Source organism: Paramacrobiotus metropolitanus, unplaced genomic scaffold (assembly GCF_019649055.1).
Source record: "Paramacrobiotus metropolitanus isolate TYO unplaced genomic scaffold, Prichtersi_v1.0 Parri_scaffold0000044, whole genome shotgun sequence".
Taxonomy (NCBI): Eukaryota; Metazoa; Tardigrada; class Eutardigrada; order Parachela; family Macrobiotidae; genus Paramacrobiotus; species Paramacrobiotus metropolitanus.
The window spans coordinates 1,023,271-1,075,524 of NW_026570264.1; the positions used below are offsets into that span (position 1 = coordinate 1,023,271).

At 45.1% G+C, this 52,254-nt stretch overlaps 1 protein-coding gene and 1 long non-coding RNA gene across 5 annotated transcripts; one reads left to right on the forward strand and one right to left on the reverse strand.

Moving 5' to 3' along the window:
- Window positions 1–13,661: 13,661 nt before the first annotated feature.
- Window positions 13,662–18,142, reverse strand: LOC129591063 (uncharacterized). 3 transcript variants are annotated; one of them, XR_008690804.1, is made up of 5 exons: window positions 17,772–18,142; window positions 17,506–17,611; window positions 17,287–17,355; window positions 16,194–17,135; window positions 13,662–15,192 (listed from the first exon to the last, which is right to left on the reverse strand). It is a non-coding gene; the product is annotated as an uncharacterized LOC129591063 (long non-coding RNA). The 3 variants fall into 3 exon arrangements; XR_008690802.1 differs by lacking the exon at window positions 17,287–17,355 and having other exon boundaries at window positions 16,194–17,072; XR_008690803.1 differs by lacking the exon at window positions 17,287–17,355.
- Window positions 18,143–19,707: 1,565 nt separating this feature from the next.
- On the forward strand, window positions 19,708–31,064 carry LOC129591142 (uncharacterized). Of its 2 annotated transcripts, XM_055486679.1 has the most exons (3): window positions 19,708–20,085; window positions 20,811–20,909; window positions 30,754–31,064. In XM_055486679.1, exons 1-3 carry the CDS (start codon window positions 19,962–19,964, stop codon window positions 30,945–30,947), a joined length of 417 nt encoding a protein of 138 aa, XP_055342654.1. In that variant the 5' UTR covers window positions 19,708–19,961; the 3' UTR covers window positions 30,948–31,064. The 2 variants fall into 2 exon arrangements, 1 of the variants encoding a protein (XP_055342654.1); XR_008690818.1 differs by lacking the exons at window positions 19,708–20,085; window positions 20,811–20,909 and adding an exon at window positions 29,810–29,949.
- Window positions 31,065–52,254: the final 21,190 nt, after the last annotated feature.

Sequence of the window (52,254 nt, forward strand, 5' to 3'; positions counted from 1 at the left end):
TACTATGTAGCAGATAGAAATCTAGGCAATTTCCTCATTCAGGAATCCACAATCAATAGGCATTTTGGACAATGCAGTAGTGAAGACACGTACAGCATAAAATTCTTGTAAATCCTACTCTAATAAGTAGCAACAACTGCAAAGAACAGCTGCAGTGAATTCATATGAATAATGTTATCGACCGGAGCGAAACAACCAACAAAAAATGGAATTGTCGGCCTCCCGATCTGTTTGAGTCTCGGAAGTAAAAGATGTCTTCCTTATTATGCCATCACTTCCTTATCCCGTAAATAACTTATACCGTCAGAACTTTCTATACCATCCTTATTACGCCATCCTTGTTATATACAATATGGAGAGAGTGTATAAACTAACAGAATCGCAATAATTTTGTTGACCTCGAGACGATCGTGATCGAAGATCGTTAGTATTATTATAGTTACTAGGAAAATGCACTATTGCGTGCATGAACAGACCGGAGCGCAGCCTTAAGGATTGGAGGTAGTTTTCAACGCATACAGAGTATTTGAGTATGCGTTGCGCTTTTATCAGCGCACCAAAACGACGAGACGTACTTAATTATGATGAGGCACACTTATTAAATTTTCGAAAGCTACTTTTCGGCAATTAAATGTTCTTCTTCGTTGATCAAATGAAGCGTTTCCTCGTTTTTATGTCGGGAAGACAGAAGAATAGAAATCTGACGAAAACAGGATCGGAATTATGAGGCAAGGTTTTGGCAGAGGTGGCGGCGTATTGGTGGAAATGATTAATCTTTCCCGAGTAACACAGCCTGGCCCGGGACAGGCCCTTTGGCCTTTCCCGTGCTTATATAAAGAAAATTACTGGATAGACACAGCCAACCAATTGGTCTTCCAGTGGCTGTAATATAACACCTATCCGGGATTCATGCTAATACTTTTTGAGTGTTTGGGTTCGTTTTTTGGAATGGCCTCATCGGTTCTACGAATCCAGTTTCAGAACTGGTCAACCCTCGTTGCATACCTTGATTTTTCGCATATTGTAATCACTTTATTAGTACGAGTACTGTAGTCACTTTAAGTCCACCGGGAGAAAATTTAGATCAGTTGTTCTTTGTTCTTAGACCTCCCGAGGCTGTTTTCTGCTGATTGAGTATACTGTGTTGTGATGTTAAATGTTTTCTGTAAGCTGAATGGGTGAAAATAAAAAAAAGAGTAAGTCACTTTAGTTGCTTTAAGCACATTTTAAGTTTATTTTAATCACTTGAAGTACATTTTAATAACTTTGAACACTCATATACGTTTTCGTATTTTCGTTACTGTGGCTGGCACCACTCCTCCTGACTCCTGGGTAGTTTTTGGTCAATCCGGGCTCGGCCTTCGGCCCGGCATGTTCCGGGCTAAATATGGGACACTTCGTACACGGTTATTTTTCTGGATCACCATTATCGACTTGTATCGGTATTTCCTATAGGCCACCATTTTCAAATGCAGTCTCCGTCGCTACCTACAGTCTTTCTGGTCACCAATAGTCATCTGAGTACTCTCGGGCTACCTGTGGTCTTGGCGCTTGTGTAGTCTTCTGCAGGTCGTGTAGCCACCGGTAGTCGTAGTTTTGTGAAGTTTTCTGTAGCTTGGATAGCAAGTAATTAACGGCAAATGGTGTTGCCATTTTATCTTCGTCGCCAAAAAGCTTTCAAAATTTTGAAAATCCTAAATTTAAGAAATCTAACGAAAACCTATGAAAAGGCTAAGCAATCTGAATATCACATCACCAAACAAACTATCAAATACAGGAATCGCTGTTGTCCAGAGATGGGTACTACGTACGGATGACTGCGCACACTACGGTAGTCTACAAGCTAAGATTGTGGACTCCAGAAATAGTCGTGCACAAAGCGTACCAAAGTTCTCCCGAGCCGTTACTTACACAGTATTAATGTAATACATTAATATGTATTACATTAATACAGGTATGTATTAATGTAATACAGGTATGCCGTTATGTAGGCGGCTACACAAAGTATGTTAAAAAAAGCAGGTGAATATTCACATAGAAAAAAGACAATGATGTAAATTGAGAAAAACTCTGCACAAATTGCTGGCTTTCGGTAAATTTCAATGGTAGCTATTTTCCATTTTCCTAAGTCACTTAGCAAAATATTGTTAACTGCGGGCCTTGGCCCGAGCCATGACCCTTCTCTTGGGTTTTACTGCCTGAGTGCCTCTTTCTAGTTAGTATGTCCCCGCGACGCGTGTGGGAACGCTAATGAGCAAGTAAGGTAATAAGGAAGTGCCAACCCAATAAGGAAGTGACCTTCTACTTCCGTAACAGACAGACAGACAGGTTTCTACTTTTGCTGACGTAGAGGACCTCTAATTCAACAAAAATCGCTTTTCTATCTTTTATACTCGTACAATAGGATATTTATTATGACGCAAAAGGACGTCTTTTCTAAAAGTAAAAGTACAGTCGGTATAACGGAACACCGAAAACAACTAATTCTAATTCATCTAATTCTGTCGTTTTTCGTTTTTACTTACCCTTCTTCCATCAAACCATTGTGCAAATTCAGGAGCATTCTGTAAACCATATTACAGTAGTTAAGAGAGTGTACTGGAGCATGGCGCCAAGTTCAAGCAAGTACTGCACCTATGAGAAAAGCTTCATTCTCGCGCACGAGCAAGCAATTTTTTGCATTGTTTTGTGGCATTGTGTAGTCCAATGGTTGTTATGCACTGGCGTAAAAACCGTTATTAGTGCGCGCAACATGCGGCAAGCTTCAGTAAAATAAAATTTCAAAGTTTAAAAGGACGGAGGTGTAGAGTTACAATACCAACCGATCTTCAAATTCCGCCCTAAAACGCCACTAGAAAGACGATCGTTTTTGCACAGGTCTAAGTTGTGTTTAAACTATCGGAATTTTATTTTATCCAGATCTCCCGAACCAGATGTTGCGCGCATAAATAGTTTTCACGCTAGTGTATACAAATCGTTTGGCTATGAAATGTTTCGAACCAATGCGAAAACGGGCTTCAAAGTGCGCGAAAGCAGACATTTTCGTACAGATACACGAGTTTGGTACTTACCATGCACCGGCTTACCTCCGTTAAGTTCTTCTTACCTTTACACGAATTTGGCACTTACGTATCTTTAACCGGAACATTTCGCTTACAGATGTGATCCGGCAGAAAGGTGGACGTCTCATCTACCAATCTGCCGGAGGTCGGCAGATTGGTGGATGCGATTTCACTGAACATCCACCATCCACCCGTCCACCTTTCTGCCAGCTACAAGTGTAACGAAGGTGACAATCTATAGTTACGGCAATAGGCTGCTACGAAAATGGTTCCCGCTTGGTAGGCTACAATTGCAAAGCTAACAGCAAGAAGCTGTCATTTCGCATGCCAAGTTTTTACTGATTTTCGTAAGAAATAAAAAATTTGAAAGATTAAGTGCGCCATCGACGCCAGTTCACTCGCCCGGTCTTGAAAATTATCGCGCCGGTGCGCCAGTTTCTGGCGCAACTGTTTTCATTTTTTTTCCCTCCGGGAGGGTTGGGGGGGGGTGGAGTGCGCCCCTCCCATTAAAGACGGGCCTGTCTGTATACAAATTTGATACCATGTACCGGGCCACTTCCCTTCATGCGTTTAGGCTTGCTGTTTCTATGTGTACAGCCTCTGATTGTGAGCAGAACGGTAATGGTAGAATTTGCTGGCTGAGGTATTTTTGTTTGGCTGAGCTCGAGTTTAATAGTCAGATACTGAGCAGTCAGAGTTGAAGTTCGGAAGTCAAAGTCAGGGCAGATCTTGAGAGCTAGCCCTGCAAGTACACGCTGCGCTCCGGTCTACCACTTGCACGCAATGTGCATTTTCCTAGTACTGGCTAAGTAAAAAAATTCTTACCCTCTTGGTTCCCAGAAGCAAAATTGTGGCACCAGTCCAGTGGAAGTGGGTCTAGGGTACTCTTGCTTGTCAACCTCCGCGGCAAAAATTGGGACGAAAGGTTGAGTAAGCTGGAGGGAAGTTCGGAAACGAAATTAGTAAATGTGTTTACAGTGAAAGGCGCAGCATACAAGAGCCATCAGCTTTCGTCAAAATCTGAGCTCACAATCTGTCAGCTATACAGTACTTGCCTGAGCACCGTATTATGAGCAATTACAACGATAGCAAGTGATTAATATTATACAGTGGCTGAACGAAACTAATTTACCGTAAAGCAAGCGTGACTGATTTCCTGCTTGGTGTGGGGGAGCGCTCTGATTTCGCCCGATGCTTCAACTTGGAGAGAGTATACCAGCACAGTTTAGTACACATGCTCTGTATGCTGCAGCTCCATCTGTCTCCGATGACCTATCGAAAAACCGGTTACGCTTGCTTTACGATAAATTCGATTTCGTTCAGCCAGTAGCCACTGTATAATGTTAATCACTTTGGCGATTGTTTGGTAGCAGAGTACCGAATGGCGAATGCTCTGAGCCGAGCAAACGAAGCGGTACGCGGCAGCTTCCATTAGGAGTCAACTGCGTCTTTGCCGCTAACAGGGCCAACGCAGTGGACTGCCGATTTGACAGTGCATATTCGCCCACCCTATTCACCGGTGACAGTCGTTTTACCGTCGGTCAGAACTAGCCGCCTTACAGATGTAGACCGATAAAGCTATACGATTGCTAACTCGTCTCTGTATACTACCGCTATCGTATCTTTAGTTGTTTACTGCCGTAATTATCACCTATCAACGTCCTACCGATCGTTCTATGTATCGTCGAAACTTTTCCAGGGGTTGTTTTACCGCTGTACAGAGTATTTGGGTCGCACAAACAAGTGTTAAACTACTATTGTAATAGTAATACTAGGGTTGAAATTCACGAGGCTTAGACCCACTTGTGAAAAGAAGTGAAATGAAAGTGAAATCAAGTGAAATGAAATGAAACGTGAAATAAAAAATTAAATTTAAATAGATTATTTTGGCTTTTATTAGGGTTGCAAACAGCCGAAAGCAGTTAAAATATTACTTAATACTGCAACTGCACGGTACTAGTAGAAGTTTAATATTTCAAAAAAATTCGTTGTAAGTGGATTACTAAATTTATTATTCAGTACAGACTATACAGTAAGTGCAAAAAGATTGTGCAATTTGCTTTTGTTTTTACTACAGAATAAGATAAAACTGTTTAAAACTAAAATTAGGAGTAGAAGTTTGAAAATGGTAATCGGTGTATAAGAACAAGGCGTACAAAGAAAATGTTCATTTCGATTCAAAAAAACAGCGCAGTAGCGTCTGCGGCACGGAATTTCTTTCGAGTTAGATACTAGTCGTATTTGGGCGCGCGGCGCGCCTTTTGAGCTTGTCCGTGCGAGGTCTAGCTGTAAGTAGCCGAGAAATTTCATTATTTGCATTTGATCTTAATTGCACTGTAAACACCTCTAAAGATTATTTCTTTCTTATCAGCTGTACGAGATCCCAGTTTGACAAACCGAGTTCTTCTACCTTGGCACGAATAGTTTTCTTTAATTAGCCGAATTCTTAGTATTACTGGGAAGAAGAATAGAATTTAATCTTAGGCGTTTTGGCTAGCTATGCATTTAGATTTCTGAAATTACCTGCACTAAAAGCGTACGAAAAACGTTTTCTTCTCTTCCAGTTGCAACATTAATGCTTACGCGCAGTGCTGTTTAATGCAGGGAATCGAATTAGAAGCGGTCACACAAAAAAATACAACGGTGTGAACATTTTCGTTGCAAGAAATATAGGGAATCGCTCTAGTTTCGTCCGCTTCTGATGCATTTCAAGCGATTTCACGATTTCACCATTTCATGCATTTCACGTTTCATTTCACTTTCACGTTTCACGCGAGGGTCCGCGTGATTGTGAAATGAAAGTGAAATGAAAAGTGAAATGTGAAATGGTGAAAGCGTGATTTCAACCCTATGTAATACGGTGGACTACCGTATCACGATGGTCATTACCATCAGTTTTCGAGTTGACTTATGGCGTTGGATTGGCCAGGAAACGAAAATTTACGCATTTCCGATTAAAACATTGCTGTCATTCAGTAGAGATTTACTTGTACTTTCTGCCTCGCTATTACATATTTCGGGTAGAAGAACTGTTACTTCTTTTAACACAAAGAACAGCGATATTTTAGTGACTGTGTTTGGCCAAGAAGCCGGCAATCAGATCTCCGGGCATTTTCTTGTCATTAAATCCTCGTGCTAGCATTTTTCAACCTACTAGCGTTTTAACCGATCTCGTAAAAACTTGTTTCTGCAATTGTTGCCTTGGCTACATTTACCATATAAACCGCAATTTATTGTTACGGCATCTCATGCCAAAACATTGTAGCGAAAATTTGTAGAAACAGAGATAAAACACCGGCATTTCTTTTGAAAGTCACTAAATGCTGCATACTCCTTCCAGCTCATGCATTAAACCAGTAAGTTTTTTCTCTGGATAAGAAAGGCCTTTTTCTAGACAAAACCGTTGAAAACGTTCGAAATAACAAATAGTTTTTCGAGGAAAGAAGTGCCACAAGATTCTGAATTTTGCCAACTGGCCCAAATAAATTTCGACATGGCTTTAGTAGCCACCATTACAAAGGAGCATTGCTAATTTTTTCGCAAAATATTTTGCTGACTTTGGGTAGCGAATACAGTTTTTATCGAATGAGTCTGAAGAGTTCACGGTGTGGCAAGCGGTTTGCGAAAACCAAGGCAAAATCTGAGCCCGACATTTTTTTGAGCCACCCCGGTAGCTCTGGAAACATGCAGCTGCCACCTGTTGCGCTCTCTTTTTTCCCTTAAACAAAGGTTGATAACCATAATATATTCTGTTGTAGTGAATCAGATTTTGAACGAAGCCAAGCAACGCAACGGCAACGGGACCATGCATCTGCAGGGATACGGTCGCGGTCCGGAGTCTCAGGAATTCTTCACGGCGGAATGGCCTCCCTTGACGGAGATCATTCGGGCACCCGAAGGTGGCACGCTGTTTATTTACTGCAACAACAGCCACAACACGAACCGCACGAAGGTACTGAGTTTCTATAGATTTCAACCTTGACCAGTTTGTCTAATTCAGCTTTGGGACACAGCCTGACCATGAGCTGCACCGCATCGTACAGGAGAGAGCGTGTTTTGAAATGTACATGTTTTGAAATCGTACATGTTTTGAAATCGTATATGTTTTGAAACGCTGCAGAATAATTTCGCTGTATTCTGATACAACAACCACCTTTCGTTATGGAAAGGGCACACATAGTGACATAGCAAATTATTATGCTTTATTATTTTCTACAATAGACCTGCCGAAAAAGCAGCTGTTGAACAGTTACTTTACCTGCTATCGCTGACGTTTGGTGACTTCCTCGTGTATTATTCTACCTCCGTAATGATAACGCCACCCCGAAATTCATAATCCTGTATACTGATTTCCGTTACGCATTACGTAAAAGCCGTAGTTCTAAATTAGCTTTTGTGTACAGTAATTTTCCTTCTATTGCTGACTTGTGAGTGAAGAATTAGGTTGTCCGCAACCAAACTCGTCTAACCAGTTGGGTATAGCGTCCTTGTAACAAATCCCACTTTGTGGTAAATTTTTAGTTTTGATTGCCTTCTTTTTGCTTTCGGCTCGCAGGTCCGATTTGTTCTACCTTGACAATTTCGACTGAATCCGTCATTTTATTTTTTTTATCGCTGTACTGTTTTAATCCATTCATTTACTAGGAAAAATGCACCGATAGCCGTAGGGTTGTCATCACGTCGTCACACACTTTCACAATCACGCCGTCTTCCTGCTCACAATCCCATCATGCCGAACAATAGTGGCCGTGATTAAAAAATGTGATAAGTGATGGGACGGTGATGTGGTGTGATGAATTTGTGTTATTAAAAATGGAAGGTCAGAATCCGGGTACCTGAACTATAAAGCACTGCGCATCGGCAGTGAATACATTTATAAATGTATTTCTGACAAATTTTGTGATCAGTGCAGTTTCAGATTCAAGAAATGCGAGAAGTTCTAGCTACTGACACATATTGCCATATACTTTGAATGGCTTGGTTCACCTCTGATTTAATTTGATTGCTCAAATGTTTGCAGAAACTTGCGTCCGTTCAAGATCGACATTGTGACTTGGCTCTATTTAATTTTGTAAGATTATCTGCCGAAATAGACGGAGATCGAGTTGCCACACGGTGACCGTTGTGGAAGACTAGGAGCTGATTATCAGATATAGTACTTGACGTAATTCGTCAGCGGCTTTTTAATCCTTGAAAACTATTGCAAAACTGCGAGAATCATCAAATTCCGTTGCGTGCAAATTTTTGGTTTTGGACTGTTGTTCTTTACTAATGGCTTTTCCTGTTACAAACAGCTAGCATAAAGATTGTGGATTTTGTTGTAAAAATGTCAGAAATTAATAAATGTATCCCGCCAATCACGTCACTTCCGGCTCACATTCCCATCACATTCCTCCTCCAAAACCTTGGTTGGATAACAACCCTTCCAATGAACCTATCGGGGATAGGTTCATTGGAAAACCGGAGCGCAGCGCTCAGCAGGGCATATCCCTGCGTTTAACAATTCTGAAAATTTGTATTTTTGTGCTGCATACTTTGCTTAAAAAGTTTCTATACTTAGCTTGGCCCATTATTTCAATCAGTACCGCTTTAGGGATCATTATATTAATCACTTTACCAGACTGACAGCATCTTTGGCGGGCGGCTACATGAACAACCACGGCTGACTTCAATGCAGTCTATGCATTACCATTCAGTCTATGCAGCTTATCAGTAATGCAATCTATGCAGTAAGACCCGCACTGCATCTATGCAGTAAAAAGTGATTAATATATTGATCCCTAAACCGGTTCTGATTAAAATAATGGGCCGAGCGAAGTACTTATAGTTGTTTAACAAGAAATGATGAAAAACTAATTAAGTCACTACATAGCGTTTCAGTGCAGAACAGCTTTTTCTGTTCCTACTTATGTACCTATTTTGCCGCCATTTTGCCAGGAGTGGAGTGTGGACCTTTAGAACTGAGTACCGGTGCATGCGATACTTCTATAGCTTATTTTATCAGTGTCAAATTTTTGATTTTTTATTTATTGTTTACAGGTAGGTGCGGTAAGCAGTTTTAAGTGATTGAAGACTGCGGTTACAAAGTTGCCTCGCAGAAAATTTTTATCGCACGACTCTTTAATCAGTCTGTCAATCGCTCCGATGAAGAATTTTTGCAAATTTCTGTAATTAAACATTTCTTGGTCGGCACTGGGTAAATACTTTCACAAAGAGGCGGTCTAAAGCCGTCCTTGAATTCTCAGTCGAGCCGCTAGGTGAAATTTGGTAAAACACAACTGTTTGTAATCACGGAAATGGCCTTTTCTGCACTGTGGCAGTATGTATATAGCCGTTGAATTTACGCGATACCATACCCTACCCTTTGTACCACTGCACACAACCAAATTTTATAAGACATGTGCGGAAGCTAGTCAACCACCTTTCTGCAGAAAAAGAAAATTGTCTGAATGCATCCGGCTTGCCTTATTAATAGAAATATCATATATGAAATCTTATTTAGTTCAGCGCATGTACAAAGACGGAGAGGCGAGTATCTGTAAGTACGAAGACGGCAAGACGTCATCGGTAAGACGGAGAGACGAATACATTTTTTTAGTATTAACTCGCTAAATCTCGAAAGTTTATTTTGTCAAACTTTCTTCCATTTGGGAAAGAAGTTCGAAAAAAATAAATTTTCGAGATCACTTTACGAACCGAGAGCGTTAATTGCGTAATTCAACTGGGGTCAAGATATACCGTCATGCGCATTCGACGAGCAATGTCGCATCGTTGCCGCTGGACTTTACAGAAAGTTTGCTGTAGTTACCATATTTTAGGCTGACGTGCTGGCTAGCGCCACTTCGAATCTTTGATGTCGCGTTTCTGCGCAAATAATTCTGCACTTCCTTTAAGGACGTCGTATTTTTACTTTCTCATATGAGGTCATTTTTACTTCCTTATATGACGCCATTTTTAACTTCTGTAACGGACAGACAGACAGAAAAGTTTTTATTTCACCTGAATTAGACTTCCTTCGCTGCGCTCCGGTCGATGACAGGTTTAATCGAAGTATCCTACAGATAATTGGGCTATTTCAAGTTAAATTTATAACGCTTATTTTAACTGTCGGTTTTTACCCACAGGTTTCCCATACCATGATTCCGCCGGCGTACACTTACAGAGGAAGGCAGGTCTCTCTTACAAATGGCACATTGCCCCACGAGTGTTCAAGGGAATGAACTATCGCTGCAATTTCACAAGAAATACCAGTGCTGGGGAAACCATTATGTGGAGCTGGAAGCGGGCAAGCGAGTACGATCCGGCGACTGGTGCGTTCTCCATCGCGTTGGAGAACTTCACGTACGGCCACACCGGTCAGTACGAGTGTCTGCACTCCAACGGGAGCCAGTTGGTCGTGACGCAACGCTACTGGGTCAGCGCGACCCTCTTCCGCCACGAGGTCTTTGATCCGCCCATGAAGAACATCACCGTGCGCTACGGCGACCCAGCGGAGATGGTCTGCGCGGTCCGCTTCAACTTTCTACGCGGACAGCTTATGCACCGCTTCCTCTGGCGCAGTGGAACCTACCTGTTGATAACCGACTCTATCGCGGAGTTGGCCGATAAATCCAAGTCGTGGTGGGGATTTTATGGGCGTTTTGAGGTGGGGATCAATCCGCAGTCGCGCTGCCATTCCACTATGAAAATCGCCAGCGTGACATGGAAAGATGCCGGTCTGTACGAATGTTGGTTCCGCATTAACGATCGTTTTGACGAGTGGATTATGCAGGAAGCTTATTTACAAGTCATTTAATCAAGAGCCACCACTAAGCTAGGGTAGGGCTTTGCTAACTGCGTGTACATATGCCTTTGAGATGATGTTCTCTGAAGCTCTTTGGTTTGTTCAACTCAGTGATTTGTGTTGAAGGTTTATTTGTTTACTTTGGAATAGTCGGGAATTTTCGTTACATGTTTACGTTTACTGTAGAACAATCATGACATTTTCCGTCATGACGAACTGTATACGTACGTGACTGCACGTCACATAACACTCCCTTTCCTGAATTTTGAAGCACTGCGAAAACTGAAACATTGTATTGTCAGGGCGGGCTTATGATTCAGCCCTTCTCTCATTGGTTGGTTTTGGGTTTTTTCCTGTCTGGGCATTTGCATGCGTTTTGATGGCTCTATAAGGCAGCTGGGCTGCCTACAGAGACCAGTTGGTTCTTGGCTTGCGCGCAAAGCGCGGGGTGTGTTCAGATTTCGGCATTAAAGCCTACATCCGGGTTCGTTTTGTTCCTCCGTCGTTGGACGATGCGCGCTTAGCCAGCGCCATCTGATATGGTAGCAGATCGTGGTTACGTTCGTATGTTGCACAGCGGGCTTGCCCCGCTCACGGGCCACCTCTGAGTTGTGGACCAGATCGCGTGATCGCGCCCTGTGCCAACCCCGGGTACGGAGCTCACCCGGCTCCCCCGGATTTCCCGTCAGTCGCCGGAGCTGTGCCGTCACTCCCGCAGAACGCGGAGGAAACTGCCTCTCCCAGAAAGGGATGGAGATATCGCCAAGCCAGAAGTGCAGCGATGGACGGACAAACCCACAGCCACACCGTACCGATGACGGATGCCGACGGTGGACGCAACCCGGACCAGCAGGAAACCTGCGGACCCTTCACCACCACCAACAGCCATGCCAACCCCGATCCCTACGGCCGGATCGACCACCATCACCACGCCGAGAAATTCACCCCACCAAAACCCTGCCCGCCCTACCTGGGACAACAACCTTTCCCCCGGCGGAGCAGCTGATTTTCCCTACCCGGAGCAGCGTATTTTTGTGTTTGCAGGGTCATGGCCGTACCTGTGCCCCAAACCCCTGCCCGATTTTCCCCAGACCATGACCTTTCCCCAGACGGATAAAATGCGGAATCTACCGATTTCCGCATCCGACCCTGGATTCTGGCGCGACAGTTCGTTGACCTAGGCACTGGACCGCGTGAAGCCGAACCAGACCGACCGAACCCGAGCCAAACCGACCGAGAACCACTCCTAAACCGAACCTGATCCGAGCCGACCAAACCTGGACCGAGCCGGACCAAACCTGACTGAACCAGATCCCATACCGGACCACGTGAGCCGACCGAACTGGAACCGAGCCACCCGGTAGTACAGTCTATTAGACATAGTACAGGGACCGTACCGGTCCCTGTATCCACTGTTCTTTTACGGCGCATCACGCCATTTACCTGCACTTCGCAGGAGCTCAATGTTAGACCGTACAGGGATGTCAGGGCGGGCTTATGATTCAGCCCTTCTCTCATTGGTTGGTTTTGGGATTTTTCCTGTCTTGGCATTTGCATGCGTTTTGATAGCTCTATAAGGCAGCTGCGCTGCCTACAGAGACCAGTTGGTTCTTGGCTTGCGCGCAAAACGCGGGGTGTGTTCAGATTTCGGCATTAAAGCCTACATCCGGGTTCGTTTTGTTCCTCCGTCGTTGGACGATGCGCGCTTAGCCAGCGCCATCTGATAGTATCGTTTATCAAAACAAAACAACAGTAAAATACAGCAAATCACGAGTAAAAATAAAAACAAACGATATGGCACGGAAAGGTTACGGCGACGCATTCCCCATGTGCGGTACCGGAACAATGGCATCTGATCACGGTTTGGTCGGAATCCTCCAAGGCAGCACGCTGCTAATGGATTTGGCTAAGCGGAAACTGCTCCGTTGATCCCATTACCAAGGAACAAACCATCCGAGGCGTCGCACAGGATGAAATTAATACCAAAAGATACTGACATTCTCTGTATGCGCACTTAACATGTTGGCTTGTGACAAACTGCGAAACAGCCCATTTTTCGATTTTACACGATCAGGAAATCTTGTTAGGCTCGGCTTGACGTTCACCCAAGCCATGTGGCCAGCAGGGATTTTTACTTTGCAACGCGCAATAAAATTCCATGCAGTAGACGCCCATCGTTTGTTTTCCCAACAAAGGTCTTCAAAGCGATGCACAACGCAACTTGCGGTACAATGCAGCTCGATTCCCAATAGAAAATCAGCACTTTACACTCTGCGATCATTCCACACGGATCTTTAAAAATATTCTGCCACCGTGAAATAAGGACAGATAATGCCGACCGGTATAAGTTTGGCCGGTAATAATTTAAAGGGACTGACCAGTATTTGGCTGGGTGTAAAGGCGCGCCGCGAATGCTCATAGCTGTTACAGCAGAACCCGTGCGATAGTTGCAGTTAATGCGGTTGCACCAGCGACATGCACTGTAAAAAGCATAAAACAGTTCGACAACGAACCCGTTTTCACGAGAAGAATAGCCATGAATTAACATATTCGTTTGTTGCGAATGTTGCATTCACCAGAACCATTCGCAAACGCAATGAATTTAATTAATCGTCACGAATGAACCGTTCACCAGGTACTTTTACGATGCGTTCCAGTGGTTTTTATACTGCCGAGAACTGGATCGTTGGGGCTGGTGCAATCCGTACTCAATTTGTGTTTCGTCGCAGCACACGATCAAGTATTCGATACTCGTACAGCGTTAAAGTTTTTTTTTCGTTATTTCAGTTAAAGTTGAGTAATGATGGAACTCGTCGTTTATGTGCAAGTTTTTTTTTGGATTAACCCTCTCTTGGATGCCTATACTGAAACAACAACCCGCGTCAGTAGTTCACTTCCTAGATCCACATAATCAGATCGGCCGCAACTTACGCAATTTAATATTTAGATAACTTGATTACTGAGGAAAGATGTTTTAGCCGGTGAAATGCGCTTGTGGGGAACTGGTGGTCGAGGCGGTGTCGGAATGCGCGAAGCTTTCAACGTTGCGTCCTTAATGATGTTGTCAAGGTTCGCTAAAGCTTCAGGCGTTACGCGCCGGATAGTGCGTGGCGAGGCTGGATTGCGTTCTATGGATTTTGCTGCAGATCGTCGTGGCGAGGTCAGGTTGCGTTCTGGGGATTGAGGCGTAGATTTTGATCCGTACCGAAAGAAGCGTGACGAGGTGGGACTACGTCTCGGGGACTGTACAGATTGTCAAGGTGGTGATCCTCCGTTAATTGGCTGCACGGGAACTTGCTCCGGTGGTATTGCAAGATCGTTTCCTGGTTGCGGTTGTTGCAGATTTTCTTCAGCAATTTGTTGCGCTTGGATGGCTGGTTCCGGTGGGGCTGTCAGATCTTTCTGTGGTCGAGTGGCTTGATCCAATTTTGCGTATTGTTCTTGAAGGGTGAGTTCCGGAAGTTTCACACGATTTCTTGTTGCTGGTCCGTTTGCTTTCGGGTCAGAAGGAGGCGAGTCGGGGACCGGAATTTGGTCGGGATCACGGGCGTTGCGCTTGTGCTCAGATGATTCTTCAATAAGCGTGCGGTCGTCGTTCTTCCGTTTGGTGATGTTGAACGGAAACATCGGGCATAGCCAAGATATTAGCGTTAAGCAAAAATATAAGCATTATGCAAAAACAAAAGGTCAAGAACGACCAGTTAAAGTGTTAGCGGGCGCTGGTCCGTGCTATACAGATAGAATGCATAGCGAGCCCCTGGAGCCACCAAAATGGTGGTTTAGCGTTAGCGTTTATTATCCATGTATTGCTCAGTCGTCAGGCTGCATAGCGATATTGCATAACGGTACAGTAGCCGGCTTATATACAGAATTGTATATCGGTAATGAGAACGCATAGATGTGAACTTGTAAACAAGACGTGAACTAGCATAACGGAAGTGTTATGCCGGAACTGCTCAAGGGCATATTTATCATAGACATTCATTACTATCGTAACAGCAACAAATAAAGATAATATATCGACATATAAACTACGTATAAAGAGAATGTAAAGTTAATTTTGGAAGGTAAGGTATACGATCGGACAAAACACACAAAGGATAATCGCACTTTATTGCTGCAGCGGTTACTGAACAATTCTGTCTGCGGCGCACAATGTGAAACGCTTTGCTAATTAGGGGAGGGTCGCGGAGGAAAATTATGGTCGTCGATTTTTTTAAGACGTTCTTCATGTTGTCACTTGTCGATGACAGCCGCTTGTTCCGCAATGATATCTGTTAAGCGCTGGATCTCCAAGCAGTGTTGATCTCTTGTGGAACTGCTTTCGTCGCACGACGTTGGCTGGAGCTATCGGGAAAGGATTAGTTAGTTAGTGAGCGAACGTGAACCAGGAACGGTAACACTGCGTTGCTTATCACAATTTAGCTAAACTTTTACGCTAGCGCCAAGTACCTAAACCCCTGAATTAGGAAATCACTTCAATTACGAGTATAATAAGGAAAAAATCACAAAATATGTTGCTGATCGAAAACCTCTTTTCTTTGGCAATCTTGTGTTCTCTTTTGGTTGGTGGTATTAGCGTAAATTTGTAACAGCATCAAGTAGGTACATAACCAGGTACTGTACTCACGACTGTAAAAAGGTACTGTTCTCGTCAGTGTACTGCATGTGATATCCAGTCTGGCTTTGTCTTACAAAATCCTAAAGTTCAGCCGCAGATTATTTTATTATTCTCGTTTTTAGCACAAAATATTTGAATATTATTTGTGTTAATCCTTAGAAGCCGTTGCATCTCGTTGCATCTCGTTCCACTTTACCGCTGCAGATCTGCTGGAGGTCTTGCATTCCCCTTTGTCATCAATGCAGCGACTGCATCCTCCCGATTTAGCTTCTTTCAAAAAATACAGTACCTGGTTATGTACCTACTTGATGCTGTTACAAATTTACGCTAATAAAACACTTCAACGCACCATTGACAATAACATACCACAAAGCTTCGGCCAAGTGCCAAGAGAATAAGGAACAAGGCCAGGCCGGAAAAGTTCTTGATTCTATGGCATTTAAGCAACTATACACTCTGTACCACAATCCAAATATAAAATTATCAATATCCCAAATAATTCCAAATACGCATCGGGTCCATGGGCGTTTTATATATACCTTACTTACAACATTACTTATAGGTAAACTGTTATAGGTAAACGGTCAGTGTGCAAAGATACACGGAATTTTGAGAAAGCTTTTAGGATTCAGTATAAATTTTTAGAAGACTCATCAAAATCTCCTTGCAGTCACCATGTGAATAGATTATAGGTATGTATACGTACGTAGCTTTAAGTTTTACCCACCCCGATTTTGCGGGCAGCGGTTGCATCATAAGTCGATCTCAGCAACTGCCATTTTGCGCTGTTCTTGTAGCCCGCCAGTAGCTGTTATAAATTTCCGCTTGCTTCCCGAGATATATCAACAGGTCAATAATATCCATACGGATTTTACCAACATCCGTCTCCGACGAGATGGAACGGTCATAAGTTGCGATCTTATCGACAACGGAGGTTTGCCATTCTCCATCATCCTTTTCACGAGTCATGACAATAAATTCTTGTAGCGTTAATGGTAATACAGATGCACGCTGAGTGACCGGTATCGGTAAACGTCGGTGACAAGTTCAAAAATAAGCCAGCTTACCAATCTTTAAGCTCCATTAAATTTTAAAAAAGCACGATGTTGTTTTCGCTGACAATGAGCACCCTGCCGTACATGTACCTTCACTACTTGACAGCTTATGATACGACAGATACGCCAACTTATCATGAACAATCATGAAGTCGCATGGTAAAACTATTGAATAATGCGATAACAGAAACTGCTGCTGCGATATACTATCAATGTCCCGCTTAAGAAAACCTATACATCACATAAATACACGGTGAATAAAAGAGCGAAAATAGGAAATTTATACGTCACTTTTCCGAAGCAAGTAAAGTATCCTACAGTAGTAAAAAGGTAAAACTTTTCGCCTTTCAGTAATAAGTTATTGCTCATAGGTTGTGACAATAAGTTATTGTTTCAAGAGCGCACGAGAGATGCTGCCAAGTCCGCTTTTGGAACAGATGTTGTCCATGGCGGCTGCCTGTTCTGCGATTACCTTCCTCAAGCACCATTATTTCTTGGCCTTTCTGTGGATCTTCTGCAGAAAGGCTTTCTTCTCATGGCGTAGGCTGGAGCTATCGGAAAAGATCCAATTGGGTTTTTGCAAGTGCGAACGAGGATGATAATTGACTGTTTTGCTACGGACAATTAGAGAAGGCATCATCGCTAGCGCTAGTTAGTTAAATATTACGTAGGTAATTCAGGTATATAACAAGGAAAAATCGGTTAGGTTACGGTATGACCTGTTGCTAACTAATGCCTGTTTTCTGGCGACTTGTATTCTTTTACCTTTGTGCGGCAAACGTAGCAGCAATATAAATCGAGTAAGTGAATGCTGAATATGAAGTCTGGTTTATCCTACACAAAACAATCCTTAGATTTTTTTATCGGTATATCTTTACAAGGCGACACTTGTGTGAGCGTTAAGTACATATATTTTTATTATCTTTAGTACACGATATTTCAGTGAAATTTCTTCGAACCAAAAACAACGGGGAACAACTTTACCGTTGCAGATAGACTGGAAGCCTTGCAATTTCCTTTGTCACAGCTGCACTGACGGCATCCTCCTGATAGCTTCTTCCAAAAGCCGCTTCGCGTAGGCGATAAAGCTCTGCAACACACAATTTGCGATAGCACAGCACGACGGGATCGGACTAGTGCCGACTGACGCGGAACAAATCAGCGAAGGAAAAATTTCTTGATTCTGTGATATTCAACACGCTGCAAACCATGATAAGTGCGAGATAAGTACGCTTCTAAACTTCGCTTACCCAGTTTTTTTCCGCGTACGGTGATTCATAAGTCGATTACAATGTCTGCCATGCTGCGCTATTTTTATAGCCGTGATGAATTTCAGCCTGCTGCCCGAGATAGAACAACAGCTGGACAATGTCCGCACGGATCTGATCAACATTCGTCTCTGACGAGATTAAACGATCGCATTCTGTGATCTTATCAATAATAATTATACGTTCGATATTCCCCGTCGTCGTTGTGCCGGTTCCTGGAAAACAATCCATGTAAACGGGAAAGAACTGTTCTCCGAAAAGCCGTAATATTTATTATATACAGCAGTCGACGCGCTTGCGAGTTCGAAAATGTGTCAGCAACCGTTAACCGGTCTTTCAGCTCGAATTGGAGGACGAGAGGCAGTACATGATGTTGGCTCAAATACGGTACGATTTTCCTTTACTTCGTATGTGGTATTATTACCGCTTCCGATACGTTAACTTATCAGGAGCAACCCTGAATGAAACCTAAATGTAAAACTGAAACAATGCGATCAGAACAGCTATTGTTGTACACTATCAGTGCTCCAGCTTATTACGATTATCAGTGCTCCAACTTATTACTTATACGTGCCTGTCGTACCATAAGTGCAACGCTTAATTAGAGGAAAAAGCACAGAAGTTTTTACACCGTTTTAATTTTTATCCAGATCCAAGTCAAAGCAAATACTTAATCTTTGGCTCTTCAAAATGTTGGACTATGATACCCAAAAAATCTAGAATCTTGATACCTCAAAGTAGGATATGTCTGTGCATAAAAACAGGACCCTAACAGAAATTTATCCAAAGTACTATTTTTGTCATGACTTTGCTGTTTTGGTTACGAGCACGTACGAATTATTTCAACAAACAGTCGTAAATCGAATGCCTAAAACTGTAATATTAGAACCGACGTTCGCTTTCGTCAAACGATAAAACGTTTCAGGTCTCACTCCGAAAACGGATTCTTCGCAGTCAATCCCACAAGCGTGCGCTTTGTTCATGCATCGTCCTAGACTACGAATGATACGTTTCCACTTTCCTGCGTCGATAGGTTTAGTGCCTTCAGTACACTACAGCTTTACACTGTACAGTAATGTACAGCAACAGCTTGTGATACAGCAAGGTAGCCTATGGCCTAAAATGAGGATTTACGTGCACTTACGCGGAGGATCGATACCACCCAGCCGCATTCCACTTCGTATCGATTGACCGTGAGCCTTACTTCCTCTCAACCACCATCTTTGTTGCTAACTGAACGTTTCATTGCTCTTAGTCAATTCAGCACATGTATACAGGGAACGGATCGCAGTCTACAGTGTATATTATGGTAACGTTCGAACAGTGCACCGAATAGCACAGCATGCAGGTCAAGCTGTAAAGCCAGAGGCAGTGGAAATACGATGTTGTACATCTGATTCCAGGAGGATTATGCTTGTCATATGATGTAAACGATTTAAAAAACCAACCAAATTTTCCGGGCAAAATCGGTATTTATCATGGAGGATTTTTGTATGCGCGAATACACACAACTCCGTTGGCAACGGATGTTTACAGTCGATTTATTGTCGACGTTGTGGACGACACTGGAGGCGATAACAGGACCATATACTGTGGCTATGTCTGTGGAGTGGAAAATGACCACTGTTGGGTGCGAATGGGTTCCATGCAGCAGCTGCGACTTGTCCCCATGAGAAAGCTGCGCAGGGTGGGCTTATCAGGTCAACATTCCAGTTACAGCATCCAGGTTAATGAAATCGTCAAAGGAATAGATGTCCTGGTCAGTACTGACGAGGACCAACCGGAATCATGGCATCCCGCACTCTCCGCTGAACTCTTTTGCTACGAGAATTTGAAGCTCTTGAATGTCGAGGTGATCTTGCCGAATGACACGGTCAAAAAGTACCGCGTGTGGGACGGGAATAATGCGTGTCTGAAACGTGTACGTCGGGCGGGACCACTGGGGCCCCCCGTTACCAGGGAGTCCTTTCGCCGGGTGCTAATCTCTTTGCGCAAGTTCCAAAAGAAAATCCCGGATATTGCGAATGTACTGCAACGCATCAAGGACATGCCACACCTCCGGAGTCAGTTCCTGACGAGATGTGGTGCAATGAGGCAGATAATGTTTCTCGGGATTGTGGATGAGTGTGTTGCCGTGTTAGTCGCGAAAAGTCGCACCCAGGGACCCGAGGAATGGCGTATTCGGAGTATGCGGTCTACGCCATTCAGCGGTTCCTAGCTTCACTAACGACGGGTACCCTGAAGATTGCGGGCAGAATGGTGGACAAACTTCTGAGCGTTATTGTGGGCATGGAACGTAAGTAACCAATGTACTTTACTCTGTAGATTGCCGTGACACGAAACCTTGCAGGTTGTCATAAAAGATTCTCTACCGTTCCGAAACTAGAAATCAAGATTGTCAAATTAATTTGAAAATCTAGTTTTATTGATTCGTTCAGAATCGTCTTCATTGTAGTTTTGTTGTGCCTTTTTCAACAAAGTTGCTGAAAGTTTTCATAAAACCCTGGCTATACGTTCGACTTTTTGGCCCAGTCTAATTCGCCATATCTCAATAACCGGGGCGTTGCGCCCACAAATTTGTAGCGATGTATGTTGACAGCGAAATTAAGTGAACCTTTTATCGGCATCTGCCATTACACATAATAATACGCCTGCGCGGGTTTACACTAATAAAAGTTCCGAATTTTAAAAACTGAAAAAACATCCAAAATCATTAGCGTCTTTCGTGAGTTTAGGACGCGCGTTAAATGTACCCAAAACAGTCGCTGCATTCCTTCTGACTACAGCTAAACTTAAACTTTGTCTCAAAAAGGCTGAAATTACACGAATCTTGCGGCCGAAGAAACGGATTGGCTCCGAGAAAGCCAATCCAAATGTCCCAAGCGTCTCGACATCGTAATTTTATTATGATGTCGAGCGAAATCTGTATAGCTGTACAGGGTACATGCCTGTGACTGTAAATTTGCTAAACATTCTCCAGTGCAATGTAGTGATGTACAGGTATGTACTTGCTATTTGTAGATCTGGACGACCCCAATGAATTGCGGTTTAGTGACCTTTTTGCGGAGCTGCATCTGGCTGTATTCTCCTATATGTTTTTGATCAACATCAGATTCGCAGGTGCGGTATTCGCCCAATTTCCTTTAAGGGAATTTCCTAAGCGTTTTTCTAGCAAATATGAGAGTGGCGACGAAAGTTCACAGTAGTTCCGATGCCTGTGCTTTTTTATAGCTGCAGAACAAAGCCGTTCAGGAGGTCACACAAAAAGTCGTTCCTCTGTGAAACGGTGTATTGCTGTAGTCAGCATACTCATTTTTTGCTACGATGTCGCCGTATCGGCAATGCGCGTCGTATGTGACCGGCAAAAATGTCCCCCCTGTCCCCCCGGACATTTTTGCCGTGTCCCCCCTGCCACCATCTCCAAAACGGTAACCCTATGGTCAGAATGGTGACGTGGGGGACCTACAACGGAAAGCTGATTTTCAGGGCGATCGATGACCTTTGAAAAACTGCCACCAGCGTTACCACAGCGTTACCAGTCCAAAACAGCTGAGGACATCAGTCACCGAAGGGACATTATTGCCGGAACGAAATTACTAGTATCCGGCATGGGGGACATTATTGCCGGAACGAATTTAGTGGTGTCCGGCATGGGGGACATTATTGCCGGAATGAAATTATTGGTGTCCGGCATGGGGACATTATTGCCGGAATGAAATTATTGGTTGTCCGGCATGGGGGACATTATTGCAGGAATGAAATTACTGGTGTCCGGCATGGGGGACATTATTGCCGGAATGAAATTACTGGTGTCCGGCATGGGAGACATTATTGCCGGAATGAAATTATTAGTGTCCGGCATGGGGGACATTATTGCCGGAATCAAATTATTGGTGTCCGGCATGGGGACATTATTGCCGGAATGAAATTACTGGTGTCCGGCATGGGGGGCATTATTGCCGGAATCAAATTTTTGGTGTCCGCCATGGGGGACATTATTGCCGGAATGAAGTTAGTGGTGTCCGGCATGGGGTACATTATTGCCGCAATGACTTTCTTGGTATATGGCAAATGCGCAATATATGGCAAATGCGCAATAATGTCGAAAAGATTTAATTTTTATGGTGGTAATTTCCTGCAGCCTACTACGAACGTTTGTATTGCGCCAGAAACTTGCGTTAGCGTACAGTCTGTAATTTGACTGTAATCATTTAATGTTCACATAATGTTTGCCGTGTCAAAGTTTTTATATTTGCTGCTTCTTCGTGGAAACGTTCCGAGATGCAGAGTTGATAATAATTTCTGGCTCCTGAAAAGTCCCCAGCTTATTGCTGTACAGTGTTAAACTTAGTACCACTGAGTACTGAGACGAGGTTTTCAAGATAGGCAACGGCTTCTTGCTTATTAAATTATTTAGTCCCTTGTAATACTACTGGTAGCGGTAACAATTTCTGCGTTCATTTATGATATTGGTACAACCTATAACGTCCGAATGTTTTGTGGGCAACACTCACATACACAGACGATTATAACGGAGAAAATCTTCGTCTATCTATGAATCATTAATTATTAACAATAGTGAAATTAAACTTTACCGGTTTAACAGACCTTTGTACCAGTACAATGTTAGAGATACTTTGAAATTAGAAAAACTGCGGTAATCGAACGTAATTTAGATTTCCAAACAAGGGTTAGTACCAAGTTGCCAATGTGCGAGCAGTTGTAATGTTCAGTAGTATTTTTACACACTGCAGAGTCGAGTCGACTTTACACTTTTTTGCAAACTTGCCGCTTCTTTTCCATACCAAAGTTTGATCGGCAGAAATTTCTGGCGGCGTTTTGACACTGGTCCAAAAAGGCATTGAAATTTTTCAATTTTTCTGGGCAAAAAATGCAATTTTTTCCCTCACTACGATCTATCTGCAACCTGCACTTAAAAGCGATCGGCAATAGCGAACGGCCGTAGAATCTGGTTAGGTGTATCTTTTCATATGGCTTCACCGCACGAGCATAAACACAAAGCTTTGCTAGGTTGCCGCATAAACATAAAAATATTTGAAAATCATAAAACCTGTATTACACAAACCTAAAGACCAAACATAGTGTATACTGTCACGAAGCAGTAAATAAACAAGAATATCTATTTGAAACGCGCGCGCTGCTCTCTGACTGAATGTGTGATGAGCATCTTGTTGCTACATTAAGGGTCACTTATTGCTGCACGGCATTTCATCTACGTAACATTGTAGTACGTTTAGGCACCCGACATAAATAGTATAACTGCACTACTACTAAGCCACTAGCCAGGACACAACCCGTCTTTGCCGGTATTGTGCTTGCCGCATCGCGCAGGTGCGACTTTTTCCGTACTTCCAGCCTTTGTACTGCATTTCATGGAGAGATTTCACCGTTGCAGTGTTTGAAACCATTTTAGCAATAAATATAGCAGTGATAAAATGGGTACCGCCTAACCGGTAAAAAAATAGGATACGCGGTTGCCCCAAGTCGTGAGTTTAAACAGCCACTGTGCCCACTTAGAGTCAGATGGCAATGACCGACGGACGCACACTATCGGTTGCGTGTGGTGTAAAAATAATGAAGCAAAATTTAACGTTGAACTATCAATGAACATACCGCGGAATATTTCGTAACCAGCACAGCACTCTTATATGGCTACAAGTATCCGTACTTTTTGACACTACTGGGTAGGTCTTTATGAAATAGATTGTGAGTAATCGGCATAGCATTTTACATGCAGCCTGAGCACCCCCCCCGCGGCAAGTTGGCAGAATGCCATTGTATTTTTATGGCACACCACGTACGTAGAACAGCAGCGAGTCGTGCACAGAAGGCACTAGCATTAAAAATAACGGAGAATTTTGTGTGGTCTCTGAAACAGAATACCTTTCGAAAAAAAATATGAATTGCTAGTGAAGTCTTTAACGTTAACGTAAAACCTGAAATGGCTCTAAACAAAATTATTAAACCACTGCCTTAATCACTGTTTGAAAACTATTTTTTCGAAGTGGATATGGTGCGTTCGTTTAAAGTAAAATTTTTCAAAAGAAACAAGAGTGGTTTAGCTGTCGTTTTATTTACAAGCAAACCCAAGAGGGTCCGAGAAATTTCGACCTTGTAATATCCAGTTTTGAAGGGAGCAAAAACTTTGGGATTACAAACTGGAGCCATAAATGATTTCATGATTTTGAAAATCAGTCGTGGAAAAAAATGTTTTTTAACATAAGAATTAAACAACAGCAGTATAAAAAATGAAAGAGGAGAGTATGGGAAATTTTTTAGCAACAAGCAGCAATTAACGGCTGTATAAATACTCTTACTTTTGTGTAAATAGAGTAATTAAAAGGGGGGAGCATTTGGAATTTTGAAGCAACAATTTTTCATTTGTGCTGAGCACACGTTTTGCTGCATGGACAAGAGTCTGCAAGAAATGCACTTGACGCATTACGATCAACTAACTACTGTACTTTTCATTGTAGTCGCCTTGCAGTTCAGTAATTTTTGAAGACAGGTGAAACGAATATGTCATAAATTGCACAGCATTTTATCAAACTAAGCCGGCAAAGGTCAGCACGCGAAATATAATCTAAATCGAGCAATTTATTACGGCAGCGTCGCGTACGAGTTGTATCTCAGAGGGATATGTACGGATACTTAAACGCTACAACGCGCTCAGCGCAGTGCGTGCATAGCAGGAAGAAGAAAGCGACCAGGCCAGTCGACGTTGCAACGTGCCGGCGGCTACAGTATCTGTATGTACCGTAAAGATTTTTTTAAATTATAACGGTAGCAAAGCTGTACTTTTCTTATCATGGCGAGTGTCGATAACACAACTGGCATGTCAGTACAATAGTTGAAACCACTACCAGTACCATAGACGGCTCCACTATCTTAACCAGCACCAGAATCAGCAACCGTTCTCGCTACCAGTAGCAGTAACAGTGCGAGTACCACTATCATTTCCATGAATGTTGACTAATACAAAGTATTATGTCATTGACGTTAATGAATACACCAGAAGCCACCAATTCTTCATCCAGTTAAATGCGGCGGCATTCCTTACTGACTAAACAAAGCATCCAGTTTTTACGATGCTGGATTCGATTCGCAATCAAGTTTCATCCATATACGAAGCAAGAAGAACAACAGAAACCGTTAAAGAGCTGCTATGGTTGCAAGAAAGCGCTGTATTAAGTTCGCATGCCTATAGGCAAACGAAGTTACTTATAAGTGAATTCACTTAAAAGTAAATTATAGGCTACAGATAGTCTGAAGCGAAACATACGGCTGCAGACACCTTAATTATTACAGAATTTCCCAGATTAAAATAATGTTATAGTTGAGTGTTGACCAATGTAACATTAAATACACTTCACCCCTGCTGTCGTTTTAGTTCGTTTTTGGGTGGACCAATATACGGCCAACATATCAAAGGTTTCTGAAGAACTTTTCAGATTTACGAAAAATTTGAATACAATAAAGCCGCAGCCGGTCCACAGTCATGCAGCAAAAGTTATAAAATTTCACGATTTTTTTTCTCTACTTCCATAATAAAACAGTGAGAAGGCAATAACGTTCCGGCAAAAATGTCCCCCATGCCGGACACCACTAACTTCATTCCGGCAATAATGTCACCCATGCCGGACAACCAATAATTTCATTCCGGCAATAATGTCCCCCATGCCGGACACCAATAATTTCATTCCGGCAATAATGTCCCCCATGCCGGACACTAGTAATTTGATTCCGGCAATAATGTCCCCCATGCCGGACAACCAATAATTTCATTCCGGCAATAATGTCCCCCATGCCGGACACCAATAATTTCATTCCGGCAATAATGTCTCCCATGCCGGACACCACTAAATTCATTCCGGCAATAATGTCCCCCATGCCGGACACCACTAAATTCATTGCGGCAATAATGTCCCCCATGCCGGACACCAATAATTTCATTCCGGCAATAATGTCTCCCATGCCGGACACCAATAATTTCATTCCGGCAATAATGTCTCCCATGCCGGACACCAATAATTTCATTTAGGCAATAATGTCCCCCATGCCGGACAACCAATAATTTGATTCCGGCAATAATGTCCCCCATGCCGGACACCAATAATTTCATTCCGGCAATAATGTCCCCCATGCCGGACAACCAATAATTTCATTCCGGCAATAATGTCCCCCATGCCGGACACCAATAATTTCATTCCGGCAATAATGTCTCCCATGCCGGACACCAATAATTTCATTCCGGCAATAATGTCTCCCATGCCGGACACCAATAATTTTATTCCGGCAATAATGTCCCCCATGCCGGACACCAGTAATTTCATTCCGGCAATAATATCCCCCATGCCGGACACCACTAAATTCATTCCGGCAATAATGTCCCCCATGCCGGACACCACTAAATTCATTGCGGCAATAATGTCCCCCATGCCGGACACCAGTAATTTGATTCCGGCAATAATGTCCCCCATGCCGGACACCAATAATTTCATTCCGGCAATAATGTCTCCCATGCCGGACACCAATAATTTCATTTAGGCAATAATGTCCCCCATGCCGGACACCAGTAATTTGATTCCGGCAATAATGTCCCCCATGCCGGACAACCAATAATTTCATTCCGGCAATAATGTCCCCCATGCCGGACACCAATAATTTCATTCCGGCAATAATGTCCCCCATGCCGGACAACCAATAATTTCATTCCGGCAATAATGTCCCCCATGCCGGACACCAATAATTTCATTCCGGCAATAATGTCTCCCATGCCGGACACCAATAATTTCATTCCGGCAATAATGTCCCCCATGCCGGACACCAATAATTTTATTCCGGCAATAATGTCCCCCATGCCGGACACCAGTAATTTCATTCCGGCAATAATATCCCCCATGCCGGACACCACTAAATTCATTCCGGCAATAATGTCCCCCATGCCGGACACCACTAAATTCATTGCGGCAATAATGTCCCCCATGCCGGACACCAGTAATTTGATTCCGGCAATAATGTCCCCCATGCCGGACACCAATAATTTCATTCCGGCAATAATGTCTCCCATGCCGGACACCAATAATTTCATTTCGGCAGTAATGTCCCCATGCCGGACACCAGTAATTTGATTCCGGCAATAATGTCCCCATGCCGGACAACCAATAATTTCATTCCGGCAATAATGTCCCCATGCCGGACACCAGTAATTTCATTCCGGCAATAATGTCCCCATGCCGGACAACCAATAATTTCATTCCGGCAATAATGTCCCCCATGCCGGACACCAATAATTTCATTCCGGCAATAATGTCTCCCATGCCGGACACCAATAATTTCATTCCGGCAATAATGTCCCCCATGCCGGACACCAATAATTTCATTCCGGCAATAATGTCCCCCATGCCGGACACCAATAATTTCATTCCGGCAATAATGTCCCCCATGCCGGACACCAGTAATTTCATTCCGGCAATGATGTCCCCCATGCCGGACACCAATAATTTTGTTCCGGCAATGATGTCCCCCATGCCGCAGACCTGGAAGTTTGTTATGGCAATAATATCCCTACGGTAACCAGTGCCCCTCACCTGTTTTAGACTGGTAGCGCTGTGGTAACGCTGGTGGCAGCTTTTTAAAGGTCACCGATTGACCTGAAAATCAGCTTTCCGTTGTAGGTCCCTCATGTCACCATTCTGGCCAAAGAGGTACGGTTTTGGAGATGGTGGCATGGGGGACACGGCAAAAATGTCCGGGGGGACAGGGGGAACATTTTTGCCGGTCACAGTTGTAGGCAATCCAGATATTTTTGTCTTCAGGACGTGTAAATGGTTCCGTCGCTTATTATACCAATTGCGCCAACACCAATCGCGACATACTTACATCGAATTTCAACCTTTACATACTTACATCGAAGCTCGAAAGAGGCATGATTGGCTGGGCTTCGATGTAAATCCATTTTCGCTCGAAGTCTGTCGCGGGGCGTTGACGAAAGCCGTTACACAGATAGGCGTACCTTGTAACGGGTCTAAGCGACGCCCAGTTACTTACAAACTTCGGTTTTCTGCGATTTTGATTGGCTGGTCAACATTTTGAGTTAGATCGAGGCTGCCCACCACCAATAGCAAAATTCGAAATCACGTGGTTTTTCTCCATACTTTCCGCTGTTTGTGGAGTTAACACAGTAAAACAACGCGTTCTGCTGATTTTTTCCAAGTTCTTATTTTTATTTTTTTTAAACTTTAAGTTTCAGTTTTGTTAATAAAATGGAGATTTATAGTGGTAAATGTTTGACACCCTTATAGTTATGTCCACAGTGCAGGGAAGCCTGCATTTCTGGGATTCCAGAGAAAAATTGTCAATTTAACTTTACAGTACTGTTTAGCCAAATGGGTTCTCATCTTTGGGACTTTTTTAACCTGAGCTTTGATGATTGTCGACTGCGTATTACAATTCGCAAAGAAGGCCAAATGTGCTTAATATCTGTTTGGCTTTCTTTGATAATTTTTAATATTCGCGGCACAGTTTGTTGGCGCCGTATCGCAGGGAATCCTGCTTGCTGGCTATCCAGCTGCAGCTGATGGTGACTGCCTTCTGTACTTCAGTTCTTGTTCCGCTTTAACACCCGACTGCCACTATTATTACTAGACAGCCTTGCACAGTAAGTCGGATAAATATTTCATTTCATATTGATGGGATAAAATATAAATGGGCATGATTTATTTTAGTTAGTTTTAATTCTGGCTTGCATTTTATGGCAGTAAATGTGCTTACTACACTATACTGTAGCAGAGCGGGTTCCCGCATTGATCTGGCTACCCAGAAATACAATTACTTAACCGTATTATGTTACCGTATATTTCTAACTTATTGTAGTTATAATAAGCCTTTTTGGCGCTCTTGTGATCGCGGGTATGAAGTTAGAGCAATATTCGTTGTAAAGAAATGTTATGTTGCATGGAACATAAAATGTGAGTGCAGCGTCTATTAATGTATGTGCGTCCTGGCTGTTCTGCGCACGTTGTCCGGGTTAACCCGGACAAACATACACGCAAGCCGTGAAAACGGGCGCGGTTTTGCATACTTTGTATGTAAATGCACGCTGAATTCGGTGTAAGTAAGTCCCTGATGCGCCTATGCGCAAATTACTATATTATCCTCCGAAATTATACAACAGTGCCTGATCTTACTACGTCATGCTATGGATATCCTCGATATTCTGATACTGTTCTCACGACAGCAGTGGTCTAACTTTATCGGCGACCGTGCAACCATAATGTACAAACTGTGCAGCACAGTAACAGCCAACACCAAAATCATTTACCTCATCGGTAACTGGGAGAAATGTTTGCACCATCTGGCGAACATTATTCTACCGTTTCTGCGCGTGAAACTCGATTGGTTGATCATCGCTGACAATTCCGTCCTAAAGTTTCACGAGTTTATAGAATTCCCTAATCTATCCTGGGTATACTGGCCTATGTTGCGAACGAAAGATGATTTTGCTACATTCCAAACCACGTTTCAGCCGGAGGCCGATTATGCCACTGTGCTGCGCCACCTGTAGCTGAAGAACTGCTGCTTTAATAGCAGGCTGTCAATGTGTTTTACGTCGATATCGTACAAGTGTCCTGAGGACCATCGACTCCGCAACACCCGGTCCTTTCGCTCATTAGCATGTTATAAGGAGCCGGTCGTTTTTGCATTTCCTTATTGGAAGTATACGTTTACGGAGTCCACAACATGCACGTAGCCGGCAGCCTTTCAATCAGCGCTGGAAGAGGGGTGTCCCACACTTCCCAATAGCAAAATCAGAGCCATGCTAACCTGGCTTGATTCTTTGACGGAGGGCGATTTACGAAAGAAATGCGTTGGGATCTGGACATTTTTTCCGCTGTGTTATGAACTGTGAGTGTAAATGGGTAAAATGTTCGACAAAAAGCTTGAAAACGCTTTCAAATGATGACAGTTAAAACGGTGCGGCATTACTGTTGGTGTAGATGGAAGAAAAAAAAGCCCAAAAACATCGATCACGTCAAAAACGATGTGGCTACCAGGCTGCCTCCGAAGTGTTTGCTCATGCTGACCCTCTCTTTGTTGTTGCCCGTCGCGGATACGTCCGAGGTTGATGCAGGCTAAGGTGAATCCGACTGAAAGTACACTCAAACGTCAAAAATGAGCACCAGATTTTTTAAAAGGCATTCGTGCACATGCCATCTGTGGAATAACGCGTTTCCTTGACTATTAATCGTCTCAGGTGTTTTTACATTTCACATTCAGACTTTCAAACCAACCTTGAGTTTAGGGATATGTCGATTTTGCCGAGGTCAGCTTCTGTGCGCCAGAACAACCGCATGCAGCATAATTCGCCGCATTTAGTGAGCTTGACCACTAAATTCCTTATCTGTAGTCTGTACTTACATATACGGCTACAACGCACTTCCTTGTTACCAAGCCATTCAGGAAAAAGGATGAGGATTCAACAAAAAAGTTAAAATTCGTTCAACCCCTAATTATTTGCAGTGCTTAGGAGTAAAAACTCTGACCGTGTTGTACCTTTTCACGTTCATTTTTCTTCTTTCCAAGATACGAGTACGTACAATTTAAGACCAAACGGTCACGCGCTCCAATACCGAGCGAGCATTCCTTGCGCAAGTGGCGTAGTGCACTGTACGATTACGTTCAAATATACGGCTGTCGCACTGTTCACTGCGCCGCATGCGCACGGAATGTTCGTTATGGGAACTCGCGACCGTTTAGTCTTTAATTGTATCAATTAAGGATTAGACGGAATTAAAGATTAAAGAATTAAAGATTACAATTGTAAATATTAGTTCATAGTCGATAAAGCTAAAACCAATTTGCAATGATGCAGGTATCTGCATACTACACTCGTATAACTGTTTTATCTGTACTGTAATAATAATTATTACTAATTTATTAGTACATGCCTTGGCGTACGAGGTTCGGACTCACACAGGTGTATCAAACAAGACTATTCACTATGACTCGACTTCCCATTCCTCCATACCTCCTGAAGGCTCTGTTTACCCTGGTTACTTCGGGTCATCATTTTCGGACAGAAACTGGACGATGGGATGGAACTGCGCACGACAAGCGACTATGCTCCTGCTGTGAGACGGTGGATACGGAGGAGCACAGGCCTTTTCGTGTGTCCGGCGTTCGAACCTCGTCGACAGCTAATTTGGTCCAAGATCGAAATTCTGAGACCGCAATGGACGACGCTGACAAATTCTTCTATAATGTTTTGAGACTGGGCGTGTTTTTCAATGACGCTGATAAACACTTGTTGTTTTGGATCAACAAATTCATATATTTCGTCCTAAAAGATGCTACACGATGGTACCTTAAGGGCAACGGCCCGGTACATAGCGTCAAAAATTGGGATACATACACTAAAACTTTCGCTTTCGCGCACCCCGAATCACATTTTTTAATACATTATGTCATTCTAAACTGAATCTAAAGCTAAATTATTTGTATGCATTGTTTTGAAAAGCCTTTGCGCGGGCAACATCTGGTTGCCGAGATATGGCGTACTAAAATGGGCGAAAAGTTTAAATGCATTGTTGAGTACCAAAAGTCTGGTTATTACCCGATCTTCTTGAAACTTTGCTATAAAAGACATATAAAATTTTTGAAATTCATTTTAAAATCGGAAAAAAATGCTATGGATTCTTTCGACTTCATAGCCATGTGTCTTTTATAGCAAAGTTTCGAGAAGATCGGGTAATAAATACAAAAACAGTAAGACAGTATTGTGAGGAGAGAAGCGGTTCACGTACAGCGACAAAATCTTTCAAATGATTTCAACGTATTGCGCCGTGGTGCGATGGTACTGCTTACGCGGATCTAACGACGTAGCCGGGGTTCGATTCCCCCATCGGCGCCTTTTTCAGCCGTTTCTCGGTTTCCCTCGGATTTCGCCCTGCTGATGTAACAAGTACAAAACAAATGCCATTACATTCACTGATGTCCGAAAATCTAACCGCTAATGATCTCCAGTTTGTCCTCCACAGAGTAACTTTGACGCTTTCATCAGGAGTCCACTTTTAAATAGCATTAGCGACTCAAGGATCGGTGAAACAAGAGTATTTTGTGGAGATCTACGCAAACAACCATGTACGGAAACATTGCTAACGTTGCTCGCTACTATTCGACGATTTTGTGACTGCATCCGGGTAACTGTATGCAATTATATTTAACCGCAGTTGAATGTTGTGCGGAGGTTCTCTACACCGGTAAAACTACATTCGGTTCCGCGAAAGGTGTATGTAACTCTTATAAAGAGGTTGTGAGCGCAGGCGTACATGCGTACACCCTCGCTTTGGCAGTCTGTTGTGTTTTGTTGCACGCCCGCCTACGCGTGGCGAAAGCATAGTGTTCTGCGCGCACCCGCATCATGTGGCGGCTACGTGCGCACTTTTCACGCTTGCTGCAGTCAGCAATGCGGAGTTGTCCACGAGGAAATTCTATCGAATTTAGTCTGGTTATAAATTTCTAGCAATCACGCCGTTTCTCGCTTTCTGTAGCGTAGGCGTATTTATAGCATTGCTAGTCTTTTTGGTAGGCAGAATTCCGTCAATTCTGTTCCTACGCGTGAACCTTCATCAGGTCCACGCTCATATGGTAGCAAGAGTCGTGTTTCTCCAGGATAATCTGTGAGTTTTTTCCGTCCATCCGACGAGGTGTGGAAGAAGTCTCGCGAGAAAGGGCTCGCGTACGGTCCAGTGGCGAAGGAGCGTTTGGATCTCGACAGCAGATCAGCACCAGTGTGTCTCTACTGAGTAGAGCACGCTGTACTGACCTGACGCGATCAAGGCTACTGAAGTAGCTCTGATCGGAGGGCACAAGCGCCGAAAAGATCGCCGCAAGAGGCAGAAGCCCGAAGGGGGCGCGAGTGGGCAAGCCACTTTTGGCTGTCGGGTGTGGAGTTTTCAGGTGCGTCTCTACTGAGTAGAGCGCACACATTATACGCGCTCCCCAAAAGGAGGTCGAGCGCCCCTGTCGTTGCTAACGTCAAGGCACGACAGAAGACCCGCAGCCAGCAAGTCTTTTGGTCGACGCACCGCTGCGTCCTGTCGCATCGAGACAGAAGGGGTTAGCGACTGGCCCAGGAGAAGTCAGTATAATCGTTGGAGGAACTGGAGGATTCGCGGAAGGACGCGCAGGATCGATTTCTGGATCACGGAGACGATCAGGTCAGATTTTCGTTTATTAATTTCGCCATTGGCGTAAGGGTAAAATTTGCAATTCTGATTGGTCGGTGATGAGCTGAGCAGAAAAGTAGGCGGCACTTTTGCACACGGCGCGCTAGCGAAAATTTTCGGATTTTGACGTGACGTCACTCTGCCTTATAATTTGAAAAACAACTCACCTGATTGGTCGTTTATAAACGCTGTGATTGGCGCAGACGTAAAGCTAAAGTTAGCTTAGAAGTAAGCCAATTAGAAGCTGAGATTTCGTAAGGAGGCGGAGTTTTTGCGCACGGCACTCAAGATTGTGACGTAGCTAACCAAGAAAATTTTCTGAACCAACTGACGAGAAGTTGACCTTTACCAAAAATTTTGACGAGATTGATGACCTTTAGCAAAAGCTAAAAGCTGAAGAAATAACGTTCGTTCTGAGGAAATCTAAGTTGATTTCTTAATAAAATCGAAAAATATTCTCAGGCTAGACATTTCTGACCGAAGTTGAGCAACCTTTAGAGTGACCTTTAGCCAGTGCTTGCTTACTGTTCACGTGTAAAAGTCGCGTAACGTAATCTAACACACGTGTCAGAAACATTATTAGCATCGTCCAAGTTATCCGATCATCAATAAACCCAAAGACATGGATCAAGATACAGACGGTAATGAACCGGTCTCAGCGGGTAGTCAGAGAGAACGGTCAGAAAACCCTTACGAGCGGAAATTAAAGCCGTTCACACGTCCAGTGGAACATGAAAGAGCAACTCGAGCTCAGAAGACCTTTGGGAGGAAGGACACCAAAGGTTCAGAAGCCACATACCAAAAGGCTCTGAAGGAAACCTTGAACAAAGAGAGCTCGAGTGATGGTAGTCAAAACTCTGGACGGCACGCCGATGACGGCACGGTAGACCAGTCAAAGGTCACCGAAGAGAACGGCTACGGATGGACAGAATAAAGATGACTTGAAGGCCGAGACCGGAGGAATGGCACGGTCGGCCGAAAAGGTCAAGGAGGAAAACGCGGACCAAGTTGAGAAAGTGACGAAGTCAGTCAAAGGTCACCGAAGGTGGTGGCGCCGTCAGCAGCAACGAGCTGATCGACGAGGAAAGGTCAAACAGGATGACCTTTCGGAAAACTCACTGTTCTTACAAGAACAGCTGGAAGAGAACGGTACTAGCCCCACGTCAAGTGACAAGTTTTACACTGACGATGAAGACGAAACGACGGTACAGATGTCTTCCACACGGCAATGAAGGAGGCAAACTTAACGAAAGGAATGTTTGATACGACCTCCAGGACAAGCCAGAAGAGACCTTTGAAGGAATGGCGTCAGAAGAGCTGACGACCGGACCAAAGGTCACCATCACCAAAAACATCCGTAATGAATGGATTAGCAGCGTCAAGGAACTCGAGCAGTTACTTGACGAGAAGGAGAGCCAAGCATTCGCTGCCATTCGAGAACAACGGAATAAAACTATCGAAGTCGAAGCAAGGCTGTATGTGATGGAGAAGAAAGGTCACGCTCGAAGACGAAGCGCAACAATGGAAAGTCAGATTTGAAGTTCAGAAACAAGCAGCGGAAGATCTAAGGAAAATGGTCGAAGATCGAGACGCGGAAGGCATATCATGCAGAAGAAGACGGTCTGTCCGAGGAAGCAGCTGAAAGGTCACGGAAATAGCAGAATTGAAAAATGAGCGTGACCTTTACAGCCAAAGTCAAGGAGGCCGAAACGTGACGAATCTCTAGCAAATGCGACGAAGTTCACCGGAAGGTCACCAGCTTGACGGCTGACATCTCGAAACTGAAGGATGACCTTAAATTACGGAAGACCTCGTCACACGTTACAAAGCAGAATTAAAAGAGATGAAAAGGAAACACAACGAAGCGGAAAGCCAGAGAGATCAAGCAGCAAAGGAACTGCTTGAACTGGCTGAAATAACAAAAACTGAATTCAAGCGACTCAATGACGAAATCGACAACCAAAAGAAAGAAGCAAAGAAGTGGTTGAAGGAAGCACAACGGTGTGACGAACGGGTCACTGTGCTAGAAGTCGTGAATAAAGAAGGAAAGACAGAAAATGAAAACAAAAGAAGAGATCGCCAAATTGAGCGATGAATCAGTCGGATTGGCTACTTCCGCAATGGAAAAGGATGATAAAATTACGGAACTAAAAGTCCAACTGAAAGCAGTTGAGGAAGAGTGCCAAGCGAGAGGAAGGACCCTCGCAGACAGAGCGGATCGTATTACACGATTGGAAGCAGAAGCTGAGATCCTAAAAGCAGCGAAAATGGATCTCGATAAGACCCTTGATAACAGGGCCAGTACAATCTTCGAGCAAATGAGAAAGGTCACCGAAGCAAACAACGATTACGAGAAACTGCGGAAGGACGCAAATGAAACCGTGAGACAGCTACAAGAAACAATTAAACAAAGAGACGAAGAAATCAAGACTCTCAAACGCTCGGCAAAACAGAAGGAAACTGAGATCCAACAGCCGGAACGAATCGAATCTCCGCCCCTGGATACGGTGAAGTCCACACCGTCGAAGGTAGCTTTCATTTCCAAGCTCCTTAAAGACGGGGACGGCCGAGAAAACTAAGATCAAAGCTGGTCAACCGAAATACCACCGGATACGGGAAGTCAGGACGAAGGTGGGGTTCAATCCAACAACAAGAAAGAGGGGACCGAGGAAACAATCGTCTACAAATCTGACCATCAACCAGATAATCATGAAGATCCACGAGTTCGCCAAAACGAGCAGGACCGGTGGGGCTCTCGGCAAGAAGAGAAGGACCGAGGGAATACAACCGCTACAAATCTGACGCATCAACCAGAATCAGAAGATTACGAGTTCGAGAGCAATGTCAGCGCTGATCGACTACAACGGCAACCGAGAAGCCTTACTCGGTTGGATCCGTCAGGTCAAGGAGACTCAGAAGACGTATGACCTTTCGGATGCAGCAATGATGCTGAAGTCGCCAACGCAGTCAAAGGGACGCGAAGGCATGGTTTGACGCGGAAAGAGAAATCGATGACAAGAAGAGGCGGAAGAGTTAACCGTCGATGAATGGATGACAAAGTTCAAAGAACATTTTGGCGATCGTGACGAAGGGTCAACGCCTTACGAAGCGATGACGAGAAAGTTCGAGGCTGGCAAAGAAACGCTTGACCAGTTCTATCAGGCGATCATGCGCTTCAAGTCGAAACGGATCATAACTGAGAAGCAGGCTATCGGATTCCTGATTCAAGGATGTAAGAATGACAGTGACCTTTATAAGGCACTCCGAGCACAGAAATTCCATAACCCAATGGATATCAAGGAATTCTTCCGCACCTGGTCGACTGGCGAAGAAAAGTATAAGGTCACGAGAGGCAATCGAGTCCAAGATGATTGCGTGATCATCCGATCGGGCCAGATCGAAGAAGTCGCGAATGGGCGACAGAACCAGTTGTGCTCGACGCCGGTGCCAGGATATAATACGGAATTCCCGCCTTTTAGGCACTCAAGAAGTGACCTTTGGCAACGGTCGAAATGAAGGTCAGGTATCGTACGCGACGATCGCGGCGATACAAACAGCTGTTCAGAAGTAGCTAAGCCTGCGATTGCGGCGATCCAAGCATCAGCTCAGCAAGCGGCAAGACAAAACAGAATCCGCAAGGAACGCGCAAAGGAATGCCCTGAATGGAGGGCTCGGTGGTCAAGGAATGGCTCAGGCGAATCCGGGCTTTGCTGGCCAGGGATTCAACGGCGGCGGGGGAAACCAGGAAACTTCCGACCGAACCGCGGACAAGGGAAATCAAGGACCACGATACGGGTCGCGAGTAGAGCGCCTGTTCACCATGATCGACGGATGGGTGGTCAATAACGCGCTGACATGCCAGAACTGCATGTACGGCAACCACTACACACAAGCGTGTTCGTTCACGGGAACACCGTGGAATCAGAACCCCAACCGGGTCGTGTATGAAGAATGGTTGATGCTGCGTAATAATCATGGCGGATGGCGCAACGCAATGGCAAATGGTTATGTGCCACAATCACGCCAAGGCGGACGGTATGCTGGCCAAGGTGGCCAAGGGAATTTCGCCGGTCAAGGGCCAGGCTAACTACAACAATCCAGGCTAACTACAACAATCAAGGAGGCCAGGGCAATTTTGGCGGCCAAGGAATTTCGCTGGTCAAGGTGGCCAGTGGAACAACGCTGGTCAAGGTGGCCAGTGGAACAACGGAGGTCAAGGCGGCCAGGATAACTTCGAGGCCAAGGCAACTTCGCCGGTCAAGGTGGCCAAGGCGGAGGAAACGGCGGATATGGCCCGGTTAGAGGCGGCTCGAGGTAGAGGCAGAGGCCGCGGCGGAAATCGCGGAAATTACGGCGGCGGCCAATGGAATGGTGGTGGTCAAGGTGGCCAATGGAACGGTGCTGGTCAAGGAGGCCAGTGGAATAATGGTGGTCAAGGTGGCCAGAATTTTGCCGGTCAAGGTGGCCAGGGCAATTTCGCCGGTCAAGGTGGCCAGGGCGACTTCGGCGGGCAGCAAGGCGGTTTCGTCGGTGGAACCAGAACGGTTTCGGTCAGCAAGGCGGAGGTTTTAACTTCGCCCCGGCGAATGGTGCCGGTCAGGCGCAAGGTGCGCCGGTTCAGGAACGTTCAAGGTCAGGCGCCGGTGAGCCTACTGATCGTCCGGAACCGAAACCACCGGATATAGAGGAGCAAGGTGCTCCGCTGCAGGCAAGGACCGCAGCGAGAAAGGGATGCTGCGAAAGTAACGCAAAGACCCGGAAAGAAATCCGAGGATTCGAGAAAGTAACTCGAAATCGAAGGCCTGTAAAGGTCAAGAGAAGGTGTTAAAAGATTGCCGCAAGGACGGAAGAATTTGACCGAAAGGTCACCGCAGAAAGTAACTGCGGGAAGTCAAGAAAGTAACTTGACTCCACCCGGGGCCGACCGAAAGGTCACCGCAGAAAGTAACTGCGGGAACAGGGCTGATGGAAGGGCATCAACTCTGCATCCGACAGCAGAAAGTAACTGCAAATCAAGAAAGTCACGAAAGTAACGTGACGCTGCAAGGACAGCAGACCCAAAGGTCACCGCAGAAAGTAACTGCGAGCAAAGGTCACGAAAGTAACGTGACGCTGCAAGGACAGCAGACCTAAAGGTCACCGCGGAAAGCAACCGCGAGGAAGAGTGAAGCTACTGCGAAAGACGCAAGCGGAAATCTCAAGCGAAGAGGATGATGAAACACATCACGCGAGATTCCAAAAGTTCGTCGAAAACACGTTTGAAGTTGACGGAATGACCGTAACCGTGCAACGAACGCACGAAGGCGGTCCAGATAGACCGAAATTCCTTGAGCAGATGGCAAAAGTATTTCAAGCAAGAGCTGCCGAGAAAGATCACGGAAGGGCCGTGACTGCGCAAGGTGCGCAAGAGACCGAAAGGTCACCTCAAGCGAGAGTTGAAGAAGTGAAAGGTCACGAGGATTGCCAGTGCACAGACTCAAGAGTCACTGAAAGAGAAAGGTCACGGTGAAGTCGCCGATGAACCGAAAGGTCAAGAAAGTAACTTGACTCTGCGAATGGCGCAGCAAACAGTGAAACAGAGCGAAGGGGCACAGCAAGTCTCAGATGACTCTCTGATGAGGCAAACACTCTACAACAGAAGATGGAGTGGCAAAAGTGGCTTACAGACCAAATGGACGACACGGTATGTGGAAACCAGTTCCTCCGCCACAAAGGTCACCGCAAGATGTGAGAATTCCAGAGAAGCTTACTGGGAAGAAAGAGAGAAACAAGATTGGCGGATGAGAAAGCATCTCGAGGAAATGGTAAAGCTTCACAACCGAAAGTTCAAGAGTACTGGAAAGAGAAGAACCAATGTGACGAAAATAACCGTCAGTTTCGAGAGCGGATTGAGAAGGGTGAATTACCGCCTCAGTATGGTGAGAAAGTGCCTTTACAAAGGTCAACAAATGGCGGATTTTTCATGTCAAGACCGGAAAGGTCACCGGACTTAGCGCAAACTCCGCAGAAGGAGAAGTCGTATGACATGACAGAAGCAATCCGGAATGACAACGAAAGGTCACCGCCAAGAACTGACGGATTGTCATCTCAAATCGATCCAACTCGCACGAATAACGAAATTGCGAAGAAAATTACCGATTGGATGAAAGAAAACGACCATAAGATGGTTGTGTACGAAAGGTCACCAGAGAAAAAGAGTGAAGATGACGAGATGACCTTTGCGGATGAAATTACGCAAGAGATAATGGCAAAGTTGCAAGAAAAACCGTCCAAAGATGTGCGCAATGAAAGGTCACAATACGAAGTTATTGCGCAAGTGATAAAAGGTCACGAGAACGCACAAGAGAAGGGTTTAATGTGCGAAGTGGCAAAGGTCACGGGTAAAGAAAACGCTGCGAAGGAGCAGGCGAATGTCTTACCGAAATCAAAACGGATCGAAAAGTTCTCAGATGTGCGACCCGACGTACCGAAACGGATAGATCGTTGGAGCTCAAAAGGTCTGATAGAGAGCAAGCACACTGCACCAATTCCAGTCAAGTGTCGAATAAGAGTCTTGAAACTCGAAGATGGAAATTTACCGAAACGAATAGAAGCTTACACGCCACGGAAGTCAAATTGGAAATAAAAGGTCATGGCAATGCTTGACACGGGCGCCGAGACGTCTTTGATTTGTCAACAGTTCTGTGAAAGGAATGGCCTCCAGACTGTAAGACTACCACCGAAAAGAAGGTGATGATCAAAGGATCAGCGGAACGTCAGGCTTCGAAGTAACGCACTACTGCGTAGCACCAGTGACCTTAAGAAGGAAAACGAGTCAACACTCGTTTTACGTCAGACCAGCGTCAGACGATGTCCAAGTCTTACTGGGATTCGACTTCCTCGCAAAGAAATTCATCCTGATAGACGGGATGACGAGGAAGAACGAGAAACTGAAGCTGAAGATGACGAGCCGAAATCCTCCGCAAAAGTTTCAATGCAGGAAAGGTCACCGAACTTCAACAAAGAAATAATTCGGGTAACGGCTATCCCAGTACCAGAGGCACAGGATCGAAAGATAATAAACAAAACGAGAATGGTGGAAATCTAATCCCAGTACCAGAGGCACAGGGATTAAAAAAGGCTGAAAGAAGCAAAAGGTCACTGAAGTCGAAAGGACACAAAGGTCACCAACGATGGAACAAATCAAGATAATGCAAGCAGAAGCACTGATTGCAAAGAAACAGTCGCTAGTGCCAGGAATGGAGTGGTCAGGCTACTCCCAGTACCAGAGGCACTGGGCACGAGAATGGTTGGGCCCAGGACAGAGCCAGGACTGATGAACAGCGACGAAAGAGCACTATTCTCGGAAATACGAGATCAAGCCAAAGCAACTGGATGCAAGCCATAAAGCAACTGACAAGGAAAACGAGCATGCAGGAAAACGACTGCTTTATCACGTGGTTCGAAAACGGAGCACTTTCGAGCCGCGTGATAAGGCAAGAGGGCGGATGAAAGGTCGAGACACGCGCCTGCGAAGAGGTAGCAGAGAGTAGTCGTCGTCTTACTTCCGAACCACGCTCTGCAGATGAAGAAATCGAAGTCATCGAAATATCATCAGATAACAGCGTAATCGAATTCATAAACGATGACGAATGGACAGATACCGATTCCGGAGAAACGGATAAGCGAGTTATCGTCCGTCCTGAACCGAGACAACGGATGCCGGAAGGGAACAATCGCGTCATTTCCGCAAACCAAGAGAATGGACTGCGGAAGAGAGAGCAACCTCTTGCCATCATGATTGGCACGACAGCGATGACCTTTCGATAGCGCGACCTCAAGAAAGATGTGCAAAATGCATGCAAGAAATGACACAAGATGACCTTTCGGAATGGCCGAAATGCAATGCAGCAATTGCGCGTCATAAAAGACAAGAAGAAATAGAGGTCAAGTCGATTATGAGAACACTTCCCATGCCGGAACTGTCAAAAGCAACTTACCTTTGGCAATGTTATCGAGAATGGTTATCGGTAGTTAAGAACTACATCATCTCCAGAGGAAAGTGGCTCCATCATTGGCAGCAAGAAGCGGATAACTTCTATTCCTGAAAAGGCGGATAAAAGCGACCCGTGGTATACAAACCCGATTACAAAGCTCGACAGAGAAAGGCGACGAGCAATGGAAGAGAACGAAATATGGGAACAAGCTAGGGTTGACTTATTTTGGGAATTCAGAGTCAATTATCTATGGAAAGGTCAAGGACGAGCAATCATTTTCCCAATCGGACTCGGCACAGTAGTGTACGAATTATTTGACCTTACCAGGCCTGCCTCTCAAAAGGGAAATTTAAGAGAATGGAACAAACAATGGGGCAAAATCCTCGAAGAAGTACCGATATACAGGAGAAATCCCTGAATTAAAGGTCACGCGAAAAAGACGCGAAACTCGGATTATTTGGCTATCTGAGAAAAAGGTGACCTTTGCACCAGATCCAGATGGAGTGGAGTATCCCGAAAGAGGCGGAGATACTTGGTGCATGTATGAGACGGTACCGAACAATGACTGGACTACAGAAGAACTGATGGCAAATTGCGTCTTTATCGGCGATAAGAGACCGAAAGGTCACAGCACAAGCGCTGAAAGAAAGCGGCACAAGCGCCGAAGAAGAAAAGAACAAAGATAACGGCACAAGCGCCGAAGAAACCAAAGAAAAGAAGAACAAGAGGTCAGCACAAGTGCTGCTCAAGAAAACGGCACAGGCGCCGAAGAAGAGGAACCAACGCACACGGCGTATGAGTTGGCTCAGATGATCAAGGAACTGAACCAGGCGTTTCGGGATAAGGAAAACGGAATCCCGGTAACAGAGGCAAAAAAGGCTCAAATGTCGCCGCAAGAGAAGAAAGCGTCGTTAGTGGCTTCACTATAAAGGTCACTCGGTAACGGTGAGGAAGGGCCACCAACCGAGAAGAACGAAAGGTCACTAAACGCGATGTTGGAAGAGGAGCCAGAAAGGTCAGTTCCGAAAGTTGACGAAGGAACCACCTGAAACTGGCGAGGAAGGGCCGCCAGTTGGAAAAGCAAAAAGGTCACAGAATACCGCTCAAGCAGATGATAGCTCGGAAGACGAGAAAGGGATAGGTCACGAGCAAGGATTCGTGCAAACACGAACAAATCCGAGGATAGCAGCACGAAACGGACGAAAACCAAGGAAACGGACAAACCTCTGCCCGAAAAAGCGAAAAGCGAAAAAACTTAGCGCTCCCAAGGATGAAGGCGATGACCTTTCAACAGAAAGTGAAGACGAGGGTGTCGATGAACGACCAATCGGAAAAAAGGAGGAAGGTCAAGCGCTTGAGGCTAATAATAGCAGCGAATCCGACTCGGAATTCCCGAGCACAAGTGACAACTCGACCACTTCTGAAGATTCTGGAGTGAGTGACCTTTCGGATCAAGAAGATCTGCTTGACCTCGACGAAGACGATGAAAAGAACGAACAACAAGAGAAAGAGATCATTGTTCGAAGAATTAAAGTGCAGAAAGCAAGAATCACTCGCGTGAAGGTCAAGATGGGCGTTCATGTGCCACGGAATCAGAAGCTGATGTATACAGCAACTCCTCAAAAGGATAATGAAGTCCAACCGAGAACGGAGTCACGGACCATAACGGCACTCGATTCGAAATCATTATCGAAAACCGAAGCAAAAGCCGAAAGACCGTAAGGAAGGGCCAATTTCTCGGTTACGTAGAACATTACGAACACCTCGAGAATGTAAAGGTCAACTCGGCTACTGTCGTGAAAACATCCTTGAAGATCCCGAAGTGGACGCAAAGACGAAAGAAGAACTGAACGACATAATTGAAAGATTAAAGTTAGGACCAGACCTAACTGAGGAACAAAAGAATGACGTGCGAAACGCATTTTGGGAGTTTTGGAAAGTTCTCCCCACGTCAAAGAAACCGTATGGCGACGTCAAAGGGGTAACGCACACTATTGACACAGCCGATGCCAAACCGGTTAAATGCAATCCAGCAAGAACAAGTTGGAAAGGTCGTGAATTCATCACAAAGCACATCGAAGAGATGCTACAGCAAGATGTTATTGAACCATCCGATGCGGAATGGAGTTTTCCGGTCGTACTCGCCGCAAAGAAGAATGGCGACGGAACTATGGGAACAAGATTCTGCGTCAATTACATTTTGCTGAACAAGCTGACGAAAAAGAACAACTATCCACTGCCGAACCCAGACGAACTGCTTGACGCATGCGCGGAAACAAGTACTACGGCAAGATGGACTTACAAAGTGGCTTCTGGCAGATCCCAATGGATCCAGCCTCGAAAGATAAGACAACTTTCGTCACGCAGGACGGAATGTTCCGTTTCAAAAGAATGCCTTTTGGAGTCTGCAATGGACCTGCGACCTTTCAACTTTGTATGGATAAAGTCTTGTCGAACGCAAAGAGAATGGGATGCGTTTTCGGCTATATCGATGACGTATCTTCGCAGGGAAAGACCTGGAGATCTTCATGCAGAACTTAAGGAATGTCCTTCAAAGTTTGGTCGACGCAGGCTTCACAATTAAGCCGACGAAATGCGAATTTGGCATGCGCGAAATGGGATTCTGGGGCATATCCTCAGCGAGAATGGTATTAAAATGGATCCCGAAAAGGTCATGGCAGTTAATGGCCAAAAGAAACCGACAACTGAACGGCAGTTAAGGTCATTCCTCGGATTAGCGAACTATTACCGAAAGTTCATCCTTGGATACGCGCAAAAGACGGCGCATCTCTACGAATTCATAAGACATGACAAGAACATCAAAAGAGATTGGTCAGCAATCCATGACCAAGAATTCAATGACCTTAAAGCGCTATGCAAGGATCCAGTATTAAAGTTCGATCCGACAAAGCCGACAGTGATCGAGTGCGACGCATCAAAGGAAGGGCTAGGTGCGATCTTGTCCCAAGATGGACATCCCATTGCATACGCGAGCCGCGTTTTGCATGGAGCGGAAAAATTACGGAGTAACAGAATGGGAATGTCTGGCGGTAGTCTTCGCCGTCAGAAAGTTCAAGTCGTACATCGACTACTCCGAATTCACAGTGAGAACGGATCACAAAGCTTTGACGAACCTTAAGGTCGGAGTCGAACAAGTCATGCATGAATCCCCGATTGACAAGATGGGCATTGGCACTGCAAGGTCACCGATTCAAGATCGAATACAAGCCGGGCAAATACTGCGACAACGCAGATGCCTTTCAAGAGCGCCAATTGAAGGTCCCACTTGCAACGAAGAAGAGTACGACGAAATCCCAAACTTCGAAGATTACAAGAACGAACTCAACAGAGAAGAACCTCCGATTGAAGTTTGGCAACTTTTCGTGCAACTAGCTGAAGAAAGGGAAGAAGACAGGCTGAAGGCCGACATGAGAAGGGTTGTGTCGGAAGAAAAGAAAGCGGAGACATGCGCTCGAGCATAAACAAGCAGAGCGTAGTCGTCGCCTTACTTTCGAACCCCGCTCTGCTACCAAGATAAAGGTCAACAGGGTGAGAAAAGAAGCTTCCGAACGAAAAGATGGAAAGGTCACGAGACGGTCAGAAAATGGTAGACCAGAATGACCTTCGCGAAGCAGAAATTCTCTCCGAATACATTCCGGAAGAGTGTCCCATCAGATTGCTGAGATTCCCAAAGAAAATCGAGAAAGGTCACAAGCCTCTTCCGGAGATGCAAGGTCATCAAAGACTGGAATGAACTCAGCACTCCAGTGGTCCGCATCGTCAACCTTCAGGAGATGAAGAAGAAGAAGAAGATGATACGAACTTGCAGTTGCGGAACAAGCAGCTAAAAGATCCACACTTGCAATGATCATCGATGAATTGGAGCACCTGCAAGATGCAGATAAAGGTCAAAGTTTGAGACGCATTATCAGTTATGGAATGGCATACTGTATCGCGTCAAAGACCAAAAAGGAAGACTTGAAAGGACATATGTTGTACCGCTGCAAATGAGAAGGGCTATCATCCATGCACTGCATGATGAAAAAGCAGCAGGTCACCTCGGCTTTGAAAAGACGCTGTCCAGCGATCCGGCTCAGATATTACTGGGACCGTATGAGCACGGATGTGAAGAATTACATCCTCGCATGCCAAGGATGCCAGTTCATAAAGACGCCAAGAAAATGTCCACCCGGAAAGCTCCAAGAGATCAAAGTTGGTCATCCATTCTTCAGAGTCTATGCGGACTTGAAAGGACCTTTACTCCCAACAAAGAAAGGGGATATAAATACATCGCGGTCTTTATCGACCAGCTGACGAAGTACGTCATAGCGGAGCCAATGAAAACAGCCACCGCAAAAGAATTCGCAAAGATTTTCGTGAAGCACGTAATTCTTGGTGCACGGAGCGCCCCATATCCTCCACACGGATCGCGGAAGACATTTCACCGCAGAAGTACTGAAAAGGTCACCAACGTGTTTAAAATCAAACACACGTTTGGAACAGCGTACCATCCTGAGGGCCAAGGACAGGTTGAAAGACAGATGCAGACCATCAGCGATGGACTGTCGCAATACCTGAAAGCGGGAAACGAAAGGAAGTTTAACAAATATCTTCCATACGTCATATCGGCAATGAACCGTGCAGTACACGCAACGACAGGGTACTCAGCATACTACATGCTCCACGGAAGAGAGATGACCATGCCAGAAGACGTCGTAACAAGACGAACGTTCCGACGATTATGGTGCACCAGATGAATGGGTGGAAACCATGAAAAGAAATCTGACCTTTTCAGAAGAAGTGGCGAAGTGCAACATCAAAGATGCATATGAAAAGCATGCAGAAATCTACAACAAGAAGAAGGAACCTGAATTTAAGTCGGAGATAGAGTCTTAATCAGACTGCCTAAAGATACAAAGCAAGGAAAGAAGGAAAATCAAACTGACTTCAAAAACAAATACGACAAAGTGTGGAAGATTCTCAGCTTTCCGAGACCGAACGAAGTCGAGGTCATCGAGCAAGATGCGGTAAAAGAGCCGGACTTACGGGTCGTTTCGGTAGATCGTCTAAAATCGTGGCACCCGCCGTTACCGGTTCAGAAAAAATCAAGCTGGGCAGCTTCGGAATCACCTGAGAAAGGTCATGAATTGCAGAGCATGGGCTCTCATACTTTCGAACCACGCTCGCGTAACGACATAGCAGAGCGTAGTTGTCAGTATACTTCCGAACCACGCTCTGTACCAGCTATGGCAGAAAGAGAGCCGAAAGAGGCAGAAGAGCCGAAAGAGGCAGAAGAATAAAAGAGGCGGAAGAGCCAGGAACGAAAAGAGAGGAAGAAAGAAGAAAGAGAATAAAGATTTCGAAACACCAGTGACAATGAAGCTGAATCAAGAGGCAGGAGACCTCGAAGCAGAGCATGGATCTCAAGTGGCGCCTAAGTCAAAGCTTACTCTCGAACCACGCTCTCAAGTAGCAGAGCATGATTCCAAAGATGCTTTCGAACCGCTCTGCCACCAACGGCAAGAATGACCTTTCAAGAGCGGAACAGATAAAAGCCGTCAAAGAACAAGCCGACCGACTTGGGCCAACATGGATCGCGAACGAAATTGAGAAGCGAAAGGTCAAGAAAATGAAGAAAACTCCGAAGCCGACTCCAGAACAGATTCTGAGAGGAGAAGTCCAAGACGAAGATGAAGCCGACAAAGCATTACTTGATCGGATAACTAAAGGACGAAAACAAATAAACCCGAAAATCAGGCTTATAGGAGTTTATGATATTAAGACTGGAAGTTGGGACGGCGTAAAGGTCATCAGAAATAAACCTGCTAATCGGAGTCATTTTCGTTGTCGTAGTAGGTTTGTTTAGCGATAAGCTGAGAATGGAGAGTCAAGGTGGCAGAAGTTATTGAATCCGGGGAACGCCGTCATCGACGAGCGGAACGATTCAGGACCCGACTTATATGACGATTCAATGAATACGGAAGGAACGTACGAAGGGGATACGACCCGTCTACTACGTATCAACAATCCGACGTGGGAATGAGCTCGAACACATGGGGACTTACGGCACGCAGGTCGGGCCCCAAGGGCAAATGATGCCGAATCAGATGATGCCAAACCAGATGATGCCAAATCAAATGATGCCAAATCAGATGATGCCGAACCAAGGAATGATGGGACAGAATTTCCCATTCCAGCAATTCCCACAGATGTACGGCCAAAATATGCCCATGATGAACCAGGGTCAACCGATGCAAGGTCAGTTCGGATATGGAGGAATGGCCCCATTTCCGAACCAGATGCAGGGATTCCCAAATCAGATGCAGGGATTTAACCCTCAGCAAAGTCAAGGGCAATTTCGAACACCGAAACCGTCAAGAGGTCAACGTTACCCGGGAGACAGACAAAACACACCGCGAAGGGGCGGTCAGTCGTCTACTCCGAGAGCGTCGACGAGTGGCCAGGGAACGAGAATGGAGATCCCATCACTCACACCAGTCCGAATCCATTCGCCAAGATCGACTGGAAGTATTCCGTGGGCAGTATTGAATGCACCCAGATTCAATGACCCGATCACAGAAACAGATCCACAGTACAACATTATAATGGATCCAAAGGTCACCCTCACAGAGGAAGAAAAGAAGGCCGTAGCGGAGTTCAACGAAAAATGTCGCGAGTTCGTCCAGCTCCATAACGAAATTAACGAAAATCAAGACCAGTATAGGACGGCCCGAAGAACTTATAAGATAACCAGGGGAACCCACCTCCACATGAAATTGGACAAACATGAGGCGGAAGAGTTGAGAAAAGAAAGAGGTGTTGAAATCAGAACACTGAAGAACAGTAATCCAGTGTTGCGCAACAGGGAATGGCCAAGCGCAGTAAAGACGATACTGATCTTCATGAACCTTATCCCCCCGGAACCAAAAGAAGAGGAACAGGAAAGAGGAGTTAAAACTCCAGCTGAAGAAAGCCCTACTACGGAAAAACCCACGGCAAAGAGAACGAGGAATGACCCGTTTCAGCCTCCGAGTGATCCGTTAGTAACTCGAGAACGAGAACTGTTGAGAGAAAGGGATAAACTCGACAGAGAAATCATGGAATTGAGGTCTCGTACGGCATCGGCAGTACAATCAGGATCATCGCGTACCAGCCCGGCGAGAGAAACTAAACCGAAACTGAAATATGAGAAAGATTTTCTCCCGGTGGAGGAAGGTCACACCGGTCAAGAAGAAAAACCGAAAGGTCATCCTGGCGTGAGCACGCGAAGGGGCGCAGCTCGAGAAACGAAATGTAGATCGCACACCAGAGTTTTCCGACTTAAAGATAAAACGGAAGGAGTAGTCAGTGTATTCCTGGTCCATAGAGACACTGATCAACCAATTCCATCAATGGGGGAAGGAGCTGACCGAGCTGCATATCAGCTGATGTGCAAACCAGCGATGCCGCGGAAGCAGCGATTGGTGAACTCATTAAGTCAGAACGGAATAACCCGACCATGATAGGAAGAATCCTGAGAGACCTGTTGAGAGAAACAGCATTCAAAGAGAAGGCGAATATCATGGTCACAAGTGATGCGAAGGGTAGAATGGAGAAACAACTCTATAACCCGCAAGGCGAAAAGATTGATATGCTCTCGCATGGAGCATATCCGGCGTCAGGTGCGAAGGGGCACGAGGCGGAAGAAGAAGGAGAATGGGAAGATGTAGAAGATGAAGAAAAACCGCCATACAGAGAGACGGTGTGCAGATGTCTAAAGGTCAACTATCACATGGCAGACGGAGACGAAGGTTATGTCCACGGCTTTATTATCGATCCGACAACATACATGCCGATCCCCACAGCAGGAACGAATGCGACTCCTGAAGAAGTGGAATGGCAAACACAGAAGTCGTATAGTGACCTTAATAAGATACTCAATCTCCCCCGCCGAGACTAGCGGAATGACACTGCCGCGAATATACAAGCAGTGATGAGTATCCTCAGGCACAGGACCGGAAGAAGATCGAGCCTATTTGGTAATCTTTTGGAAAGATGACGAAGGAAAGTGGAAATCACTCTTCGACCTCCAAGTGCAAAGGGCTCTATTTTCCGGAAAACTTCCAATTTAATCCGACGGCGGAAGAACACAATAAATATTACTCTGGCGACCCGCCGGCCCGCCGAAGCCATGGAGACTCAAGAAGAAGTCGATAGAGGATCACCGTGTCGACGCATCGATTATAAGTTTATGAACCAAGAAGGAAGAGAGAATCCTCAGAATCGAAGTGGTCGATCCTCAGACGGGACAGATAGTGTCAAACGCAGGCTTCACTCCAGAAGAGGAAGAAGAGGAAACATCAAAACTTATGCAAGAGGTGGAGCAAGTACTGCAGGTCCTGCCACAAGAGGAAGAGCGCGAAGAATTCGAAGCCATAACCGGAAGTATTGGTTAACGTCATGATGCCAAGAGCACGCCAGGACGGAGCATACATGCGCTTGACCCATATTGACTCTTCCATGGAGAAGTGTACAAGCAGCTTTACACTTCGAGAGGCGACGACTAAATCTGTCGGGTGCGAAAAAGGTCAAGAAACCGGCTGAGAAGGTCAGCCTGAACCAGTTAAAGCAGAAGAGAGAAGGGTCACAAAGAAAAGAAGAAACGAAAGTCAAGAGACTAAGGAAAGACCGCAAGAACAGGAGGTCAAGAAAGAAGAGCATCTGACTCCTGGGAAGAAAGGTGAAGAACGAAAGAAAGAAGATCAGAAGAAGAAAAGGAAACTAGTATGTGTCACGGCACGAAGGTAGCGCCGGTGAAACTTTCGTTAAACAACCGAAATTACTGGGAGTAATGGAAAAGAAAAGAGAGAAACCCGAATCGGACTCTGAGCCAGAACAATTGGCTATCAGCAAAAGCAGGTCGTCAAAGCCGAGACCGACGAAGAGAAGGACAAAGGTCAATCACGCAAGGTGATGGAGGAAGCGATGACGATGCAGCCGATCTATGCGTCGACGATGAAAGAACGCAAGGACAAGGCTGATAAAGAGAAGAAGAAAAGGGATACTTCTGTCGAATCGGCGAAATCGGAAGTCAGCGTCACATCGTCGAAGTCGTCAATAAAAGAGAAAAGATACAAGAAAGAAAGGTCAGAGACACAAGAAAATCTGACCCCAGCTAGCAGATTATATGGATGCACAGAAGAAACCAAAGGTCACTGTCAAGAACAGTCTTATCGGAAGAGTTGACGCGGCTGACATCGTAATTGGAGACCTGTCGAAGGGACAGTGAATTGGATTATACGGATGACGAATACGATGACCGATTCTTCGTCTGTGAGTCAAACGAACAAACAACTATAGAAGAAATTGACGAAATCCTCATTGGAGCGACAGCCAATTGGGGAAAAGCGACGAGTCAGTCGTCAAAATTCAGAAAGGATGTCAAGGCGTATTGCGAGGAGACAAATAAAAGACTGCCGCAGAGCAAGTACAACGCCGTTCTGGAATACAAGGAGCACAGGAAAAGTCCTTCAGAAACATCCGAAATATGGCTCCAAAGCGAAGCTTTACATCACTGGGAACAATAATGAACGGAAGTTGGCTACAGCAAACGCAGATATCCGAGAACGGATTGAACGTGCCATCATCGGGATGTGTAGCCCGATGGGTACGACGAAACACCGTATGGCACAGTTCATCAACGGGTTTGGAGCAAAGAGAAGGAAATGCTTCAATCATCGAAAGGTCACTCGGAAAAGCGTTAACACAGATGGTAGCGGAAACAAGCTGCACACCACAAACCCTCACAAAGGCGTGACTATCAGATACAGTTCATTGAACGCTGTACCAGAAGAGTTGAGACAATACAAGAAGGAAGAGATGAGCGAAGATACGACCATTATATTGGATCCCAGACTCGATGCGGAATGCCCCATCTTGAGTCAGATCAAATTGGACAGTGAAAAGCGACAACTTCATCGAAGAAAGAGAAAGAAGAGCAAATAGAGGAATCAATGGTCGTTGAAGAAAATGTCGTTGAAGAAAAGAGAGGCAGAAACGGTAGAGAAGGGTGAACCGAAACTGCATGCGCCGAAATCGGTTGAAGAGGCTATTGCGTTGGTGGGACCACCGAAACCGATGTCGGTACAGGAAGCACTTGCCGCCGTACGAAGTCAAGGGCAAGTGGATCCAGTTCAGCAGTGGATACCCAAAGATCCACCGATCGACAACAGCACTGACATCGTTAAAGGCAGCACACGAACAAAGCGACGCAAGGAAAAAACGACGTTAAGGTCATGCGGAAGAAACAGCTAAAGGTCATCAGACTTCAGCGCAAAGTGGAGTCGAGGAGAAAGGTCATCCGAGCTCAAGTCATGGAAAGATGGGGCAGCCTACTGGATCGCAACTGCCGGTGACAAGCTACACAGCAAGTGCAGTCCCCATCGCAGAAAGAGACGGACGACGAGGCTAAACGAGAGTAACGTCCGTGGATGACAATTTACGCTGCGATCGGTGCAGCCCCCGTCGAGAGAAATGGATAAGACGGATATTTCAAAAGCAGTCGGCGACGCCGGAGTCAGCAGGACACAAGTCAACAAGCTCATAAAAGAGCGTATAAAGAAGGAAAAATCGGTGTACGATACGAACACGAATCAACCGAACTATTACATTCCTCCGGCGGAAGAACAACGAAAGCAGAGACCGAAACCAGGTCCCCAGGCTTGGAAGGACGCTTTGACTCAAGATGCCATGCAGAACATAGGCGGGACTAACGGGTTCACTCGCAGAAGACCTCTCCAATTACATGGCAGTTCAGTATGATTCCGGCCAAGAAAATATGAACGGGGATCGGTTCAAGATCCAGAACGCGTTGGACAGTTTGGTCAAAGACGGAACCATCAGAACATGGAAGAAGGATGGAGTCGACCAATACGACTGGATCATGAAAGCGTAAAACGAGAAGAACATGTGTGGGAGGAAGGTCCACCACACAAAAAAAGAAGAATCAGAATCAGAAAAGAGAAAGAAATGAGCAGACCGTAGTTCTCAAATTACTTTCGAACCACTCGCAAAAAGAGTTGAATTAGCAGAAGGGGCTATTTTACTTAGCGAATGATGGGCTAAGATGAGAAAGGTCACCATACAGTTGAGAATGGTTCAGTTGAAAAGGATGACAAGGTCACCATGAAACAGCGAGAAAGTCTCAGCTCAGCACTGCATAGCCTAGTTACCATAGGCGTAAAATAGGCGTTGAAGAGG

Excerpts from the sequence above, each read along its gene's own strand:
- LOC129591142 (XM_055486679.1), top strand. The coding sequence starts at position 19,962 with ATGGCGTATTCGGAGTATGCGGTCTACGCCATTCAGCGGTTCCTAGCT. Across the intron at positions 20,086-20,810 it reads CGTTATTGTGGGCATGGAAC|ATCTGGACGACCCCAATGAA; the intron begins GTAAGTAACCAA and ends TGCTATTTGTAG. Across the intron at positions 20,910-30,753 it reads GATCAACATCAGATTCGCAG|TACATGCCTTGGCGTACGAG; the intron begins GTGCGGTATTCG and ends CTAATTTATTAG.